This window comes from Carya illinoinensis, chromosome 10, assembly GCF_018687715.1.
Source record: "Carya illinoinensis cultivar Pawnee chromosome 10, C.illinoinensisPawnee_v1, whole genome shotgun sequence".
NCBI lineage: Eukaryota > Viridiplantae > Streptophyta > Magnoliopsida > Fagales > Juglandaceae > Carya > Carya illinoinensis.
Window position 1 is genome coordinate 5,544,142 of NC_056761.1, and position 51,131 is coordinate 5,595,272.

The 51,131-nt window shown below is 34.0% G+C and overlaps 6 protein-coding genes across 23 annotated transcripts; 2 read left to right on the forward strand and 4 right to left on the reverse strand.

Moving 5' to 3' along the window:
- Positions 1 to 3,562: 3,562 nt before the first annotated feature.
- LOC122278034 (ethylene-responsive transcription factor 4) lies at positions 3,563 to 4,707 on the reverse strand. Its single transcript, XM_043088101.1, has one exon. It carries the CDS (start codon positions 4,507 to 4,509, stop codon positions 3,781 to 3,783), a length of 729 nt encoding a protein of 242 aa, XP_042944035.1. The 5' UTR covers positions 4,510 to 4,707; the 3' UTR covers positions 3,563 to 3,780.
- Positions 4,708 to 13,250: 8,543 nt separating this feature from the next.
- On the forward strand, positions 13,251 to 18,418 carry LOC122279605 (MACPF domain-containing protein NSL1). The gene is made up of 7 exons (XM_043090322.1): positions 13,251 to 13,865; positions 14,232 to 14,470; positions 14,733 to 14,937; positions 15,738 to 15,824; positions 15,927 to 16,110; positions 16,911 to 17,077; positions 17,592 to 18,418. The coding sequence occupies exons 1-7, from the start codon at positions 13,596 to 13,598 to the stop codon at positions 18,273 to 18,275; spliced, it is 1,836 nt and encodes a 611-aa protein (XP_042946256.1). The 5' UTR covers positions 13,251 to 13,595; the 3' UTR covers positions 18,276 to 18,418.
- A 162-nt stretch (positions 18,419 to 18,580) lies between these two features.
- On the reverse strand, positions 18,581 to 22,454 carry LOC122279606 (protein DEHYDRATION-INDUCED 19-like). Of its 3 annotated transcripts, none has more exons than XM_043090325.1 (6): positions 21,950 to 22,454; positions 21,717 to 21,856; positions 20,484 to 20,561; positions 20,063 to 20,346; positions 19,318 to 19,434; positions 18,581 to 18,993 (listed from the first exon to the last, which is right to left on the reverse strand). In XM_043090325.1, the coding sequence occupies exons 1-5, from the start codon at positions 22,032 to 22,034 to the stop codon at positions 19,326 to 19,328; spliced, it is 696 nt and encodes a 231-aa protein (XP_042946259.1). In that variant the 5' UTR covers positions 22,035 to 22,454; the 3' UTR covers positions 18,581 to 18,993; positions 19,318 to 19,325. The 3 variants fall into 3 exon arrangements, with proteins under 3 accessions (XP_042946259.1, XP_042946258.1, XP_042946257.1); XM_043090324.1 differs by having other exon boundaries at positions 18,581 to 19,070; XM_043090323.1 differs by lacking the exon at positions 18,581 to 18,993 and having other exon boundaries at positions 19,093 to 19,434; positions 21,950 to 22,452.
- Positions 22,455 to 29,141: 6,687 nt separating this feature from the next.
- Positions 29,142 to 32,614, forward strand: LOC122279609 (uncharacterized protein At4g28440-like). 6 transcript variants are annotated; one of them, XR_006229642.1, is made up of 3 exons: positions 29,156 to 29,467; positions 30,296 to 30,973; positions 32,484 to 32,614. XR_006229642.1 is itself a non-coding variant. In XM_043090333.1 (2 exons), the coding sequence occupies exons 1-2, from the start codon at positions 29,312 to 29,314 to the stop codon at positions 30,400 to 30,402; spliced, it is 255 nt and encodes an 84-aa protein (XP_042946267.1). In that variant the 5' UTR covers positions 29,158 to 29,311; the 3' UTR covers positions 30,403 to 30,627. The 6 variants fall into 6 exon arrangements, 2 of the variants coding, with proteins under 2 accessions (XP_042946267.1, XP_042946266.1); XR_006229641.1 differs by lacking the exon at positions 32,484 to 32,614 and adding an exon at positions 32,026 to 32,364; XR_006229639.1 differs by lacking the exon at positions 32,484 to 32,614 and having other exon boundaries at positions 29,142 to 29,467; positions 30,296 to 30,627.
- Positions 32,615 to 32,732: 118 nt separating this feature from the next.
- On the reverse strand, positions 32,733 to 36,652 carry LOC122279608 (protein NUCLEAR FUSION DEFECTIVE 6, mitochondrial-like). 7 transcript variants are annotated; one of them, XR_006229637.1, is made up of 4 exons: positions 36,398 to 36,652; positions 36,176 to 36,291; positions 34,156 to 34,227; positions 32,733 to 32,928 (listed from the first exon to the last, which is right to left on the reverse strand). XR_006229637.1 is itself a non-coding variant. In XM_043090331.1 (3 exons), the coding sequence occupies exons 1-3, from the start codon at positions 36,559 to 36,561 to the stop codon at positions 32,921 to 32,923; spliced, it is 288 nt and encodes a 95-aa protein (XP_042946265.1). In that variant the 5' UTR covers positions 36,562 to 36,652; the 3' UTR covers positions 32,733 to 32,920. The 7 variants fall into 7 exon arrangements, 5 of the variants coding, with proteins under 5 accessions (XP_042946265.1, XP_042946263.1, XP_042946264.1 ...); XR_006229638.1 differs by having other exon boundaries at positions 34,156 to 34,265; XM_043090331.1 differs by lacking the exon at positions 34,156 to 34,227.
- Positions 36,653 to 37,844: 1,192 nt separating this feature from the next.
- LOC122279610 lies at positions 37,845 to 41,385 on the reverse strand. 5 transcript variants are annotated; one of them, XM_043090337.1, is made up of 5 exons: positions 41,157 to 41,385; positions 40,883 to 41,081; positions 40,519 to 40,605; positions 39,091 to 39,246; positions 37,845 to 38,274 (listed from the first exon to the last, which is right to left on the reverse strand). In XM_043090337.1, exons 3-5 carry the CDS (start codon positions 40,522 to 40,524, stop codon positions 38,020 to 38,022), a joined length of 417 nt encoding a protein of 138 aa, XP_042946271.1. In that variant the 5' UTR covers positions 40,525 to 40,605; positions 40,883 to 41,081; positions 41,157 to 41,385; the 3' UTR covers positions 37,845 to 38,019. The 5 variants fall into 5 exon arrangements, with proteins under 5 accessions (XP_042946271.1, XP_042946272.1, XP_042946269.1 ...); XM_043090338.1 differs by having other exon boundaries at positions 40,519 to 40,609; XM_043090335.1 differs by lacking the exon at positions 40,519 to 40,605 and having other exon boundaries at positions 41,157 to 41,361.
- Positions 41,386 to 51,131: the final 9,746 nt, after the last annotated feature.

The following is a 51,131-nucleotide window of genomic DNA, read 5'->3' on the forward strand; positions in this document are numbered from 1 at the left end:
AAAAATGAAGAGGATTTTTTGTTTCTTGACACGTATGTCCGAGAATAGCATTTATATTTATATTTATTTAGGGACAATCTCGGAAGAAATATACCATATACCATAAATTGAGTAAAAACAAGCATTTTGGTCAATAATTAAAGGAAAAATATAGTTGCAAGCATAGCTGTGCACTAATCTGTGCACCAATATGATGTGATTGGTCAAAAAGTAGATTTTATTGAAAACAGTGTTAATTTAAATTTTAAGTATAAATAAATCAGTATTAGTACACAGATTAGTGCACAACTGTGCTTGTATGTAGCAAAACTCATAATTAAATTCCAGAAAAACCAGATTGAAGATGGATGACTAATTAGCACATGGATGGGTGCTTCTTCCTTCCTGGCAATGCACTCCACAATAACATTAAACTACTTATAATGTCTTTTTAAGGAGGTCTCCTAGAATTGGCCTGGCCGCCTAGCTACTGTTTTTAGTTTGGTCAAAAAGGCTGATTTTATGAAAGCAGTATGGCATATGTATTATGACTTCCATTATTCCCTCTTTCGCTCAAAAGAAAAGAAAAAGTTCCTTTTGTTGAAAACATATTATTCATTTGCTGTCTTAGAGGCGAAGCAGCCATAGAAATAGTGTTTTCTATGCACCGCGCGTAGTATCCTGGTCAAGCATGACAATCTTTGCAGATCAATACAAGACTTGTAATATATAATTATATAATATATTTGATTATTATATATATGAAAATTACAACACAAGAAGGTATCCAATGTTAAGACAACTTAACAACAATACCAGCGCAGGGATTGATACACATATATGTATAATTAAATTACTGGTAGTTGTCACAGTAAACTCAAATTATTAAAGGTGAAAATTCCATTTTCAGGAGCTTTCTCCTCCATTCAAATAACTTTTTTTGCTTTCGCTGTCCAATTTACGATTAATGATCTGTTGGATGTCAATATATGTTAATTCACTGTCACCCTCATGCTGTCTTCGTCTCATTAATCCACTTACTAGCAAAACAGTTGAATATAATGGAATTTGAGAAATCATTAACACGATCTTTTGCAACTTAAAATACTGCACCTAGCTTTGCTTTTTGTTTCTATTCAATATTATTTTGGTATTATCTCCTATGTACATCAGTCTTCTTATAGCATTAAATGCTTAGGTTATCATTTAGAGATTATTTTATAAATTTTTTATAAAATTATATCGCTACATATCATATTTAATTTTAAAAAAATAATATTTACAGTAATAGATTAAATGTGTAAATTCTGTACTTTTTGAAAAAATAAATAAAATATGATATTTATATGAAAAAATCACATCTTTTAAAGGGAATGTAAAACTTGTACATCCTAAAATTATGTCCAGTAAAACTTTTAATTTTATTATAAGAGATATATTTTAAATAAATTTAAGTCAATCACTCAATTTAAAAAATAAAAAATTACAAAACTAGTTATTAATAATTGGTAGAATTGGGAATGATAAATTGAAAATGGAAAATGACGTTACTCGTATCGTATTAATGTTTATAAAAAGAATTTGCATGAGGCTTTATAGTACTTTTGGGTCACATATTATATATTAATATCATGGGTCAATTATTTGCCTAAACGATCGAGTGTGTGCGACAACATCATGAGGGATGATCCATTCACATCCAACCAAACGAAAGTGGAATCCTCACGTTGCTCGAGAATATCTTCTATATATAAAAAGTGTGTATGAAACGGAAAATCTTGTTTTAACAGTTTTTCTTATTTTTCCGTTAAAGTTAACACCGTTTGTTTAAATACGTGTGAATATAATTGGCATATAGAATGAAGACATAAATGTTGAGAGAGATAACATTCAATGTTGTTATATGATTTATTAATCACAATAATTACAATACTTAATAGTTTATATAATAATAAGTAATTAAAGATTAGTTATTATATTTTTCTCTTTCTCCTTAACATATACACGTGTATTAGGTGCATAAGACGTGAATTCCTAAATATAATACATGTGTATTATATGTTTCATTAAATCAGATTATTGAGTATTCTAAATTTAAAAATCTCATATAATATATAATATAAATGTGTTTAATCAAAGTGTTTTTTTTCTCATCGTAGTAGGACGTAACTTCCACTAAGTCATATTCCACACGTGGGCTTGCTATGATGGGCACATGACAAAGGTTGTGATCCTTGAGCTAATCAAGAAATAGTAAATTCGGCCAACAACTTCAAAATATATTTTAGGATTTATATATATGCCATATATAAAAAATATTATACCACAAATTTTATAAAAAGATTATGTTTTAACTTTATGTTGATCCTGATCGATTCAATCAACAGCAAAATAAGAATTTTAATGTTGTCTCTATTGATCGTCTACAGGATTACATAAATTGATGAATTATAATACAAACATCAAACGACACATATTTTGAACTACCGTTTGTGTTAGACTTTTATTAAATTTTTCGTATACATCTTTGCTAAAATTATGGATGTTATAAATATGTATTAGATTATATGATATTTTGAACTAATTTTTTTATCTTCTCCAATATGCCTTAAATTATTAAGTGACATCAATAATTTTTATAAAATATATATTATTTTTTATAAATAATCATTTCATAAAATTAGACAAACGTGCTTTGCACGTTACTCCCACCTAGTATATATATATATATATATGTGAATTTATCCAGAGAGAACGTGTTAGAATCTGAGCATGTTTTCACAACATATGTCATTTAAATACAAGATCAAGATAAAATATCTGGCATAGTACCGCGAGAATATGATTTCTGTTATCCACTAAGATGTTAAAGCCAAACGAACATTGACGAAACGACGTCAAATTAATAATAATAATAATAATGATATAGTTTTAGCGTAAGGTTTACATATTTTTTTAAAAAAGTGTTGGATTTTTATTAAAAAAATAATTTTTTTAATTATAATAATATACCAACCACAGAAGAGAATGATAAAAAGCATACTAAATGCGGATGGTGGACACCTGTACTCGCGTTACAAATTGGGGTGTAAAATGACGGTTCGGATTATGAGTTGAGATGTTGAATAAAAAAATATTATAATATTATTTTTTAATAATATTATTATTTTAAGATTTAAAAAAATTAAATTATTTATTATATTTTATATTAAAAATTAAAAAAATTATATTAATTAAATAAGATGAAATAGATGTAGATTGAATTGAGCTGGGTTAAATAACCAAACACAGCCTTAAAAATGAATGCAATGACACACGGCACAAGTAAAGCAGTGTTTTCTTGACAGGCAAACAACGACACTCGTGCGCAGTCCGTACTAATATGGATCTCACGTACCATTCAACCCCACCCGAAACTCTCTGATCTCTCTCTCCCGGCAAAGTTTTCCGGCAGATCCGCCAGCACATAGTGAATGAGATATAGAAAAAAAATTATGGAAAACTGCACGTAATGTTAACAATTTATCTGTATTAATTCACTGCGAAAAAAAAAAAAAAAACTGCAAAAACTAGAGATTACAACTGGGGAAAAAAAGCAGACTACTGAATAAATTCGAACAACAGCAAGATCGCTGTTGCAAAAAAGGAGATCAGCATCGTATTCACATCTAGCTCTGATTCTTGCTCTCACGTATTTTTTGATACTTTCCCTAACATAGAGAGGAAAAGGAAAATAAAACTAAAATTTAACGAAATGAAGGGAAAATAGGTTACTTCCAACTCTTGTTAACGTTGAAAAACTCAGGCGACTTCGGGTGGTGGAGGGCGGTTGAGATCGAGATCGAGGGCTCTCCGAGGCTTGAGATCCTGATGGTTCAAATCAACGACGGAAGAGGAGTCGGAGTCGCTCAGGAAACCACGGGCGAAGGCCGCCGCATGAAAATCGTTGGCTGCATGAGCACGATCGAAATTCAGCCCTTGATAGGGCTGACCCTGCACCATCCCGGCACGAACGATCGCGTCGAAATAGATCATTTGGTTCGCTGCCGGCATAGAGCCGGCGAAGACTTGGACAGCCGGAACCTGGCGGCAGTGATTCTGCTGGAAGGGGAACCTTAAGCTGGCATGGCTGGATGCGTCTCCATGACCGGTAGCGAGGTTGAGATCCAACGGCGAGGAATCGACCATCAGAGCCGGCTCGCGGCTCGAGGACTCCACCGTGCTGCTCTGGCTCGGACTTTGGTTATGACTAATACTAATGTTCTTTTTGTTATCCACATTATCGGAGCCAAACGGGAAGTTGGTTTTTGCCTTGGCGCCGCGGAACTCTCTAGCGGCAGCGTCGTAGGCTCGAGCGGCTTCCTCCGCGGTGTCGAAGGTCCCAAGCCAGACACGGCTCTTTTTGCCTGGGTCTCTGATCTCGGCTGCGTACCTTCCCCACGGCCTCTTCCTCACTCCCCTAAAATGCACCTCCTTCCCATTACTGTCTCCGTTACCTTTAACGGCAGCCGCCTTCCCCCTCGGAGCCATATTCTTTTATTGTATTCCCGAAAGAACTGTGAATTACGCAGCGAGAAAGCGAAGAAATAGAGAGAACAAGCTACTGAAGGGCTGGTGACCCAATTTGTGAAGTGGAGGGCAGCCTGCTTTTATAGAGGTTCAGGTAGGAATGGGTGAGGAATTGAGCGCAGAGAAAGAGAGAGAGAGAGAGAGAGAGAGAGAGAGAAGGCCCCAGTCAACGAGGGCTTTGACTGAAAAATTGAGAAAGGAAAAACAATTAAAGGAAGCGGGGGCGGCTGCTCTGGAGAGCGTGGCGATGCCTTCTAATTACGTGGCACGTGCTCTTGAAGGTAATCCGTATCCGTATCATAATATTTATCGAACGGCTGTAAAATCCACAGTTCTTTGCGTGCGTGGGTCGCGAGAGAGGAGATTTAGGAGCGTATGTGGAAGGAAAGAGGGGGAGGGGGGCAACTGGTAATAGCCGGTTGAACAAGTTGTCGGCATAAGATTCTGCATTCTTGCCGGGAAGGGCTGCTGTTTGGTGGCTTTTCTTCGGAGTCTCTCTCTTTCCAAAAGCCTTTATTTATCGACCCTTTGAATCGCTCGCTTGGACCAACGGGTGTTTATCTCGCCTACCCACTCATCACTCGACACGAATCCTTTATTCCTTTTACTTACGCGTGCGACTCTCTGCACCAACGGGCTGTCTACCTCGGGCCTCTTCTCTCCTCTATTCGCATTTCACCATAAATGGTAAATTTTATTTATAAATTTTATATTTTCATATTTTAAATGTTTATTAATATGATATTAAATAATAGATATCCAAGTAAATTATAATAAATAATTCTTATTATTTAATTTCATACCATACATGCTAAACTAAATAATGCGCAAGATTATTCATCATATATATTAAAAAAAATGCGAGATAATTGGGGGGTGATGGGACAGTGTGTACAGACAATAAAGCGATTTTCTTTGCAATAAATAAGGTAACTCACGTATGGTCCCTCGTCCATGTGCGTCCGTCCCTGACCAAGTAAAAAACATTAGAGGACGGAGGAAGCGAATGTTAGGAATGGAAGTGAGGATCGATGGAGATCATGGTGATACTCTGATCATCGGGGGAAATATGAAACGGGTAAATTACTAATGGACGAGAATGTTGTTATATGTATTAAGATACTTTCCTTCTCAACTAAAATGATATTTATGTGTACCACACTATGTTATATGTACCACGAGAGTTTCAGGATGTATTTATTTAATTTCTTAATTCTTTACCATAAAATCAAATTAACACTTTGAGAAATAAAAAAGCAATTAATGCTTAATTTGACCTTAGAGGCGAGATAGAGTCATAGACCACAATGGTCTAAAAAGTGTATGCCAGAAATTAATACTGCTGCAGATCATCGGGGCCGCGTGCATGGATGGTACAGTGCATGGTACGTACACTCATGTGCTCAATAATATGTGCAATATACGTACATTGACTGAGAGTCGTTGCCGCCTTACGGTCAAGCATGTTTCCGTCACGGCAGCTTGCTAGCTACGTACTCAATAAAAGGTAGTTCAATTATTTGTTGGGAATGGAAGTCATGAGGATCGATGGAGATCATGATGACGGTCCTGATCATATAGTTAATCTGTTTGATAATATTTATTAATCATGGTCACGATAATGAAAAATAATGCTACCTTTTCCCATACCAGTTATAAAATGTTATAAGATTTATTCAAACCTTTATCTCTCTCCAATTACGGTCAATTATATGTTACGAAAAATGATAATTTTTTACTAAAATAAGTTAATTCTCGTTGTAAATAAATATTCATTTTTTTTAATATACAAAAATAGAACAATGCTACTTGACCGGTTCCCTTTTTAGAAGGTTCATCGAAGTGCAAGTACATAATCTCACACAATGTATCGGGGCTACTCAATAACGTTCTTTAATGTAGGGTTAGGGTTGGATCATACGAGCATGCGTAGAATCAAAATAAAAGAAAAATAAGAATTTCCCCACTTGACCCAAAGAGACAGGAAAAAAATAACAATCATGTCCGCGTAACAAGTTTAATAAAAGAGAAATGATATTTGCAGTCGTGGTTGTGTAAAGCGGCGTACAGTCATTTTGAAAAAAATGAATTAATATGAGACCCATATGAAAAAAAAAAAAACTAATTTTTTAATTGTGGACCTTACTCTTTTTCAAAACGATTGCACAGCGTTTATAATTCCACGACTATATGTAACATTGTTGTTAATAAAATAAACAAGCTCATATTGCCTCAGATTGTACGTTTGCGGACCTTACTTTCACCTCAATCATATATACCCATGTTTTTTCGCCCACCTCAATCGTAGCCTGCTATTTATCAACAGCTTTGCTATATATAATCGCTACATACAGTCGGCGTGCAGTCGGCAGTACGGAATGAATAAAAAAAATTATAAATTTTTTTTTTTTATATTCAAGGGAACCTATATGAATTATAAAAAATTATAAAAATAATTTTTTTTTCATGTAGGTCTCGTATTAATTTTTTTTTCAGCTGACTGCACGCCGACTGCATCTGCCGATTGCAAAAAATATTTCTCATTTATCAATGAACTTGGATTCAATAATTTGTCCCCAATCATACTCGCGCAAAACGACAACGTAGTCATTGAAAAAACATCTATCATTTATTTTTTTAAATATTTTTTTGTTATCAATTAAATACCCGAGCCGCATTAAACACAGCCTGAATCTGAGACCGGATATTTTGACCCGAATCTGGATGGACAGTCTTCTTATACGCGTAGTGTCAGTCAATCAATCCTGATCTAATTCTACCAACATATATATCCCAAAAATTTAACAAACTAAATAAAATAAAATAAAATAAAATATATATATATAATCATTTCTCTCTTATATATGTTTCCCATAACAAGCAGTAGTACCACATATAATATATCTTAATTAATCAATATGTATTATCAAATTACATAGTTATCATTAACTACACGTGTCCATGACCCTTTATATTCATTATTAATGGGGGGTCACTTATTTCAAAGATTTATGCTGAAGGGTAATCCAAAACATTATTTATATATATGTATTTTCCCTGACGAGGTTTGGTAGGAAAGGACCCCACAAAGTATCCGCGTCGATCGGAATCGATTTATATAGTATCCATGCATGCATGAGGTCCATTATAAGATTCTAAGTTAACTGAGATATCCAATAATTACGATAATAATAAAACCTAAAGAGATATATTATATTAACATGATATGCATGAGTGGTCGGAATTGAGAAACGTGTCACATAATGAATGGAGGAACTCATGTAGACAGGGAAGCTAGGGGAGGGGTGAGATTTTGACAGGAAGATGTACAATAGTAGTTTAACATGAATCACGTTGGAGCAACGCGTGTTCTTCCTAATTTAGGCGTTGACGATCTGGATCACATATATACTTTGTACTGCGAATTAGTTACAGCAGTGCAGTCTGATTTCGTTGTCAATTTCAGCTTTTCACTCTATTAAACTGATTGGGTGTATAATCGATCATCAGGAAATGTGTATGCACGTATTGTCCATTTCTCATCAGACATGCGTGGTCGGAAGACATCCATATATTCAGAATTCATGTATTCATACGTACTGTGATCCCATTGCAGAAAAAAGGGGGACATATTTAGAAGAACGATCCTAGAAATGAAGAAAAGTGAAACCACGTGCAATTTATGGACGGCATGTATCTGCATGTTTGGAAGGAGCTGAAGTCCGGTGAGGATTTCACTGTAATTGTAACTTATAACGTTGACGCTTTGTCTGTAGTACTATTTTTACTCCTTTCGGTGTCTATATATGCAGGATCGTTCAACTTCAAACTACTATTTGTACTATTAGATTAGTATTTACTAAAAATGAGTATTTATGAAAAATTATTAGTGATGCGAATGATTATTTATGACTTGAATAGACTTATTTTGATTGGAAATAATAATTTTTTTGCAAAAAATAACAGACAATAAATAAATAGTTCTCTTATAACTAGTGATATTTTTCTGGAACTTTAGTTCATGAATTAAATATTTGTTAGACTATAATATGCATATATATATATATGTGTGTGTGTGTATATATATATATAATATTTTAAAAACAGAGAATCATGAAGACGATGCTAATGACTGATTTGCATCGTCTAGTTCTGACGTTTGACTAAACAAATTAAAGGAAAAAGAGTAGTGGCAAAATCTTGGTACTTTTAAAACTAATAAAAATATAGAAATTACTTTAAACACAAACGAATTATATAAAAGTAAACTGATATGATTTGATGTAATACGTCAGAATGTAAAATTACTTTTATTATAAAATAGATCTAACAGATTTTATGAAATCACATTAATTTATAGATTTATTTTATATAATTTCTTTATGTCTATAATAATTTTTTATTTATTTTTTCAAATGGAATGATGTCTCTATATATTTTGAATGATCAGTACTTGCACAATATATTATGGAAAAGGCTAGTTTGCCTCCCAATTTGTACCGCTATAATGTACTGCTGGGTAATTTTTTTTTTTTTTAAATTAAGTGATTAAGGAAATAATTTTAAATGTATTGATATATATTTTTTTTTATTTTATAAAAATATTTAAAAAATATAAACAAAATGACTTGGACGGCACGTCTAACAACTGGACGGCATAGTAGCTCGATCCATATATTATATTCTTGGCAGTTTCCGAGACAAACAAAATGTAGGGTGTGAAACCGAGAAAACAAGATGAGCCGAGAGTGTGATGCGAGGAAGGGGAGCTGCATGTATGTACGCAGCCGATCGCTGGCTGTAGTCAAAATGCGCATTTTGCATGTTGGCTTATGTTTTCTTTATTCAAATGGAGAGCCATGCATTTAGCGTGTTGACTACCAAGTCATGAGTACTTTAGTCTTGATCTTAAGCTTCCTTGGACTTGCTATATATTGGTATCTATATGTATTAATATTTGTTTTTTTTTTTTTTTGGCTCGGATTAATTAAAAGGTAAAGAAACTACATACGCATGATTTGAAAAAACTTTAAGCCCGCATCTTTGATATATTCAACCCACAGAAACATAAAAAAAAAAAAACAAAACAAAAGAAACAAAACAAACGCTTCGGCATTTGGTACCATGAAATTATATATAACAAGATTATATAAAAATAAATTTATAAATTGACGTGATTTTATAAAATTTTATAATAAAAATAATTTTACAATCTGACATACAACATCAATTTGTGAGTGTATTTTTATATAATTTTTTTTTTTTTTATGTCTAAAGCATTTATCATATATATATATATATCCAAGGGGCCAAGAGGACGTAAGAGTAAGCTGCCAAGATAGTAATTAGTACCATATTTGAGTGTTCTGAGGAAATTTCAAGCACGTTTTCTTTTCCATAAAGAATATATATTTGTAGCACCTATTAAATTTATAGACCAAAAAACTTTTGCATGCAAAGCAACCGATCATGAATGGCATATTAAACCGTATGTTGAATAGGTCTTCATTTTTCCTGGTTGAAGGAAACTTCCATCGAAGTAATTATAAAAATGACAAGAAACTACTAATATCCGAGCATCCGACATGCACGTAAGTACTTTTTTAAAATTACAAGTACTTAAAGATTGTCACATGTTCTTTAATTCATTAAACAAAGATCATGGCCAACTAATAACATGACTAGGCCAGGGGATACTTAATTAATTGGCAATTTTCTAAAGTAGCAATAATTGATCATAAGCAATACACAACAACATAATGAGATTATAAGAACGAGACACGCGAATGTGTAACTTGTGATATTTTTGCAAAATAAATGTTAAGACTCTGATAACTTGTGATAGTCTAATGCAAACCATACCAAACAAAAAACATGAGAAAATCATTTGTGCATGTCTAGGACGTGCAAGTCTTGTGCAGACTATTTGAGAAAAATGGGATTTTTTTTTTATTTTTTTTTATTTTTTATGGTGTGTTTTACTCTTTTTTTTCTTTTCCTTCCCAAAATGGCTGTATGAGATTAACACGTCTTTTTTTTTTTTTTTTGTAGAAAACTGATTTTATTCATTCATAAAAAATAATTACAACTATGACCAGATACAACATATAAAAAAATTTATAGATCACAAGTCAACTACTGTATTTGGAGCCCCACCATACACAAAATCTCTTTGAAACTAACATGTCTTAAACTTATATTTAATTAGCATCATTCTAAAAGCATATCCTCAAACTACTCTCATGAGCAATTAAATGCATAGCGTAGACTTGAGACTTTAAGCTGTATAATGATGTCCAGCTCAAGCTTTCCTACAATATGTACTTATTGCCGACGAGGATTAGTTAAAAATATGAAGTTATATTCTTTTTTTTCTTTTAAGTCATGGATATTTTAAATGAGCAATGTTACATACAGTCGTGGAATTACAAACGTCATGCAATTGTTTTGAAAAAGAGAGAGGTCCACGATTAAAAAGTTAGTTTTTTTTTATGTAGATTTCATATTAATTCATTTTTTTTAAAGTGACTATACGCCGCTTGCATAATCACGACTACAAATATTATTTCTTATTTTAAATACCCACATAGTTTTTGGGTATAAATGAGGGAAACAATTGAATGAAGCGACTCTATCTCAGGCCAGTATGACAATATATTGGACCTCAGTGGCCCAATATGGCTTTCCGTTTGTAATCCAAAAAAGTGGCCCAACATTAACCTTTAGGAATTCATGCATGCATGATGTACGCAGGATGGTTCAAAGAACGTCCTCTATATATAAGTAATGCTAATATAGTTACAAGTCGTGTAAATCACGCATATTTTTTTCTAAAAAAAGTGAAGTATCTGTTATTAAAAAATGATTTTTTATGTAAATTTTAAATTTATTTACTTTTTTTTTTTTAAATGAGTGATAGAACTGAAAGCCGTTAGCGTAAAGAACCAAAGCAATAGGTGCAATTGTCATTGGATGTGGAAGTCTACCCTAAGCTGAATTAACGTCATATATACTTTGATCAAAGTCTTTGGCAAACGCGTAAAGAACCAAAGTTGGGTATATATTAACTAAATTATGTAACGTGACGGACACAACACTCAAGAGATAGAGTTTTGCCAAAATTAATGTATAAATACAAAAATTATAAATGATAATAGACTCAAGCTTTTTATTTGTGTTTTTTATATGACCTATTCTTCTTTTCATTTGGTCAGAAAGGTCTATGCTTGGAATGAGTTTTGGTTGATGTCAAAGGTTGGTTCATTTTTTCAATGCATTGGCCAACAATTGACCATTTGACCCATAGATGGCAGTCTTGATAATTATGCATACATCCATAGCTTGTTAAAATAAAAGGAAAATTAATAAACTTACTATTAGTCTATAGCTATTTTATAATTCTACTTAAGATGAAGGATAATCATGTAAAATTAAAATTTTTTTTTCAATAAAATTATATAATTATATCGGTTGATTTAATACGAGTTGTAAAACAGTTATAAAAAAGTTATATACATGTCAAAATGACGAAAACTAAAAATAAAAAGAATACAAAGATTTTACTTGATTTGATATTATAAGGTATTGTTTGGATAATGAGTTGAGATAAAATATAAAAGTTGAATAAAATATCGTTAGAATATTATTTTTTAATATTATTATTGTTTTAAAATTTGAAAAAGTTGAATTGTTTATTATATTTTGTGTAGAAATTGTAAAAATTTGTAATGATAAGATAAGATAAGATGAATCACTTTCACTATCTAATATTTTGCCTATCGTTCTACTACTCGTGATAAAGAATAGATATGGTTTTACACGGTTCGGTTTTGTAGTAGAGAATTTTTAGTTTTAAAATAAAATATTAAAATATTATATTTTAATATTATTATTATTATTTTATTTAAAAAGTCAAGAAAAAGTTGAATTATTTATTATATTTTATATAAAAATTTAAAAAATTTATAATGATAAAATGAAAATTTAAAATTTAAAATTTAAAATAAGATTTTCCAACTGTCAAACTGAAGCTAAGTTTAAGGTAGGGAGCACAAGCGCTTCAGTTTAAGGTAGGGAGCACAAGCTAATGTTTAAAAGAGGAAGATTTACAATTTTATAATAATTGTACGGAGGAGGCCGTTCAAATTTTTCTCACTTCCTTTTTTAATCTACAATGCATGCTAGAATAATAGTAATAATATCTCTAAAAAAATAGTTATTAAATAATTTCAAATTACGACCACATAATATCTCTATCTGTCATATAACACAATATTATTACAAATTGGATAGGGTAGTGTTATTATGTTCCTCAATTTACTCACTTAATTTACTTTATAATATAAATTACATTTTATTTTTATTTTTATTTTAAATATTTTTTAAAAATTAAAAATTTCAATATATTAATAATCACTTTTTAATAAATAAAATATTTTTAAAAAATATTAAATACATGAAAAAACAAAACGAGAGAAATACTAACATTATTCAATCGGATAGGTTGTTGATTATTCATTCATTATTCATCTTGGAAACGGAAACGACAAAAGAAAGGAAGGAAGATATAGCTCATACTGTTGACACGCGTTGAGACAGCGGCCAGCCGACAGCCGCCTCTTGCATGTGTTTGGATTGAAAACCATCTCTCCATACACTAGGGGTGATACCAACATATGTGAAGGCTAGTGCTAGGGGGTCAAATGCTGGGCGGGTACATCTGGCAAACGGGGGAGAGATGCGGGGCTGCTGTCCACCCCAATGTATATTCATCTTAACCCTGTATCCAAACCACACCAAGTCTCCGTCCTAGTCCATGTTCAGATTGGTTTGTCCGAAGTCTATGGTTTGAACAAAAAAACCTGTCGCTATCAGCAATAAAGAAATGAAGTAAAAACTCAAAAAAATAAAAAAAATAGAGGCTTGGCGAAGGCTGAAAACCCCCAAGACCACTCCAATGGGTCGTCGTCTTCTCCTTCTTTGTTCAACCAAAACCCTAGAAATTTATCGAGAGGCGCACAACCTCTCCCGTTTGCAATTGGGCATCAATGGCTCTCAACGGCCCTACCTTGAACCCCCATTTGGCGGCCGAAAAGGCTGTCGCGTCTATCGGACTTGGCTACGATATCTGCAACGATATCCGGCTGTCGTCATGCAAGTCGGGTCCTTCGGGGACGAGGCTGATCGAGCTGGATCATACGGAGACTCGAGACCTCGTGATTCCCGGCGGGCTGCTCGTCCCTCACGTCTCTACTTCCATCAAGTGCGACAAGGGCGAGCGCACTAGGTTTCGCTCCGATGTCGTTTCATTTCATCAGGTGCCGTCTTTTGTTTTGTTTTGTTTCCTAATTTAGAAATTCATGTTATTATAGATTTTTTAACAAAAAGATGGTAATAACTTACTTGCGTCAGAAATTATGCAGGGTGTTGAGAATTGTTATAAATATGCTAAGAAAAAAATATATAGAATTTCTCTTACTCAACGAAGGCACCTGTTAACTGGATGACTAAGTACTGAAAAACATAGAAAACGAAGGAGCGAATCAGATTTGGTTTCGTCATGCTTTTAAAATTATTATTTATTATGGTTAGCCTTATATCGGGCAAGTTCAATTATTACAATGGTGTGCGAGGCATTTTGTTGCTTTGTCTAAGTTTGGGTATTATCTGCTAATTTATGCCAGATGTCGGAGCAATTTAATCAAGAAATGTCTTTATCTGGCAAAATTCCATCTGGGTTATTCAATGCAACGTTTAATTTCAAAGGGTGCTGGCAGAAGGATGCAGCCGCCACAAGGAGTCTTGCATTCGATGGTTGGTTTATAGCTCTATATAACATTGAGCTAGACAGATCCCAGATAACACTATCCAATCACGTCAAGCAAGAAGTGCCTTCCTCATGGGATCCTGCGGCCCTTGCTGAGTAAGGTCTTTTATACTGAAAATGCTTGATGTATCAGTGACTCACAATTTGTTTATCATAAGAAACTTTTGCATTCAAAGGACAAAAGATTCTCAAGTTAACACAAGCTCAAAGAATGAATGGCTTTACGGCCGGTAATTTAAGGAAGTCCACTGTGGTCTTTGGCATAATGGGCTTTTTGAGATTATGGTTTTAAACTTCTAATTGGAATGTTTTCCCAAGAATATTTCAATTTTTAATGCTTAGTGACATAATTTTTCAGGTTCATTGAAAAATATGGTACTCATGTGGTTGTTGGGGTAAAGATGGGAGGTAAGGATGTAATTGGCATAAAGCAGTTGGAAAAATCAAATCTTCAGCCCAATGAAGTACAGCAATTGTTAAAGAAATTTGCTGATCAGAGATTTTCTGAAGATGAGAATGGAAGTTTCTTACCAAACACTGCTGAGTTATCGGGAAAACTGAAGGTACATAAGATCTTGAAGTGAACATCATTACCATATGGTAACTGATAGCATCATCTTTATTGTAAAACTGATTCTAAGATGCATTGCAACAGTGAGTAATAAAAAGAAGCAAGGGAATATTTCCAAAGGATTGGATGTGGTAATGTCTGACTGCTAAGTAAAGCAAAAATACTTAATTTCTAATTCTAATATTTCCAATTTCCAGCCAACGGGTCATGTTTATGCATTTTACATTATCCTGAAATCAATGAGAAAAATACCATACACTTGAAATGAAAAATCAACTTCTGGAAGAAAAATCCCAAGTAAAGCTTCTAAAGCATTTTGGACACTTGACTCTTGCCACTCCCACTTATCAACGAGCAGATTTTACAGCTCCCTGAATCCTCAGAAAGTTTCTATTGCACCTATGGCAATGGTCAAATTCTTCAATAAGTTCTTGACTCCTAAGATAGCATAGGGCATTTTTTGTCATCACTTTCCTATCTAATTTCCACAATTGGTTTCCGCCTTTCTTTTGAAGCTAAAAGCATGACTTGATGCATCAAACGGGTCTAACATTTATTTCCTCCAAGTTAGATAACTTTTTTTGTTTTTTGGATAAGTAATAAGAAGATTTTATTCATACGAATGAAATAGGCATAGCCCGTGTACATAGATAACTTACTTTATACTCTATAGTAAATTAGTAATTACAGGCTTCCATTATATTTAAATTTTAAACCATGGATATGTGAAAGGGGAAGTTGAGAAATAAGGAGAGTCCTTGTTCTGCTTTAATATTTCTATTTATTGCGCAGGAAGAACATTCTATCCCCTTGGACCTCCATAGAGCAGCTTTTGCTGCCGCTGTTAGGCCACCAGATATCACATACTTAAAGAATGATGTAAGCCTTTCGCTATCTAATTTAGACCTGCTTCTTTTATTGACCATGATGGGAAACAGGCTAGGTTAAAAGTGTTTAAGAGATGTATTTATTATTCTGCAGGATATAGTGCGCATCTGTATTCGAAAGGGAGGTGCTGATGTTAATCAAAGTCATAGGCAGTGGCTCTCAACCATATCACAATCTCCAAATGTCATATCAATGTCCTTTGTGCCCATAACTTCACTCTTGAGTGGTGTCCTAGGCAATGGATTCCTAATGCATGCAGTAAATCTCTACCTTAGATGTGAGTATGGTGACTAGTCTTTGTTTCATGAGAGCACTTTTATCTTCCAATTTTGTAAGATGGAGCAATTATTATCCCTGAATTTGTTTACCTGCATATTGTGCAAACTAAGGGGTTGATACTATTTATATTCGATGGAATAGTATTAAGCTCCATACCCGCACAAAGAGGTTAATACTTTTTTCTTTTTTTTAATTTCATATTTAATGGAATATTATTGAACTTACCACTTATAGCACCAAGGTGAACAATGCTGGACGCACTAGAGGTGACTCCAATTCTTGATTTCTCTGGAAAGATCGTGTGAGCAGGACACTTTCCCACTAGATAGACCCAAAACGTTTTCTCCTATGTTGCCAATGCTCTCTGCTTTGTTGGCTGCTGTTCTGAATTCATCTCTTAATTTCCTTGATGCCCATACATGCAACTTGATGGCAGATAGGATTGTTATGTGTTATTGCAGATTTTAGTTGACTATTGCTCTTAACATAGCTTTATTATTAGAGCAATGCTACATACAGTCGTGGAATTGCAAACGCCGCGCAATCGTTTTGAAAAAGAATGAGATCCACGATTAAAAAGTTAGTTTTTTTTTCATGTGGGTCCCATATTAATTCATTTTTTTCAAAGCAACTGCACGCCGCTTGCACAACCACGACTGCAAATATCATTTCTCTTATTATTATTGTTGTTGTTATTATTTTGCTTCTGTGATGTTTTGGTCATAACCTGTGCATGACTCTGAAAGTCTTATACGTGTAGTACTTATATTGGTCTCTGATGGTTGATATATCATGCAGATAAACCCCCAATTGAGGAGCTCCATCAATTTCTAGAATTTCAATTGTCTCGGCAATGGGCTCCAATGTATGGTGATTTACCTCTCAGTCTTAGGCACAGGAAACAAGTGTCTCCATCCCTTCAGTTTAGTTTAATGGGCCCCAGGCTTTATGTCAGCACCATGAAGGTAATTCCTTCTGTTGCAGCTTATAGAAGTAATAATACGATTAAGCTTAAGTTCTCAAATTTCCCATGATAGAATACTTGGTCTTGGAGAATGATGACAGTGACCATCATTTCTCTGGGTTGATAAGTTTATCCACGTACTTTCACAAACCCATCTGAACTGCGAAGGTGCATTCAGTTCTAGCAAGAATTAATGTTTACAGGTTGATTGTTTTTTAATCCATTAGGGGTTCAAGACGGCTAAGAGCTGATCTAAGGTTAGGAACAAAATCATATGATGAACTCTTATGCAGGTCCTGCATGGCTCTTGTCGCTCTGTGTAATGTAAATTGGACACTTCCTGCCAAAACGTAAAAAAAAAATTTAAACTTGTGACTTAGTTCAGTATGCTATTCTATTTTATCAAAAACTAATTTTGTTTAGGGAAAGCTATTGATCTTACACACAAGAAACCATACAAAATACTTGCACTATATTTACATACTATATTCTGGTTGATAAATTTAAATTTGCAGGTTGACGCTGTAAATCGGCCAGTGACAGGGTTCCGTTTATACTTGGAAGGCAAGAAAAGCGACCATCTTGCAATTCATCTTCAGCATCTCTCAACTCTTCCTAAGATACTCCAACTCTCAGATGACCACAGCTATGAGCTCTTTGAGGAACCAGCTGATCGAGCCTACTTTGAACCTGTCAAATGGAGCATATTCTCGCATGTATGCACTGCCCCAGTACAATACAATGGTGCACACATTGATGATTCAGCTTCTATTGTGACAAAGGCCTGGTTTGAAGTTAAGGTTATTGGAATGAGGAAAGTTTTGTTCCTGAGGCTAGGATACTCCATGGTGGCATCTGCAAAAATACGTAGATCAGAATGGGAAGGATCTACAACTTCATCTCGAAAATCAGGATTTATCTCAATGATGATTAGCACAAGATTTAGTGCAGGGCTGAATCCACCCGAGAAGCCTGCCAAAGTGGATATGAATTCAGCAATTTATCCAGGGGGGCCACCTTTGCCACCAAGGGCACCGAAAATGTCCACCTTCGTTAATACGAAGGAAATGGTGAGGGGCCCGGAGGACCCACCTGGATATTGGGTGGTCACCGGAGCCAAGCTCTGCGTAGAGGGTGGCAAAATCTCAATCAAAGTGAAATACTCACTGTTGACTATAATGTCAGAGGATTCAGTATGATGCGAGTATACTGATTTTTCCCCCTGCTGTAAATACCAAATGGATAGTGTACATGACACGTATTTAAATCGGCTCCATTAGAGTATTATTTGGCGCAAAAGCCATTTTGATTGTGATAATGTTATTTATTCATTCCAAGGAAACAACCTCTCTTCTTCTGAATCTTGACGGCACAACTCTTTCCTGATGACCCATTGCGTTCCTGAAAATATTATCACCTCCATAACAGAAAAATTGTAACCAAATGCAGTCTTGCATTTCCGTTATTGATGGGTTTACAAATGGTTATGAACTCATTGCATGCATAAAACAAAACACGAAAAAAGCACCACCTTGCTGCTATTTTGTAAGGTTATCCGACAAAGATTGGCAAATATCTTAAAGTTTCCACTCCATTTACAAAGGAGATAATCTATTTAGATGAAATATTTTACCAACAAGTTCTAAATTCGAAGGAAAATTATTTAACTTGTGAAGCCAACCGATCAAACATATTCTGGAACACTAGAATAAAACAGTCATTAAGATTCATGAAGCTCTGAAAAGAAAACATTCATACATCGGCGTTTGATGTTGTCGTTCGTGTCTGATCCAGAATGTCATGTTCAACCTGGGCACGCTTTCATTTTTCAGTTTATTTTTAGGCGTGGCTGAGAGACTGTTGGGTGGACTGGAATTGGATAGGTGGAGTGGGTAAAAGGAGGTTGATTAACCGCAGCTGTCGTGGATGAAATAAAATCAAATGAGCTGGAACATGGATTCCCTCCTGAGTTCATCCGCATTAAAAAAAGGTTTCTACAAGGCCACACCACAACCATTTAATGAATTAAAGTTCTTCATAAACTGAGATCTTTTTAAAATATTTCTTCAGAATGAGGTACATCACTGGGAAGGGGAGAGAGAGGTATTAACAAGAATGGGATACAATCATCAGACATAACAATGCTGCTTCAAACAAAGTAAACTACTAGCATCCCACCCAAAGACACCCCTCTTATCAAGACTTCTAGTAACTCAATCAGTTATTTATGACGCAACTTACTGCTTCTATTAGGCACTCAACAGAGTCGAGAAAAGAAGATCTTGCATAAAACCAGCTCTCCCAGCAGCTTGTCTCATCCTTTTTTCCCGTTCTTCGTAACTCAAAGAAGGATCAAAACTGCAAGAGGAGAGAGAAGTTAACAGTTGGATCCAGATAAGGGTTTTTTCAGGGATTAAGGTGTGCATAGAGCATAAATAATTGGACCATAACAGTTGCCCATGCAGTGAGTGCTTCCTCACCATCAAAGACTGAAACTTGGTTACTTCCTAATTTATCTAATGGTCTGTGCTCCTTGGTGAATACAAAAGTGATGGACCACCTTGTCTAAGAGATCAAAATATGTACTGCATTCTCATAGAGAAATTTGTCCAACATATGATGGTCCATATATCTCAATCCAAACCCCTAATCCACATGGACAGTGTTGGTCAACAAAAGGGGTAGGCCACAATTTTCAAATCTTATATAAAAGAGAATAAAGAACTCTTGTTTTTTTTTTTTTTTTTTGAAAAATAAAGTGAGAATCTTGGAAACAAGGGAGAAAAAGTGATAACGTATAGGAGGGTAATACATCTCACAAGAAATTTTTGGAATGGGGAAGTGACGTTACAAAAGGGTGGTTATATGATGACAATTAATTAATGCATCTTAAGTAAAAAATTAAATGAGTAAACAAGGGGTTAATAATTCAATGGACATCACAGGTTTCCGATGATCCTAACAGAAAATAAATCTAAACCAGTACCTTGATTTCCATATATGTGCTGGTGCCTCATGTTTTGCAGAAGTGTCCTCAGCACTGATTGCCACAGATTTTGATATTTCTTCTGTTTCAGATGCAGGAAAATTCAAAATAAATGATGATAAGAATGGATCAGCAGCTGCAGCAGACACATTCGCATTGTTTGACCGATGTCCACCACCCCCTAGAAGTGCCTGCAGATGAGCCTCACGAAGATCCCGGCCCAGTAGTGAAAGTGCCTGACTGTTAGGAATTGCTACCCTACGTAACCTGCGACGTCTCTGAAAGTAATCCTCAGTTAAAGGAAACTCATATAACAATTTGGTTTTGTAGTCAATAAATAACCAAGAATATAAACAAGCATATTGTCTTCAACGTCATATAAGATAAAACATCAGTGATGAAATTTCAGTCTAAAGGATATCTTGAACAAGTGTCCATGATGCAGTGTGATATGACTTAACATGTCCCGAGCAACTTTAACAGAGCAAATAGGACAAACCTGCAAGGAAAGAGGCAAAATGAGGCTCTACTATCATGAACTGCCAATCAAAACTAGAAACTAAACAACTCAATATCACCCACCTTCAATTCTTAGGGAATATGAATCTCGACAATAAATAACTAGATAAAACAAGATTTTCATTTTGTTCATTTCCCTTCCTCCATTTTCCCCCTCCCCTTAATTTCCATTGATTCATTTTGGATGTGAAACCATATCAAAGAAACCAACATAATTCTTCGTCAATTCGGTACAAGGAAAAATAAGTTCCATTACAATGAAGGCATCAAGCACAAATATGAATCATATGATCCAAGATTTGAATTCATCAACACTATGTCTTTGGACTAAATTAAATGGCACCCTCTATTGATAAAACATCTTCCTAGATAGATGAACCATCTAGCAATAACAGCCTCATTTTAAATGTTCCTCTAGTGCAGTAACTGAAGGAAGATCCTGAAGTTCAAAAGAAAAATTTTAATAACAACTTTATAAGTAACAACTTCTAAAAAATCACTAGTATATCAATTGCAACTTGGAGCTCTTTTTTTCCTGCACAAACCTCACCATACCAGCTCCCGAAAGCCTCTTACATTTTTCTAGTAGCCAACCAATTCGACCAATAGTTTCCATATATACTATTGGTTTTTTTCTTTCCGGTTCCTCTTTGCAGCAACTAAAATCTAAGTTTTCAATGACAGCAATCTATGAGCTTCTTCAGCAATACAAAGTGGGGAAGGATTATGACATCAGAACAACAAGTTGGCAATACAAATATAGCTCATAAACAGGGAACGATATAATTTGAGGAAGACTGCGAATCTTTATATGATTGGAGCACCGTATCTGTTTTATTACACACATAGCACACGCACAAACATATATATGTTTACAAATATATAAGAGGAAATACTATTTTGGTCCCTGCGTAGTCTTTACCGACACTCGATGAAACAAAATATATCAGCCAATTGCTCCGCAAAAGGCATACACAACTTTTTTACCAACAGAGATTGTAACCCTCCAACATGAATTTAATAAGGAAGCCAACCGTCTACTCTTGCGGATCGAATAACATAACAGGCATCGTAGGGGAAATTTGAGAGAGGAAAAAGAAAAAAAAATCGGAGGTGCATCTAAAGAAACACGTACGGTGACTTTGGACTCGCACGAGTGCTCATCTTCGAGATGCGAACATAGCGACACGATGTCGAAGTCCTCGTAGCAATACGGGCATGTAAAATCGGGTCTGACATCGTCCTCTACCTCAAAATCATCGATGTTCAACCGATCTAATCCAAAAACACAGCATATTTACACAGAGAAATAAAAATAAAAAATAAAAACCGAGAGAGAGAGCGAGGGGGGAGTGGGGGATAAGATACCTAAGTGGGAACTCTGATGGTTGTGCTGAAGCGTGTATTGGCGCTTGGCGGCGGCGAGACGAGAGGTCCAGAAGTCAGAATCCATTGAAAATATGGGATCAAAGATGAAGCTCACTTTTTTATCTATTAATTGACCTTTATTTAGCTACCTCCAAAGAGGAAAAAAGAAATAAAAAACTGGCCTCCGATCTAGAACCTCTTGAGTGCTTTTGTACTGAAAAATCAAGACTTTTTGGCTAGATATTTGTTCAAGTTGATCGTAGGAAGCTGATGATGGAAAACGGAGAGGGTGAAGTCTTCTTATTGAAAGCTTGATGAGTATTTTCCAATGAGCTACGAATTTGACTTTTCCTCAGAGCGCTGTATTAATGGGAGGAAGCTTCATAAATGACGATTAGTTTGTGAGAGAGAGAGAGAGAGAGAGATGGGCGGTGGCTGCTTGTGGTGAAGACCGGAGGTGACGTAAACGCGGTGGGAGGAAATGTCGGGTTGCTCTTCGATTTATTGCCCTTTTTACTTCCTTTCAACGCACATTGCAATGGCACTGTTTTGGTCGGGTCACACGTGGCCTGCAGGCTACTGTATATATATTTATATTGTCAGAGACTCGTACCGTATATTCTAGAAAAAATCTACTTTTATTTTATTTTCAGTATATAACTTTTGATAAAAATATTCAATCTACCAAAAAAAAAAAACTTTAAAAATTATTTTAGAAACTCAAAATCTTATATGTCTGATTATAAAATAATTATAATATATCATGTTATGTTAATGAAAAATTATTTTTTTACAATTCTGGTCCTAAACTTAGGACTTGTTTGGGAGGTGAGATGATATCATCTTGTATTAAGATTTTTCATAATTTTATTTTAAAATATTATTCAAATACAAATATTTTTTAATTTTTAACTTTTTATATAATTTAAGCGTTACAACTTTTCTGAACTTTTAAGTAAAACAAAAGAAAAATAACATAATTTTTTCAAATTTCAAGATAAAATTATTTTAAAAATTATATTATAAAAATATTTAACTTTATAATATTTTTTTAACTTTCAATATCTTAGTTTTCAAAATCTAATAAAATATATTAACTCAAATTATTTCACTACTATTCATATAATTCTCATCTCATCTCATTACTCAAACCTCCTTAGGCCATGTTTGGGAATAGAGATTATCTCATTTCAAAATTTATCATAATTTACTTCTCAAATATCACTTAAATATAAAATACTTTTCAATTTAAAATCTTTAACTATTTCATCTAACCAATAATCATTACAATTCTCCCAAAACAATATACAGAAAATAATATAACATTTTCAAATTTTAAAACGAAAATTATATCAAAAATTATATTCAAATAATTTTTTAATTTTAAAATATTTTTATTTAACATTTTCTTTCTCATTTTTTAAATTTTAATAAAATATCTTAATTCAAATAATTTCACTATTATTTACAATATTCTCATTTCATCTTTTCATTCAAATTGTCCTAAATCTTATTAAAATGTAAAAAAGATAAAAAATAAAAAATAAAAAACCTTTAAAAAAAAAGTTAAAAAATATTTCAACTCTACTAATCCATTGTCACAAACATCAATATAAAAAATATTAAAAAGAATTATTCAAAGCTTCTTATGTATCTTTTCAAAACTCAACAAAAGATTTATCTCAAAAGTTTTTTAAAAATACTTACATATTATGAATTTAAAAGAGAAATGATATTGTAAGAGAAAACGTTGTTATTCAATACAAAACTTCTTAATATACAAGTGAATGACACCCATATATATAGGATTACAAAGAAGTTTAGGTATAGGTTAAGTCTTAATTGACGGTTAAGGACGGTCATAATTAACAGCTAAAGACGGTCATAATTAACAGCTAAGGATGGTCTTAATTGATAGCTAAATAGCGGTCATAATTGACGGCTAAGAACTATCATAATTGACGGCTAAACAACAGTCATAATTGACAGCTAAATATGGTCATACAAATCTATTTATAACATTGCCCATTTGGATGACTATGCATAAAAAAATATGCCTCATTAAGACCTTGCTAAGAAAAAATCCAGTGGAAAAAAATCATTGGCAAAGGAAAAAAAGTACAATATTCATATGTATCGCCAAGTGTTTTAAGATTGCCTCATTAAAACCTTGCAAAATAAAACCTAGTGGGATAAAACCTTAGCGAAGGAAAAATAGTACAATCAATACAAGTTTTCAAAACATTTACTCATCCTGAAAAGTGCATGATAATAGGTTTTCAAGTCTCTGCATTCTAATATTCTGCACAATCTTCTTTAATGTTACAGTTGGTAATGTTTTAATGAATAAATCTACTAGATTATCACTTAACCATATCTGCTTGATATTAATTTTACATTTCTCCTCATGAATTGTAATGATATCTGAATGATTTGAAGATGTAACAGATAATGTTTGCTTGACATATCTCCACAATATAGCAGAATTTCTATAAGTAAATACATATCCAATTTAAGATCTACCTCTGTGTGGATCTGAAAGATAATATAAATCCACATATCCAACTAATTATGGGCTTGATTCATGTTGATAAAATAATCACATATCAATCATACCTCAGAGGTAACGAATGACATGTTTAATATCATTCTAATGTCTTCGAGTTGGTGTGGAACTATATCTTGCAAGTAAATTAATTGAAAATGTAATATCAGACTAAATGCAATTTGCAAGATACATTAAGGCTCCAATTGCACTGAGATAAGGTACTTCAGGACCAATAATTTTTTCATCGTCTTCACAAAAACGAAATGGATCTTTCTACACATCAAGTGATCGAACAACCATTTGAGTACTCAGGGGATGAGTTTTATCAATATAAAAGTGCTTCAAGACTTTATAGTAAAAGGTTATTGTGTTGGTATATCTCAATATTGTGTACCGACTCTTTAAATGATGTAGTTGATAATGTTTTGGTAAATAAATTCACCGTATTGATTCAAAATCATTTTAACATTAAGCTGGTTTGGTAACTCAAAATTCTTATCTCATCATTACAACTTTCTCAAATTTTCACACAAAATATAATAAAAAATTTAACTTTTTCAAATTTTAAAATAATAATAACACTAAAAATTAATATTTTAAACTTTTATCCCAACTTAAAATTCTCATCTCTACCCTCAAACCTCTCCTAAATTCACTACTCTTATGGAGCTGTACTTTTCTAGAGTTCTTGTGAATAACATAGTTAGTGGAGAAGTCATCAAAGTTAAGCCGCCAACCTCCATATTCAACAAAAACGGTGGTCACATTTTTAGACCAGACAAGCAGTGCAAGATTTTACAGCTCTTTTGGAGCTGTTAGGCGCATCAACGTTATGATGCTACATCTCTTATATCTTGTAGAGAGATACATCATGAGAAATGCTGTGAAATAATAGAGATGCTTTGTCTTTCCTTTGACTCATTTGAGGATGTTACTCTTATGGTAGGAGCAAAGATTCATTTTTCTGGAAGGAGTTATTTTGATGTCGTTTTAGAATCAAGATTTCTTAGTGCTCAATATTCTACTTCTGTTACGACAATGTCTCAGAGGTTATTGGCTAAAGTAAATGAGGTCAACCAACTCAATAATCAAATATCTTAATTTCATTAGAAGCTCTCTGCAAAGAATCATAAAAACAGGAAACTGAAGAAGGAGAATAAGGCGCTAAAACAGTATGCTTGTGATCTTTAGGATCAGTAACAATAGATATTTAAAGAAGTCTAAATACTTAGAGAATAAGGACAAGCTGCATTTAATCTCGTCGTGTATATCTGAAAAAGTCCAACTTTTAAGAGAGTAAGGACAAACTACTTTTAATTTCACGGCTTAGTAAATAACTATAGGATATCTATGTTTAGCATATCCTCTATCAATATATATAATTTTGTTTTGCTTTCATAATTTTTTCTATAAAAGAAATATTCTGTTTATTTTCATTCGCATCCCATCTTCTTCACTTTTCTGTAATTAGTCTGCATTCTTACTCTGCAATTTCTTTTTGCATTCTTATTCTACAATGACTCAGTAATCTTCTCGTGACCAATATATGAGGTATTCTATACTTTGTTCACCAGTTATTTATTCTTCTACCGTAGGTGCTATAATGCAATAAAAAAATGATCTAACTAATAAGTCAGATGATGATGCTATTTATGAGTTTGTGAGTCTCGATGCCTAATACTGGTCATCCATTATTGCATTTTCTCAACAACTACAATAAAAAAACTTGTAAGGTTGACAAACTCAACGAGAAAATTTCTATCATTTAGTAACTTTTTCTGGAGTCTAACATGAAGGTAGGAGCAATAAAGTAAGTGAATAGGAATTTAAAATCCTTACTTGACTCTTCTTTTCGATTGTCTACTCATTTAGACATGGATGCTATGCAAATTTATGAAGAGTAAGATAGTTTAAAGAATGAAGCGAAGATCTTCAAATATCTGTAATTTTGTTTTGAGATAATAAAATAATATTTTACAAATATTTAAGTTGTGCTTCTATTTTCTGGTAAATGTTTTGTGTGCTTCATTTTTTTCTCCTTTAATCATGCATATTTCTTACAAAATCGTAATATGAATCTGAAATACTAATTTCATTTTAAGAGATGATATTTCAAAACTAATAATTTCATTTACCTCATCCTCAAAACCGAAAGGGTTTATGATTTATATTTCAAATATGTGTAATTTTCATGAGCTCTTTTGAAGTCTTAATAACATTTAAATCATTTATATAAACTGCAATAAAAGCTAATCTAGATACTGAAAATATATGGAAAATAGCTTGTGTCCATATGTGTTAGGATTATTTTAGATCATATAAGGATTTTTGAAACTTGATAGAATAAGTATTTCAGGACTATATGCTTCATATATTTCATATCTAGTGATCCATATAAATATGCAGTTAATCATGCATGCCCAAACTCTGTAACTATCAACCTAATAAAAACCTTAATATAATTTCATTCACTTCAAAAGTATATCAATATTATTTCTGCGAGAAACCGACTCGTGATTTATATATTATATTTTCATTTCTTTTATACAAATATCCACTTATATTCAATAAGCATCACCTCTTAGGTGTTTGGACTACAAGTCCATATTTATCACATTTTACTAATGATATCAATTATGCAAGAATTGTTTCTTTCTATTTTGACCAATATTTTTACGTTAGTATTCTTCGATAGTTCTTGACTCACTTTTTTCATTACTTCTGGTAATGTCAAGTGCTATCTTATATGAAAATATGTTGTCGACAATGATTTTATTTCTATCCAAAATTTCTTCAATACTCATGAAATGTATCGAGATCTTATTATTTTCAAATACCTGTCCTTCTTCAAGGAAAGACATTTCATGAAAAATCTCTTCAGGAGGATGATACTCTTCAGCAGTTTTTATTATGAGAGAATTTTGGACAGAATGTTTGGATGGATCTTATTACTTGTTTTGTGGGTACGGCCTCTACAGGAGCACCAATTTCTTTTCTTTATGCTTTTCTATTTCGGGATGCTTTATCTTTTGTATCAATATGTCTGCCACGCTTTTAGACATGTTTTATATTCATTAGACTGTTAAATTTCTTAATTATCCTACGAGGACTTCAATCATCGCTGAGATTTTAGCAGCTAGAATATGAGACATTTTTATTTTATTGCATCTATAAATTAATTATTATCTGAATTTTCAGTTCACCTATGATAATCAAGATAATGTCGAATTATTTCATTTTATTTGCTTGTAACAAATTTTTCTTTCTACTTATGTTGGGAAGACTTTATAGTAAAAGAATCTTCTAGTTCATTTATAAATGTCCATATGAAAATTATTCGACTTATCGTAATTGATTTCGGATGATCAAGTTAATTATGAAAAATATACAAATATTTTGAATCATATCACTTTTGATGCATCATAATATTTGATTCAATAGTTATATAAAATCATCTCAAAGAGAAAGTTAATAGATTTTCCAATACAAACTTCTGACCCGAAATCATAAAAGTACTATAAAGATATTTATTACCACGTCCAAATTTTTGGTTTCTTTGAAAAAAATGCATCATTCATTTTTGAGAATGATATAAATCCAATACCATTCACCTTAGGTAATGATGTGAAATCAGTATAACGTGACTAATGATTTTTTAACAAAAACTCATTATTTTGCTCAGCTATTAGAAGACAAGATATAAGTTTAGAATATCTTATAAACTTTCGCACTCGATATTGCTACTTCAAGAGCAAATTTGAGGCATTAATTTTAAACAAATATTCTTTAGCGACTTTTTTCTACACAATTTCAATTATGCAACTTCAGTTGCATTAATCATAACGAGCTTTTGGGAGGATTCCGATCTTTTAGTACACGTATCACTCATTTAAACTATTTCATAATATCAATAGATCTTTTATTATGAGATACTCAATAAAATTATTGGTTTAAAGCGATCTTTTAGGGATGCTATATTGCTATTCTAAAATGAATCTTATCATCAATAATTCATAACAAGTATAAAAAATAAATAGTACTTGTATATAAACTATGTAAATAAAAATTGACTATATATATAACTGAAATGTAAATTATGAAAATTTCAATTCACCATAGATAATATTCCCCACAGATATAACTGAAAAATAAGTTATGAGAATATTAATTCACCATAGATATAACTGAAATGTAAACAATATAAAATTTTATCAAATAGTAATAAATAATATAATCTTTAATATTCACCTTGAGGACTGTAAATAATATCTTGAAAAACTTACTTGAAGTAGAAAATTACTATTTTCCAAATCAACAAAGTCTCATGCTGATAACGTGTTATGAAATTAAAAGAGAAATAATATTGTAAAAGAAAGCGTTGTTATACAATATAAAAATTCTTCATATACAAGTGAATGATACTTATATATAGGAGTATAAAAGAGTTTAAGTATAGCTTAAGTCTTAATTGACGGCTAAGACTGGTCTTAATTGACGGTTAAATAGCGATCATAATTGAAGACTAAGAGCAGTCATAATTGACAACTAAATATAGTCATACAAATCCGTTTATAATATTACAAACTTTTTTAAAATTTTTATCTACCAAACATATCTAAAGTCTTTAAAATATTGAGGGCTCTAAAAATGACGTCGATCTCGCCTCCTTAACGAAACGACAACAGGCATGAACAAAGAACCCCAATCAAACCGAGGACTGTTGGGCTACGGCTCGTTTTCCTTTCTACAAGGTACAGCAGCAACAAGAAGAACAAGGAAGAGTGAGCAAACAAGAGAAGAGAAAGCTAGTTTTCATGGAAGTGGATCAGCTCAAACCAGGAATGACTGGTCATACACTATCTTGCAGAAGGGCCGCGCTGCCTCTTAGAACCTCCACCATACCCACATTTCGTAGTGCCTTTTCGGAGACGACACCGCCACCATCATCTTCACCGCTTGCAACGATCAAGGTCACTAACCGTAATGTTCTTCTATCTGTTTATGGATATTCAATTAGTTGTATGGAAATGATTGGTTATTGTATGAATGTGCTTGTTAATTTGCTGTTAGGACTCCTAGTTTTGCATTTCCAAGCCGAATCTGTGTGATGAGTAATCGAAGAAAGGCGCACTCGTTTGAGATCTTGGAATGCTAAGTTTGAGCTCTCAAGGATGAAGCCTGAGATGTTTTTCATTTCTTTTTAATGATTGGCACATCGATAACAAAGTACCAACTAATCTTGGAATTGCACAAACTCTATGCAATATTTTTCATTTCTTTCCTTGTAATGTCTGTGTGATCTGGAATTTTAATTCTCGTTGAGATCTTTTCCACAATTTTCTTTGTTACACTCTTATGTTTCACACTCTTAGTTATCTGGAAAGTAATTCCTGATTGATTACCTTAGATGATGCTATATGTTACTCCACTGTCCACACCAGTGTAGGAGGCACATCTAGAACTACATGCTGGAGAATATATTAGTTCTTCTAGCTCTTGTCGTTTTCCAAGTTGATTTGTCATAATTTGATTATGATTCTCGCAGTTAGTACTCTTCAAGATCCTTATTGTTTGATTCCGGATTATCAGCTTTTTGGAGCAAGAGCGTGTGTGACAGCTTTAGAGTATCCTGGGATTTTTAGGGATCATGTATACAGTATATGTATATATTCATTTGATTCAAATCCTTATGCAGGGTCTTCTCCAACCCCCACCCCATTGAAAAATGGAAAGGAAAAATGGCAAAGCACAATTAATTGATTCAGCCATATCTTTACTTGTTTGTGACAATGATGCAGGTTGCATCTTTTATGCAGTTAACTTGATGAAGCCGAGCACTGCTGTAATTCTTCGTAACACAAAGATTGACATGTTTAAGGGATCTGTGAGGGCTAGTAGCTATTGACAAATGGGGCCTCACTGAAGAAGTTACTGAACCTGCTAAATTCAAAGTTCAAGAGGACAAAAATCTCTCCTTGTTTGAATAGGAGCTGGTGAATGTAAGAGTACTAGTAATTGCTTATCTATCTTCATTTTTATTCTTAAATTTGAAGAAACTTGCATTAAAATCATCTACATTGGCTTATCTAGCTCTATTATTTTGAATAACTCTGAACAGTCATTATTTATCTTTGAAGATGTCATTTTCCTTCTTCAAACATTATTTTTATTATTTTTATTCTCTCTTATCGGAAGAGCACATTCCGAGGACCTCGAACTGCTCTTTCTTCCACTTTGGTTTTTCTTTCTCTCCTTTCTTTTCATTTCTCTCTTCACCGTTGTTTCTCCTTCTTCCCAAATGGCTCTCATTGCTCACGGCACGGCCCCACATCGTTTCTCTCTCTTGTTGCTCCTGGCTGGATTTCTTCACGGTTGGAGCTGCTCTTCATGGCTCTGCTCTTCATGGTTCTCTCTGCTTTGGATTCATCACCAACAGAGATCCATCAACAACACAACCCAAAAGCCCTAGCTTGCAGGTGATTTTGTCTTCCATTCCTACTCTTTGGTGGTAGAAATTTGGGTCTTATTTCTCCTGAATGGTGCTGCCCTAGAACAATTTAGGGTTTTTTTTTTTGGGGGTTTTTTTTTGGAATTTCTGGGAATATTAGAAAGAAATTAATCTTAAAATGTACATTGGATGAAATTAGAACGAACAAAATCAACATGTTTGTCATCAATATTATGTTTGTCATCAATATAATGATGAAAGAGCATGGGGTGCAGCCTATTCAAAGGTATGTTTTGTGAGAGGTAGGTTTTACGCACAGGGAGGTTATTTTTACAAGCAAATATTGTTTTTGCTATCCAGATTTTAGGGGGGGAAAAAAAATTTTATTATTATTTGATCAAAAAATATATAATCCAATGTAAGAATTTTTCATCTTTAAAATCAATCTTCAAAAGATGTGATTTTAAAGATGAAGATGCATAAACTATTGCTAGTGCCCTAAGTCATTGAAGTGGGATTGTTGTGAAATTAGAAGCATGATACTAAAATTTTGAGTGCTTTCTGTAGTTTAGAAGTCCGATGATTTTTACCCATATTCCTGCGGCATGGGGGTTGCACGATAAAGCGTGTTACTGTGTTTGTGAGCAGTCAAAGTTTGTAACACTGCCCTTGCTTAACTTGGAATGTTGAGCTGGTTAACCGAGAAATTTGGTAAGAGTCATAAATTATAGAGTAATGCTACATACAGTCATTTTTGTGCACTCCCTGCGCACTCCACTGATATGATTGGCTGGATTAATTTTTTTTTAATACACAACCAATCATATCACTGGAGTGCACAAAGGAGTCCGCAAAAATGACTGCACATAAAATTTTCCTAAATTAAATGAGTAATACTACATACAATCATATAATGGTAGGAGTAGATGTTTTGTTTTATTTTTCTTTCGACCTATTCAGAACTTGGTGATAAGTCATTAAGCAATGTAACAGGGCACCTAACACAGTAGACTGCCTGGTACTAGATTGGTTGCTTGATTATTAATACTTCTATATTTTACCGTGATGAACTTTTGGTAGACACGAAACCGTGTATGTAGCTGAAGAGTGAAATAAAGGCAACTTCCTAGCTCGTCTGCTTTCTTTCCTCACATCGTCCAAAATGAATCACTCCATTGTCCCGGTTGATACTTGCGATGAAGCGTGAAATGCCATCACATATATCACATCCTTGCTAATTCTCTTCGAGGGATAGGCCATTGATGGCCTATTGTACTTCTCCATGCCTTGGTGGCTTGATTACTCCGATTTTGGCATATGGGTTACTCAAGAAAATATCAGAAATATTTTGGTTTATAAAGAATTTTACAAAAGTATATTTAACAAACAGAGGCAGATTATTGTGACATATTAAATTGTAAATATTTTTTTATTGTAAAAAAAATCTAATATGTCACATCAAACTGCAAATTGACTTTTAATCTTGATGAAATATATTTATTTATGAATCTAATACTTGTAAAAATAATATTTGCTAGATTTTAGAGACCATGCTTGGTTGCTTACATAAGGGAAGGTCAGGGGACTGTGTTAAAGCTATCAGCGCCAGGCATGATCGAGGTGCTGTATAAAAAGTCAAATCTTCCTTTTTCCAGAAAGGACAGAAAAAGAAGAAGTAATTCTATAAACGATTTTCTGATTCTGAACCGTTTAAGACGGGCGGCATGGCATACTAATAGACATTACTGGGTTACAACGATAATCAGCAAAATGATAGGGACAAAAAGTTCATCAAGAATGTAAGTTAAGTGTTTGAATATATATATATAAGAACAATTTAATCTCATTATGACGAGCAACATTTTAACCTTATGTTTTTCAAATCCGGCCAACAAGAATAACGTCCCCATCAAGTCTTGCAAAGTCCATCGAAATTCGAAGAAATTATGATCAATGTTCGCCACCCCAACAACAATCACCCATCTACAACACAAGAACAAGAAAAATACTAATCAAGGTTCGAGCAAAATGCTTAGTTACTTTACCTGTAGTTCACAATCAAGAAGAAAAAGGATTGATTAACTTGATAATAATAGCATATTTCTTTTTAGAGTATGGAATATGGATACAATATCCAGAGAGAAACTTCCAAGGCAAACTAGACAAAAACAGAGGGAACACGGCAAATCTCTAGACTGAAAGTCAATTGGCAACCATTACAGCCCTTAAAAAGCAACAACCCAAGCCAACGATAATAAATGATGTAGGGGCTGCAGAAACTGACGATGGCAGGGCCAGAAAGATTAAAGTTCACCATCTAGGCTGAGAATGGTAGATCAAGATAAGGCCAAGGTGGGAGCAAAATCACATCATCCTTGAAGCAAACTTCATTAGGTAGCACATTCTGCCTATGATTTCTATCTTGGAGACTTGATAGCAAAAGTGATCAATTTATGGAAACAACAGTAGGGGAGGGGCAGTTGTCTAAAATACCGATTTGAACATTCACAATGTCCATCTCACCACCTAAAGATACTCTCTTGTGTCTTCTCCTTGCCCTTTCCCTCCTTTGCATGTCAATACAAAGGTCGTCTTTGCATGTGTCCACAAGTCGCAGCAAACATTCACAAATTTCTTAAACTTTCTTATTTTTCAACTCACCAATAACAATCTTAACTTTTTTTGCTTTCCAAGAATTTGGTGTTCTTTTGGCACTACCATAAATATCAAGAACCTTAACTGTAAATATCAAATTTGCATAAACAGGTGGCCTGTAACCTGACTTCATTATGACTCGTTAAAAAATTTTGGTAGACACTATGCTGGTTACCTAAAGTAAACCCAACACCAATGCCACTAAAATTTCCAGTAAAGCTACAAGATCATTATCAATAGCAGAAAAACATTTTCTTTAGATCCATGGAAGTATTATGAACCCATTAATTGAAATTGAAAGCAGAAGGCAAGAAGCATATCGAATTGCAATCATAAAGATGAAGGAACTACTTGACGAGGGAGCATTACTATCATCATTGTCATACCCAAACAGATCTAACTTCTTTATATTGAAACATCATTCTGTAAGCACACATTTATGATTTCAGTTACTTCCTACTTGAGTTATTAAAATTTTCCTTTGACACCTTGGCTGGCTTTGTAAACAGGTAACAAGCATCTAGAATCCCTACTAAAAATGCTTTATTTCAGCACCTTGTCTTAGGGCGCATGTACATAAAACTTTGCTCGAACCATCTGACGTTCATCATACATCATCATTGCAATCTGAGTGAACACCACAAATCAGTACCATCCTCATGATCCTATCAACATTAATATCAATGAAAAAATGGTTCAGCCCAAATTAAATATGAGGAAACACCTTTCTCTTTCCATTCATTGTTTTAAGTGTTTATAGCAACCAATATAATCCAAATAACTTAATACCAAATAACTGAAAATTACATGCATCACAGATACACAAGCAACACTACAAAAATGAACAAGCAAATTTGATGCATAACAGCAGCCATTTCTGCAAGATAATATGTACCATTGCGGCTTTTTGATCCTTCCCCATCTATTATGGGCTTCTTCTGGGGGAGAAAAAAAGGATAAACGCTTGGTCTAGTTGTCAAAATGACAAGGAAATGCTGAAGCGATCACATAATTTTGTTCCAAGAATCTGTTTTCATTGATAAGGAAGTCAATTTTATAAGAGCACAGAGGGTGCAACCTAAGAACACATCAAGCACACGAGGATTGTGTTTCAAGAATCTAGTCAAAACTCTGTAAACTTTATTACTTTCACTAACTCCATAACATTAGATTCAAATTCCCATCTTTCTACATGAATTTCAAATGCGACTCCATTCACAAAATCAACTGAAGATTTTTTTTTTTGATCGGTACAAAATCTACTGAAAATGACATTCACCAATACTTTCAAAGTACAGAACAAAAACAAATCCAAGGAAATCCATATTTGATGCTTGATCTTCATCTAGTCTTCTCTTGCCCTACAAAAGGAAAGAGAGTAGGCATTCTTTCATTGAGAGAGAGAGAGGGAGAGAGAGAGAGAGGATTACCAAAAATTTTTGAATAAAATAAATAAAATAACAACCCAAAAGTGGGAAACTAATAAGGCAGAAAATTACATGATTTCAAACCCAAAATCTCCATCCAAAGTATGTAAGATGCATCCAACTCCCCCGGCGAAAAATACACATTATATATGGCCATCCTAATAAGTGCCAATGGATTGACATCTCAGTGCCACAAAGTTCCCATTATCTATACGTCTTATGTAAAAATGATATTCAAAGACATAAATACACCTAGTCGATGCCATATGTCCTCATATACTATGGTGACAAATTCCTATGCCAAAAAATATCATCATTGATTGTTTTGCAACTAATCTCTGTCAATGCTAGAAAAAAACCAGTCCATATCAAGACCACATATTCCCATTATCGGGACTATTAAGTATAGTTGCTGACAATAAAAAAACTTTTGATTAGTGGGCCTTGGTATTGATACCCAGCTATCATTCAACTGATAATGGGGGCAGCAGAGGCATCATTATTAACGAGGTGGTTCTCATATGAGTAGCCCATTAATGTTAAAAAGCAACTTCCTATAAATCAGCTTGACTTCCTAATGTTATGGCTTTTCAAGTTAGAAAAAGGCAAAGTAACAAGCTTGGTGAAAAGCATGAATTAATAAAGGCCACGGGCTCCCAAATTTGCCGGTGTGACTACTGACAAACAGTGATGCTTAAATCAACCAAAAAGAACTTAAACCTTTCAATGATTAGATCTGAATTCGTTCTCAAAAGCCTATATTTTTTGTTCTTAGTGAAAGCTCAATTCTCCTCAAGATTAATTAATCAAGCAATTCAGGTCAAACCACGCAAACATTCTCATACATGATTCTTAAGCAATACACAAATCTGCAACCATGACTTTGGAAAGAGATATCCCAGAGGTCCCAGAACACCAAGACTGCAAACGAGGTTGTAACTTGAAAAACTCATACGAAGGCATATCTTATATAAATAAAAAGGCAATAACCACACCACCAGAACGACAAGCAGTAGACAAATCATAGTTCAACAAAGCAGGTCCAGTGCCACACGATACTAAATCAAATAAAGCGCCATAGAGAATGTAAAGTCCAAATTCAATGGAAATGAGTAAAATATAGTGAAGAAAAATGAATGGGAAACTACCTTCAGGAGTCCAACCGTAGCGAGAGACGGAGAGCATAGAGTTGAGCAATGCGGAAGCAGTGGCGGTGTGATACGGAAGCAGCGTTTCTACACAGAAGCTCATCTCCACAGGCGATCTTTTGCAACAAAAACACATGGTTATTAGCTCAGACATCTACATCCATATATATGACAAAAAATTTCACACATTTCACAGAAAGGATTTATGTATTTAGCGTGTACCTGAAAATGCGATGTGTGAGAGGGTTTTGTTTGGGGATGCGAAATGGTGAGCACGTGGGTCTGGCTCTGGCTCCAGCGCCCGCAGTGAGCCTCGCTGCAGAGGTGGTTCGGGGAGAGGCGGAGCGAAGGACGGACCTGACGGTTGTGGCGGCGGCGGATGACATGGCTTTGGGTTGGCCAGGGACTATGAGGGGCTTCGTTTTGTTTCGAGGGTTTTGCGTTTTCGTCTTGGAGGGTTTTTAATTCTTTACAATAAAATCAAATTTATAATCTCATCAACCACATCTTGACGCATTATCTATTTTATAATAAAAATATTTATATTTACAGGTTATTTTGAATTCTTTTTCGTGTTTGGTTTTGCTTGACCACTTATAATTTTTAGCTAAGAATTTTGAGTTTAAAATTAAATATTAAAATATTATATTTTAATATTATTATTATTTTAAAATTTAAAAAAGTTAAGAAAAAGTTGAATTGTTTATTATATTTTATATAGAAATTTGAAAAAGTTGTAATGATGAGATGAGAATTTTATATTTGAGATAAAAAATTCAAATGGTCAAACAGTACCTAAATATCATACCTTAGAAATTTATGCTTATAGTTATTTATCAAATCATCATCACTTGCATATTATTATTATTTTGTTATTGCTTAGATTTTAAACTTAAGATGATGAGTATTCTATTCTCAACCTAGTGCCTGTTGACAATAAAATATACCATCTGTATCACTTAAATTTTGACATTGATTTATAAGATTTAAATTTTAAAATTTATTTTTAAAATCAAATAATATCGTGTAAGTACTTTATTGGCATGAGAATATAATTTTTACATTATGAATTATTTAGGAGAAATAAATTTTGAGTAATGTTACTCATTATTTTATGATGTAGTATTAGATTATTGAAGACTATTTAATTGGGATGTGGCATTATCTTATAATATTTCACTTATAAATTTATCATCTAATATCACGTCATGAAATGATAAGAGAATAATGAGAAAATAGATGATGAATAGATTTTTTAGAAATTTTTATCTTTTATAATATTAGAACTAATTCCAATTGAGTAATTCTAAGTACAATCGTAGAATGTGTAAACCCTACGTAATCGTTTTAAAAAAAAATGAAATTCACGATTAAAAAATTAATTTTTTCCTAATGTGGGTTCATGATTAATTTATTTTTTTTAAAAAAATAACGCGACACTTGCACAATTACAACTACAAATATCATTTTTCATTTTAATTATATTCTCAACTAGACTTTTTGAAATACGAGCTTAAAGAAATGTTGTAGTTGGACCTGATTTCCGACCTTCGAGGAGCCCAAGGATGATCAAAAGTCGGCTTGCTTCAAAAGGGTGGAGGAGGTCCGGCGGAATTGGAAGACCTTCGAAACAACGTGGAATTGAGTTCAACTTGGCAACCCAAAGACGAAACAATTTATGCTCTTAAGTCATTAACTCAAATCATTATGAATATTGTCAAATTACACTGAGATCTCATTTTTACATACAAATCAATAACAGCATCGTTCCATGTCGTGGAAGTTTATTCCCCTTTCATGTCAGAAACAAACAAACATGTGATTGGCTGCCTTGCCGGTCAGCATTACTTCCTTGCCTTTCTCTTACTTCGGCTCATCTTTACAAGTGCACCAAGTAGCAGCGGTATGCAAATTCCCTGTGACATATCCACTCTTTGTCCTCTGGAGACCTTAGATTTTGCATCCCTTTTACGTATCTTTTCCTGCTCTTCGAAACCTCCGATTGAGTTTTGGAAATAGAAGCCTCCTTTTTCACCTGTTCTAAGTCCAATTAGCCGCCCCAGCGTCACGCTATGGTCTTGAAAGAAGGATGCTGTGGACTGTTTGATCTCGCAGCAGAAGAATAATCATTAGTGGGACAGTAGGACAAGCTTGCATCTAAGGCCTAAGGGTATCTCAGGAATCAACATCGTTCATACATTTTGCATAATCACTTCTTATCAGAGATGTTTTAATTGCTTTCACCATAAGCTACTCCAGCTCTGGCAACGAGAAGAAAATTCAAGGTCCTCTCCATGTATCAATCAAAGAGAATTCATCAGTTTCAGTTGCTGCAATTGTCTGTCTGTCTCTTCTAGTGATCGGTTTGGTTGAAGATTCATTTATAAATTTCAGCAGAAAACTTACTTTAGTTTGGAGCAGGCTTTACAAAATTCTTTCATCAAATGGTTATTTGGAATTGTGCTTGGATGCAGCATGGTGTGTTTGTAAAGCAGAATCTCTAAATAGCAGATCTCACAACTCTTCTACAAGCCTAAACATCTAGTCTGGAAATATAGGAGTTGAAGCAAAATCTGTGTGTTTCTTGTTGAAAAATCGATGGACAATAACTTGGGAGGTCAAACTGCCAATTTAAAAGTAAAAATTTCACTTGAATGAGAGTTGAGTGAATTTTCTGCTGAACACTTGACACAAGATTGGCTCAAAATTTAATTGAACCAACCAAGTTTGCTCAAGTGAGGTTCAAGCTAACCTTCTGCTTTAGGCTCATATTGCAAATTTGCTCAAGTTAGACTCGAGCAAAGCTCGAGATTGTCTTTGGATAAAGCAAAGCTCAATAATTGAAAGGACAAGCTGGTGTACACGCACAAGCATATGTAAGCGGCCGGGGCGGGGGATGAAGTTAGTTTAGTTACCTCAGTATCAAGGTTGGAGGATGACAATGAAGAGAAACTGGCCGATCGCATGTGTGAAGAGTGGGGCTCAACTCCAGCAGCTGGTAAGCTCTCCACTACTCTAAGTCTATTCACAGTCCCAAGCCCAAGCGGCCATCCATTGGGTATCTCATGCTCCTAAAAAGAGTGGTGATAAGTTAATTCATACTTTCAGAACAATCTTGAAAAAAGTTTTGGACATAAAAGAAAATCGGCAGTTCAACAGATATTAGCCAAAGGCATTGCATCTCTAACTTTAGGGAATAGTTGTCAAATAGGAAGTATGGTCTTTGATACTGATTTGTTCACAAATAAGAAGTCCCTTCCTTTCGAGAGCAAAAACCAAAGCACTTTTGGTTTTTGCAATCGAGAGTTTCTACATCTATCACCCCAAAAAAGAGATCCCCCCTTCTTTTTCAAGGAACGGAAAGATTTCAACAAGACCCTGTATATTGAATGAGTGCATGTCTATTGCAAGATGAGAGGATAACAAAGGCAAAACAGAGGTTTTGGATTTGTCACAAGATGACTACTAGCCAGTGGTTGGTGCTGAAATCAAACACTCACACTGCTACTCACATCAAGTCATTGGATTTTCAAAAAAAGTCCCAGAAAAACAGTTCAGCTTCTTCTGTAAATGGAATTTAGCCAAAAGCATACAATATCTTCTAATAACCCGAGAACACCATGAGACCAATCTAAAGGATGACTAGGTTGCATAATGCGGAAAGAATCATTATTTTGCAGTGCTCGGCCAACAAAGAGAACGCAAAGCTGTTAATTATAAAAAAAAAAAAAAAAAGTAAAAATAATTTTTAAAAAAAAAAAAAAAAAGCGATAGAGAGAGAGAGAGAGAGTAAAGAAAAGCGAACTGATCAGAGGGTTAAAGTACCGATATGATTCCTTTTTGGTGGTCAATACCATTCCTTTTGAAGAGGGTCCTTGTTGTTGATTCTATTGATAAAAAGTTCTATAATTTTCCACTCTTTGCAAAATGTATATGGTTGTTCTTCGTTCATTGTACTATCTGTCTCTATAAAATATAAAAAAGAAAAAAAGAAGAAGAAGAAATCTGCATATGGATTCTATGAAAGTGATAATTCTCAAGTATATATACATGCTGCTTTGAGATTTGGGCTGCAGGCATGCTGGCAATTTCCACCGCCACTACAATTTCCTCTGCATATATTTCATCTAAAAGTAATCCTTCGTCCCCACAATTTGCAAATGCATCATAACCCTCAACCTTTTTCTTGGGTAGTTGACAAAAAGAGATATTGGGGTTGCTTTGTTTTATTTATCAACAGAAAGGATGATTGAGCAATTTGATTTCACTCGATCACTTTCTGAGCCAGATTAAACCTCCAAGAACATTAAGAATTCAGTACTATCTGCGTATATCAGTTGTACCTCCATTATGATGGGGTTAGAAAGAACACTTATCGGCAACCAAAGGAGAAATCATAAGAAACCTTCCCTGATAACGAGACGAGAGACCTGCCTTTCATTCAGAAGACAATCCAACAGTGTTCAACAAGATCAAGTAAAATTAGTAAAACTTGAGGAACGAAGCTTCCGCTTCTGATCCAGTTAATCCAATCCAAACAATGAAAATCAAATGTGTAGAGTAATACCCAGAAGAGAAAAGGTAGCAAATCCTGAAGGAACAGATCTTTCATTTGCCCAAAAAAAATGTGAAAACAGACAAAGAATTCAAGAAAGCCACCAAATTTGACTTTTCTTAGCATAAAAGACTACCAAGAATGAACATTACCTCTACGACCATGGCGTTGCTTCCAGAAGAAAGAAGTGAGTAAAATTGATGATCAAGGAGAAACCACAAAGCGCAAGAGCATGTTCTGGAAAATCATATTGAAGAAATTAGGAGTCTTTCATTTCTTCCTTGACCAGGGCACGGTTTTATGAGATTGGGTCCCACGAGGATGTTTAGCCTTAAATATCGTCGAGAAATTCTGAAAACGATTTCAATTAGCAACTGATAACTACTAGTGTTCAGACAAACAACAACATTTTAACCGTTAATTTACCGCCATATTTCAAATCATATTAGGGCCGCCAGATTGATGGATCCCAAATGAATGATCTTTATCGAACAAGCTCTCTGGATTAGATTTTGGGCACTCTGATCCAGTGTAGAGCCAAATAGGTGGGATCAGATAGATCAATAAGAGAGGGAATATTTATTAGAAAACATGGAGGGTGATGGGACTTTTCAGCTGCCCCTTGTACATCTTTCTAACTCATCAATGGCTGGCCGGTGAGGTTTAATTAAACTTTCTTCCTAAAGGTTTGATTAAACAGTGACATGGGTACAGCTTGTTGTTGCTTCTGAAATAATTTAAGCGTGTAATGTGTCTAATTGTATGGTCACTGATATTGACTTTGAAACGTACAATGTTTTCTTCAAGGGAGTGTGTGTCTGATTGATTTATGAGTGACATGTTTCTAAACAAGATATATGAAATATAAGAGCATGGGTACCTGATTTTTTAGCACCTCATGCTCACGTGTGCTATAATTCAACTCCCAGATCATCAACCATTCAGTTCCATCTAGAAGAGCCATCAAAAGATTGGTGCGTAAAGCTCCCATACTGTCGTGGCTTGCAACGCCGTCTTGTTCAACTATCCGATCAGATTATAACCATCCAACTTTATTATTACTTTCTCGAACCGAGGATGTAAAGATAGGAAAATTTTGGTTAGAAAATGTGGAGATCTCCATCAACTACAACAAAATAACAGCTACAATGGTCTCTTTTTTTGGTTGCAGTCTCAAATAACAGTTCCATAATCAACCAATTGGACTATGGGCATTCATTTTCTTAGACTCGGCCAAAGAACAAGGATTTAGACCCAATTTTATATGGTTTGTTCGATGAGAAAGCATTTTGTCTCCTTCACACTCTTTAACCATTCTGTCATTGTAATTGAAACTGAGGCTGACTAATGCAAGTCACTACAAAACCAATCAAAATGGTGTTCAACTAACTATCTCACCTCACAACAAGATAGGAAATGCGTGGAGAGGGTGAGGAGCTGACGTGGATTACACCTCATTCATTGAGCAGGAGATGGAGACTGTTGTAGATAAAGGGTGGAACTGAAGAGTCACAGGCTTCACAGCGATCATTGCTTTCTACTATCTGTAGTTGAGAGAGCTAAACTCTCTCCCCAAATAAAGAGAGACAGTACGCATAATCACAAAGCAAGATTGGTTGGACAAGTGAAATGTGCCTTTCACCACGTGGCAACTAATTATGTTGAACACAGAAAAGTATGGTTTTGGTCGCTACCTATCCTCCTAGTCCTCACCTACGGATGCCGACACCGCCCCCTTCTTCAATCCCCACCGACACAGCACCTCCAATTTTTTTTTTTTTTTAAATGTTCACATAATCTTTTAATATAAATTAAATAGTAAAAAAATATTTATTATGTTTAACCAGCCATTCGGGAGAATTTTATTTTTTATTTTAAATTTAAATTTGATGGTATAATTTAAATTTTAAATTTAAATTATACCATCAAATCTTCATGCTATTGGCTAATTTCTCGTTATTAAAATCGAAGGTGTGTCAAATAAGATAGCTCCCTCAGATTGATGTCCGGACATCTTTGTTATTGGCCTATTCGAATTACAGGATATAATATAAAAAAATAAATAAATAAAGAATGAGAATATAGATAGGTCCGTTAGACTACATTTTAAATCATGTCCGTACTCCAAACTGGCTGAAAAGGCTTGGCCGGCCACATTCGTTGTCTCTTTCTTTCTTTCTTTCTTCAATGACAGTCAATAACAAAGATTTTTCGAGTTGTGTTATAAAATAATATTGTTATAAAATAAATTATGTGACTATCTTGAACTAGCCATCAAATATATAATATATAGTATTAACATAGTGAGTTGACTAATATATGCATAGTGTATAGTGCTAGCATAGTATTAGCATAGTGAGTTGGCCGACATATGCATAGTGCATAGTACTAGCATAGTGAATTGGCCGACATATACATAGTGTTAGCATAATAAGCTAGCATAGTCCCCTTTGTACTCTTATATATATCGTTGAATTCTTTAAGAAATTCATAAGTTTCATAACTTCTCTGAGTTCTATCTCTCTCTCTCTCTCCTTTCGATAGTTTTATAACACGTTATCAGCACGAAAGTTCTGACGATTTTGAAGCTAGTAGTCCTCTACTTCAAAATCATGAGTCTTATTGATGAACTTTCTATCTCCGAGATGAATAATAAAGATGTATGTCTGGCTGACAGTGCTACAACTCACACAATTCTTAAGGATAAAAAATATTTTCAAAATCTAACATTGAGTAAAGTCTATGTTCATACCATTTTCGGTTCATCGAATCTAATTGAAGGCTCCGGAAAAGCTTATATTGTGTTGCCTAATTGCACCAAATTTTGTATTGATGATGCTATTTTCTTCACAATCCAGAAGAAATTTATTGAGTTTTAAAGATATACGTCGTAATGGTTGTCATATTGAAACCATTAACGAAGACAAGAAAGAGCATCTTCTCATTACTAAAATAATTTCGAGCCAGAAGCTCGTATTAGAAAAACTGCATGCCCTCTCATCTGGATTGTATTATACAGAAATGAGAACAATTGAATCACATGTTGTAATGCACCAGAAGTGCATTGATCCCAAAATATTTATGATTTGGCATGATCGCCTTGGACATCCGGGATCAATAATGATGAGACAAATAATTGATAATTCGTATGGGCATCCCCTAAAGAATCAGAAGATTATCTTACCCAATGAATATCCATGCTCTGCATGTTCTCAAGGTAAATTGATTATCAAACCATCTATTTCAAAAGTTGTTTTTGAATCTCCATCTTTTTTACAAAGGATTCATGGAGATATATGTGGGCCTATTCAACCATCAAGTAGACCGTTCAGATATTTTATGGTTTTAATTGATGCATCAAGTCGATGGTCACATGTTTGTCTACTTTCCACTAGAAATGCTGCATTTGCTAAACTTCTTGCACAAATAATTAAGCTACGAGCATAATTCCCTGACTATCCAATTAAAACTATTCGATTGGATAATGCAGGAGAATTTACATCACAAACTTTTGATAATTATTGCATGTCAATAGGAATAGATGTTGAATATCCAGTTGCCCACACACACACTTAAAATGGTTTAGCTGAATCATTGATTAAAAGGTTTCAGCGAATCACTAGACCTTTACTCATGAAATCAAATCTTCCTATTTCTGCTTGGGGACATGTTATAATTCATGCAGCATCATTAATTCGAGTTAGACCATCAGCATATCACAAATATTCACCATTACAACTTGCATTTGGTCAGCAACCAAATATTTCTCATCTTCGTATTTTTGGATGTACTGTATATGTTCCAATTGCACCTCCACAACGTACAAAGATGGGCCATCAACGTAGACTTGGGATATATGTTGGGTTTGATTCTCCATCTATTATCAGATACCTTGAGCCTCTTACAGGGGATATGTTTAAGGCACGTTTTGAGGATTGTCATTTTGACGAATCCATTTTTCCAACATTGGATAATGAGAAGTCGGTGCCTGAAGCACAATAGAAAATTACTTGGGAAAATAAAGCTCTTTCCCAATTTGATCCTCGTACAAAAGAATGTAATCTAGAGGTTCAAAAGATTATTCATTTGCAAAGTGTTGCAAACCAATTACCGGATGTATTTACTGACACTAAAGGTGTGGTAAAATCATATATTCCTGCGTTAATGTTCCAGCAAGGATTGCAGTCCCTGAAGGACAAGTTGTCAAAATAGCAATAGGCGAGTCTAAGATATGCCTGAAGCGTGGACGGCCTATTGGTGCTAAGGACAAAATTCCTCGGAAGAGGAAAATACAAAATGAATTTGATACTCCTGAAGAGTCCATACCAACACAGGCCATAAGAGTAATTGATGCTCTTGAAGAGAGTAAATCTCTTGAGAAAGAACCTCCTGAAGAGATATTTCATGAAATGTCTTCTCTTGAAGAGGGACAGGTACCTGAAAATAACGAGATCTCGATACATTTCATGAGTACAGGAGAAATTTTGAATAGAAATAAAATTGTTGTCGACAACATATTTTCATATAAAATGGCTCTTGACATTACTAGAAGTAATGAAGAAATTGAGCCAAGAACTGTTGAAGAATGTCGACGTAGAGATGACTGGCCAAAATGAAAATCAGCTATTGAAGCTGAATTAAACTCGCTAGCAAAGCGAGAGGTCTTTGGACCAATTATACAAACACCAAAGGGTGTAATGCCCGTTGGATATAAATGGGTATTTATACGTAAGTGTAATGAAAGCAATGAAATTGTGCGATATAAAGCACGACTTGTTGCACAAGGTTTCCTGCAAAAATCGGGGATTGATTATGAGGAAACATACTCTTCTGTTATGGATGCAATTACATTCAGATATTTGATCAATTTGGCAGTTATAAAAAGATTGAATATGCAATTGATGGATGTGGTCACTGCATATTTATATGGATCATTAGATCATGACATATATATGAAAATCCCTGAAGGATATAAAATGCCTGAAGCTTCTAATCTGAGTACATCCAGAAGTATGTATTCTATTAAGTTTCAAAGATCTTTATATGGGTTAAAGCAATCCGGACGCATGTGGTATAAACGCCTTAGCGAATATCTATTGAAAGAAGGATTTGAGAATAATCCAATATGCCCATGTGTTTTTATTAAGAAATCAGACTCCGGATTTGTTATTATTGCGATTTATATTGATGATCTAAATCTTGTTGGAACTCCTGAAGAGATCAGAAGAACCGCTACATATTTAAAGAATGAATTTGAAATGAAGGATCTTGGCAAAACGAAATTTTGTCTCGGCCTGCAGCTCAAGTATTTGCAAAATGGAATTCTAATTTATCAGTCAAATTATACAGAGAAAGTCTTAAAACACTTTTACATGGACAAAGCTCATCCTCTGAGTACTCCAATGGTTGTTCGATCACTTGATGTGCAGAAGGATCCATTTCGTTCTTGTGAAGACAATGAAGAAATTCTTGATTCTGAAATACCTTATCTCGGTGCAATTGGAGCCCTGATGTATCTTACAAATTGCACTCGGCCTGATATTGCATTTTCAGTTAATTTACTTGCAAGATATAGTTCCGCACCAACTCGAAGACATTGAAATGGCATTAAACATATCCTTCGATACCTTCGAGGTACGGTTGATATGAGATTATTTTATCAACATGGTTCAAGTCCACAATTAGTTAGATATGCAGATACAGGTTATCTTTCAGATCCACACAGAGGTAGATCTCAAACTGGATATATATTTACTTATGGAAATTCTGCTATATCATGGAGATCTGTCAAACAAACACTATCTGCTACCTCTTCAAATCACTCAGAGATCATTGCAATTCATGAAGCAAGTCGAGAATGTATTTGGCTAAGATCAGTGATCCAACATATTCAAGAAAAGTGTGGCCTTCCAGTGATTAATGATAGTCCAACAACTTTATACGAAGATAATGCTGCTTGTATTACTCAAATTAGAGGAGGATATATCAAAGGTGATAGAACCAAACATATTTCACCTAAATTCTTTTATACTCATGAACTTCAAGAGAAATGTGAAATTAAAATCAAGCAGATACGATCAAGTGATAATCTGGCAGATTTATTCACAAAAGCATTACCAACTGCAACATTTAAGAAGATTGTGCAGAACATTGGAATGCGGAGACTTGAAGACCTTTTATCATGCACTTTTCAGGGAGAGTAATGTCTTGAAGACTTATACTGATTGTACTCTTTTTCCTTCGCTAAGGTTTTTTCCCACTGGGTTTTCCTTTGCAAGGTTTTAATGAGGCAATCTTAAAGTATTTTACGGTACACATGAATATTGTACTCTTTTTCCTTCGTCATTGATTTTTTCCCACAGGGTTTTTCCTTGGTAAGGTTTTAACGAGGCATATTCATTATATGTGGTCATCCAAAGTGGGAGTGTTATAAAATAACATTGTTGTAAAATAAATTATATGACCACCTTGAACTAGCCATCAAATGCATAGTGTATAGTGCTAGCATAGTACTAGCATAGTGAGTTGACCGACATATGCATAGTGCTAGCATAGTACTAACATAGTGAGTTGGTCGACATATGGATAATGCATAGTGCTAGCATAGTCCCCTTTGTACGCCTATATATATCGTTGAATTCTTTAAAAAATTCATAAGTTTCATAACTTCTTTGAGTTCTATCTCTCTCTTCTTTTGATAGTTTTATAATAAGTTGTTATTTATTTAAAAAGAGGTATGTGTTTATTTACGTGGAGTGGCTGCAAATTCATTGGGCTTGAAGCATCACAATTGCATATTGGCCGGGCTATTTTTGGTGTTATCCGGCCCCACTGAATCTGGGCAATTTATACCAATTATGATGCAGACGTTGTTACGGGCCTTTATCGTTATTTCAAATCCATTGAACTGTTTGAAGACCCGTGGAGCTCGGCCTTCAGACCATTCATGCAAAAAGCTGGCAGAAAAAGAACACGAAGGAAGATCTGGAATTAGTCTGCTCCTAGTAACTGTACAACATTTTAGGTTAGAGATTCTTGTCTTGCATTGCTCAGTTGCTTGTTTATGTAAAAATATTGCCACTTGGCTGTGCCCTTGCTAGTAAAGGGGCTCTTCGATCATGGGTCAAGGCTCAAGCTCCATTGGCTTGGGCTTCAATCCATGTACAAGTTCAAGGGGGCGACCCTTATTTTGACTGATGACGTAAAATTATGTTTGATTGTTGAATTAAATTTAATTCATTTAAAACTAATTATTAATAAGATTTAATATTTTTAAAATTTTTTTTAAAAAAATTTAAACTCATCTTAACCTATTTTAAATATTTTAATATAAAAAGTTAAACTCATCTCAATCTAAAAAAAATTAAATCTATTTTAATTGGATCCATAAAATATTACTATTCACAATTTAATTCAATTTATTTCAATATTCAAATCATGTAGAGACAAACCTCGATGCAGAGCCCGTGCATTTGTGATCATAACCTTTTTTTAACCACCCCACCTAAAAAAACTTTGTTTAGGTGGTAATTGAGTCCACTTCCTGGTTTAGATTCAGAGATGAGATAATATGATTTTAAATGAAAGAGAAAAGTTGAATAAAATATTATTATTATTGTTTTGAGATTTGAAAAGGTTTAATTATGATTTAAAAAAGTTAAATTATTTATTATATTTTATATGAAAATTTGAAAAAATTATAATACTGAAATAAGATGAGATGAAATAAGTATGAGATCATTTCCCAATCCAAATCAAGATTATTGTCAAGCACTGATCAATGTTTAAAGGTAGCCACCACCCAACTGATCTCTGGCATGCTGCATTTCATTATCAATAACGCTGTATTAATGTGAATCCAATAAATCATCAATCAAATTTGTTTTCCATGCATGTGCTGCCATCGTTAGCAATGCGTAGGCGGCATACACTGCAAGTAAATCTGCACGCTTCAATGTCCTCTACACTCCCGACAGCAAAGGGTGTCAATAAAAAAAGCTTTTAACGTGCAGATTGAAAGGCTGAGATTTTCTATAGTTTTTTTATTTAAACATTTTTTTTTATAATTTGAAGACATATAAACACAATTTATTAACCTCACAATATTAAACTTTACTAATATATATATATATATACCCTAATATTATTTACAATAGAATCCACGTACCTTCTCGATCTCTATTTGAATTGTGGAACTATTTCGCTACCAAATTAATATTAAATATTCATTTAGAACCAAGTTGAATATTAGGGTTTGTGAATTTTGTGGGCGTAGGTATGCTTGTTTAATTTTCCAAAAAAGGTGGATTAAGTTGATGTAGTAGACATATGATGAATGAAAAGTGATATTAGGTGATCTGGGTGAACAGAAGTAGGTGTGGGTGTGATTATGAGATGGTCCCTTTTCCTTCTATCTGCCATACTATCCCCAGCAAAAGCATCGAGAGTAGGACTTCAGTAATTATATCCCATTACTGTATTCTGCTACCCCTAGTGAAATGTGGACCCACTCTCATATCCCCCCACATACGTATATTTAATACAATCGTGCTAAGGTGAGGTACCTCTAGTAGGGAAGGTACGTACTAGGATCTAATTGCAATAAAGTTATCACTAGTGGTCATTAAAGTTTGGTCACAACCAGGGTCATTTGTCCAACTTGCCATATACAATTATTCATATAATTTAATGTAAAAGTAAATTATTTGTTGAAGATCTTGATGTAAATTAAATATATGGGGTTGCTAGAGATACAAGAAATTCAACAAAGGTAACCTATACACTAACGTGGCACACATGTCCCTTTTTTTTTTTTTTTTTTTCATGTCTTTAGACTCTTTCCCCTCCTTCCCTTTTTCTATCTCTTTCTTTCCCCCTCCCTTCCTTTCTCGCAGGCTTAGATCCCATTCACCATAGACGGCCAACGGACGACAACTATTGACCATGCAAACCGTCGGCTCAAATCCCGGCCACCCTTGCCACCACACAAGCTGTCGGCGGGTCGATTATGCATGAGGCGAAATATGCACCAATGTGCACGCGACATGGCAAGCTACCGTGAGCTCCACGATGGCAGTACTACTTGGATTGTTGGCATCTTTTACCTACCATGAGGTGGTCCCCAACCACTATGATCAGGGGAGAGGGCACGAGGGAGGGGGAGAAAGAAAGAAAAAAATACGAGGAGACGTGCCATACTGGTGAATAGTGTGTGTCACATCAGTATGTGGGATCTATTTGTATTTATTATATTTTTCTATATATATAATCTTATTATTATGTGATTTAACCATAATCATATTTCTGTGCTTAGGTGTTATAGTTATAAAAAAGTCATATTATATATAGGTATAAAAAAATTTTAGAAAAATAAATTTATAAATTAATGTAATTTTATGTGATATCTTATATTTACTTTATAATAAATATAATTTTATAATTTAATATATAACATCAAACCATATCAAATCTTAAATTTAATTTTATAAAATGATTTTGTGGATAAAGTGTTTTTCGGTTCCAATACATGCTGGGTGCAGGGGCTGAGAATTACCGAGATGTGCTGTAATTCAAAGATAGAAAGATGGCGCGGCACGGAGTCACTGACGTCAATGAGCATTAATGAGCAATACTTGTGGCTATGAGAACTGACGGGATCAGCATTCAGCTAACAAAACCAAGAATTAAGATATATGGCATCCATTATTATTAACACGAGAAATTAGTAATCCTGAAAGAATTTTGTTACTTATAAATAAAATTAGTATTAATCTGTATATTAATATTAATTTATTTATATTTAAAATTTAAATTAACATCATTTTTAATAAAATTTATTTTTTAATCAATTATATTATATTGATACATATATTAATATACAGTTATACTTACAATTAAAATTTTCCATCAAAAAAACACTCGAAAGACAATCCAAGTCGGCACGGTGCCTGATGGATCATTTTCAACAATTATGGTACCATTGCCATATTTATATATATAATAATGTATTAATTACCATTACCATTGCCATTTATGATACTATTGTCATAATGTTAGGTATAAGTTTTTAAATATATAAATATTTTTGTAAAAATATGAATCCTATGAGGAAAAAATGTTTTTTTTTAATATTTATATACGGTAAAATCTTTTTTTTTTTTTTTTTAAATTATAAACGACTTACGAGACATCTGGGGTTTGTATATATAATTTGTTTGCATTTATTCACGAGGGTCATTGCCTCACCTAGTTCCTACTCCCTGTACCCAATCCTAGTGCCAGTAGGTTATCAACCATTAACCAGACCATGGAATTAGTGAGTGGCCGGAAAGGGGAGGCCGGTGAGTAGCTAAGGAGAGTAGGAGAAAATGGGTGGACGACCGATGCATGGAGATTGGGTTC

Coding starts and splice junctions, on each gene's coding strand:
- LOC122279608 (XM_043090326.1), bottom strand. CDS start 36,561: ATGTCATCCGCCGCCGCCACAACCGTCAGGTCCGTCCTTCGCTCCGCC. Junction 36,292..36,397: donor CTCACACATCGCATTTTCAG/GTACACGCTAAA, acceptor TTGTTGCAAAAG/ATCGCCTGTGGAGATGAGCT. Junction 34,628..36,175: donor CTACGGTTGGACTCCTGAAG/GTAGTTTCCCAT, acceptor CAATGAAAACAG/ATTCTTGGAACAAAATTATG.
- LOC122279609 (XM_043090332.1), top strand. CDS start 29,312: ATGGAAGTGGATCAGCTCAAACCAGGAATGACTGGTCATACACTATCT. Junction 29,478..30,295: donor AACGATCAAGGTCACTAACC/GTAATGTTCTTC, acceptor ACAATGATGCAG/GTTGCATCTTTTATGCAGTT.
- LOC122279605 (XM_043090322.1), top strand. CDS start 13,596: ATGGCTCTCAACGGCCCTACCTTGAACCCCCATTTGGCGGCCGAAAAG. Junction 16,111..16,910: donor AGTAAATCTCTACCTTAGAT/GTGAGTATGGTG, acceptor TATATCATGCAG/ATAAACCCCCAATTGAGGAG. Junction 17,078..17,591: donor TTTATGTCAGCACCATGAAG/GTAATTCCTTCT, acceptor TTAAATTTGCAG/GTTGACGCTGTAAATCGGCC.
- LOC122279606 (XM_043090325.1), bottom strand. CDS start 22,034: ATGGATTCTGACTTCTGGACCTCTCGTCTCGCCGCCGCCAAGCGCCAA. Junction 20,347..20,483: donor ATCATGGACACTTGTTCAAG/ATATCCTTTAGA, acceptor ACTGAGGATTAC/TTTCAGAGACGTCGCAGGTT. Junction 19,435..20,062: donor GCACATATATGGAAATCAAG/GTACTGGTTTAG, acceptor CTCCTCTTGCAG/TTTTGATCCTTCTTTGAGTT.
- LOC122279610 (XM_043090334.1), bottom strand. CDS start 40,255: ATGCCTGCAGCCCAAATCTCAAAGCAGCAT. Junction 39,247..40,225: donor CCCAAATCTCAAAGCAGCAT/GTATATATACTT, acceptor CACTCTTTTTAG/GAGCATGAGATACCCAATGG. Junction 38,275..39,090: donor CCTCCAACCTTGATACTGAG/GTAACTAAACTA, acceptor GAGATCAAACAG/TCCACAGCATCCTTCTTTCA.
- LOC122278034 (XM_043088101.1), bottom strand. CDS start 4,509: ATGGCTCCGAGGGGGAAGGCGGCTGCCGTTAAAGGTAACGGAGACAGT.